Raw genomic sequence first — 72,089 nt, 5'->3', positions numbered from 1 at the left:
CTGATCTTAACCTTCAGTTAATATAAAGCACTGTTGTGTTTGAAATATACCCATTCACAACATATACCTCATTTTATCTTGTTTCCATATGGATGGGACTGGCAATGGGGGAAACAATGACAAATCTGTCTCAACTGAAAGTGTTCCACCAAACTTCCCTCCACTCCAATCCATCTCCAGTTCCTTGTCCACCACGACCCACACCCAAAAAAGTGGCTCCAAGAGAGGAGGAGGATCCTTATGTTACTGGTGGCGATTGCTGCTGTCTGCATCTTCAAACTGAGGCCCATGCCTGTCCAGCAGTGCAAACAGAGGTCTCTGCAGCCCCACTAGCCGGTGCCCTGCTGTTTGTATCTTCAACACTTATTACTGAGGCAACATGAAGGCCAAACCTTCCACTCCTGTCCTCAATCCCCCCCACCCCCCTCTTCCCAGCCGAACATGGGGTAGGCATTAAGTAAAGCCTCCTTCTTGGAGAGCCTTTTCCCCACTTGCACGTTCTCTCACAAGCCCCCTTTGTTCCCTGCCCTCCACCCCATCTATATGCTGCAACAGCAGTTGCCCAGATGTTCTCTATCAAAGCCTGAGCCATGGCAGCAAACTTTGGCACGCATGAAAGTGCACTGAGTACTGGCCCTCCAGAAATACCTTCCCCCTCCCCCTCTGATTTCTGCAAATATTTTTAAATGTTAATGGGTTCCACTCACCCACAACCTAGGGGGAGGTTACAGAACAGGGCTCTGTGTGTCCAGCAAATTAGCAGCCGGAGGATACTGCTTGGCGCCTGGGTTCTGTCCCACCCTCGGGCGTTGGCTGGGGTTCTCCAACCTTGAATTGTTGAGGCCAATTTGCCAGCGCATAGCTTTCTAGTGACAGAGGTTAGATGGATGGTTGACAGGAAAGTTGCTCCAAGCTACAAAACAGAAAGGGCCCTATCTTGCTCTGAAGTTTCTGAGAGCAAGAAAGCTCCTTTGAGCATCACAGAAATAAGATTCTGAAAAGTTTATTTTGCCTCTTACCCATCCTGTCTCTTTTCTTTCTTTTTTGTTAATTTTTCTTTTTTTTTTTCCCAGTTCAATACACAGACCTAGAACAATGTGATGTGAGCTCTGAGACTCTGGGTATCATGTCCAGTTTGAAGTGCTTTAAACATAGAAAATGGCATATTAACAGAAGCTGTGGTGCAAATTTTAACAAAATGGAAGCTTTATCTGGATCATTCATATGTAGGCAAGAAAGTGACATGTATTTGGAGGGAGAAGGGTGGATGCACAGGAGAGACTTATTCATCTTCCTTGCACTAAGATAGTATGACAGCTGTTTTAAGGCCCAGCTAGAGGCATCTAAAAAGGCCAGTTTCAAAAGCTAATTGAAAGCCACCTTTGAAGATTCTTTGTTTCTAATCCTGTCCTGAGAATCTCACCAGTCACTCTGGAAAAAAAGATGCTTCATGTCATCACCCTAGGCCCTTGTTTTCTATGGGTGAGGCTCCCTCAATGCTCTTGAAGTCACAATGCTTGAGGCAGGCAGCCCATATGCTGTGCTTCTGCCCTCCCTAGGGAGTGGAGGACATGGCTCTCAGATCTTGGGCTTCCTACATTCACGCTTCAGATAATCACACCATGATCCAAAGACTTCAGAATGTGCCAGTTACACCATTTTGGCTTCCAGGTGAAATTTTAATCTCCTAATGCCGAAGAATTGATGCCTTTGTGCTGGAGAAGACTCTTGAGAGTACACTGGACTGCAAGATCAAACCAGTCAATCCTAAAGGAAATCAGCCCTGAATATTCATTGGAAGGACTGATGCTGAGGCTGAAGCTCCAATACTTTGGTCACCTTATGTGAAGAACTAACTCAGAAAAGACCCTGATGCTGGGAAATATTGAAGGCAGGAGGAGAAGGGGACAACAGAGGACAAGATGGTTGGATGGCATCACTGACTCAATGGACATGGGCTTGAGCAAGCTCCAGGAGATGGTAAAGGACAGGGAAGCCTGACGTGCTGCAGTCCATGGGGTCGCAAAGAGTTGGATACAACTGAGTGACTGAATAACAACTTTTTAGTGAGAAGTAGTTGAAGAATTAGGAAAACCTCAGTGAAATTTGACTGCAGAGCAAATAAAAGGGTATCCAATCTGGATTCAGGAGAATCTTGAGAAGAAAAACCATCTACCCACACTCTCAGCCTTGAGCACAGAAAAAGAAAATCATACTTGACAGCTTAGATTCATGTGAATTTGCTATTACACTGTCTTCATTAGCATTTAAAATATCTACCTATCTATTTGGGCTATCTATTTGGCTCAGACAGTAAAGAATCCATCTGCAATGTGGAAGACCTGGGTTTGATCCCTGGGTTGGGAAGATCCCCTGGAAAAAGGCATGGCAACCCACTCCAGTGTTCTTGCCTAGAGAGTCTCCATGGACAGAGGAGCCTGGCAGGCTACAGTCCATGGGGTCGCAGAGTCAGATATGACTGAGTGACTAAGCACAAGCACCTATCTATTATCAACACTTCTGGGCTGTTCTACCCAAGTAAATGCTTCGATTGTTCACTATAGAAATTTCCCCCAGAGCTCGCCAACTCTTCAACAGAGAACATCAATAGACAAATGCCCAGATTCTTTGGAATCCATTGCGTCAAGACCTTTCCCTTGCACTTTCTACAGTCCTGAAATTCTTACACAATTCTAATCTAGTCTCCACATTAAGAGAGCAGATTTAAACCAATCCTCAATAAATTCTGACCTTCCATTTCCCTCCTCCCCCTACCACAAACTGCCAAAACTTTGTGAGGTGGTACTTACTACCTTACCACAGTAAGCAATAAATTCAGCTCTGTCTTACTCACAGATTGTATTGATATTTAGGGAGCCAACTGTTGATACCCTTTTGTTTATAACCTGAGAAGGGATTAAATTTTTTAGATTTTGAATTTGATGCTTAAAATTGGGGAGGGGGCAGTTTTTTTTTTTTTTAATTCTCTATCTTCTTTCTCTCAAAATCCTTCTCTATCATTTAAAAAGCTCTGAGATGATTAAAAGATTGGAATTAAGAAGAATTTCCTATGAGTTAATTTGAAAATGAAATTTAAATAATGTTAAGAAGCAAAACCTTAATAAGCTAAAAATATAAGCAGGGGCCATGTCTTTAATCTCCAATTTTAGGTGAGCACAAATTAACTTATTTGGTACAAACCAAAATATCTCTAAATATTTACGTCAATGTCAAATCACTGGGACTTTTTAGATGTGGGGAAACCGAACATACAGAATACTACTGTTAGTAGTCTCTGCAAGTGTGAGTCAGCCAGGGTTCATATTGATAAGACTCCAACATAGGCACTATCTTGATATCAGGCAAAAGAGTGTAACCAGACAGTAAAGCACACAAAGAATTTCACTAATTTTTTACTTTAATCAGCAACAAAGCAAAGCACAATAATAAATGTCAATGCAAGATAGGTGTCTCACCAAAGAATATGATGATAACTAATAGACCACTAAAAACTCTGGAGAGGTATGCTGAATCCAAGGAAAGAACTGTAAGATAATCACTGCTCTATTTACAAAGGCCTTAGTTTAAAAAACAAGCAGAAGTAGAAACAGAGGAAGAGAAGAAGAAATCTAATAAAGATTTTACACATAACAGTGTTTCTAGAGTTAGTACACTCTAGAAACCTGCAAAAAGTTTGGCTTTTCTTTAAAAGAGATCTATAGTTTGTGGAACACTGTTTTAACATTCTAAATCCTTACTTAAACCAATATAAAGAAGCTAAGACTTCTGGTTTAAGCTAAACATAATTGCTCATCTGTTTCACCTCCTAAAAATCAGAGAAAGCATAAATAAATAACATTTTTAAAAGGTGTTAACTAAAAAAATTGAACCCACCAGAACAGGATGCCATGAAAAAGCAGCAGAGTTTTCAGAGATCATCATGATTAATAAAATATGGGCTGAATCGTAGAATGAGTGAGCATCAAGATCCGTGAGCAGGAAGAGTAAACTGAAAGATTCTATCAGAATTCAGTTGAAAAAGACAACGAGATTAAATAGATGAGAGAAAATGTGAAACATGTAGAATATATCTAGAAGTTCTCCCATGCATTTAGTAGGTGTTGAAGAAAGAGAAGTTAAAAAAATAGAGGAACAAAAATCTAATAAATAATGAAAACACCAGAGAACAACAAGAAGATTTCCCCTAGATGAAGAAAGATTTTTCATAGTGAAAGAATCCATTGATAACAGGGAAAGATAAACAGGCACATTTTATTAAACTATATATACTCCAACAATAAGTAATGAAAGAAATCAGCCCTCTTATCTGCAGCAAAGTATCCTAGAAGATAACAGTACAATACTTTAAATAAGGAGCAATTAGAATTTACATATGAAGTGTACTATCATTTAAAATCCAAGGCACATAATATGAAAAATCTAAGAGCTGACTACCAATAATCTTCCTGAAAAAATACAAATAATGTAATATAACCAAAAACAGAATTTAAGGAAGAAACTAATATAAGAAAAAATTGAGAGCAACTAAAAGATAAAGCTTGTAGTCAAGTTCTTGTAGCAATTGACAACTGACTCTAACCTTGATTCAACTGCCAAGAAATTATTCATCAGCAATCAGAAACACAATGATGGAAAAGGATGCAAATACACCCAAATCAATCGAAAGGATTCCAAAAAATCTTCAAATGTAAATTGATGATGACTGCAGCCTGTTGTTAAAAGAGAAAGTATGCTAAAGTGTTTGTCTGCTCTGGGAGATAGAGGAGACTCAAAGTCTGATTAATTCTAGATGCTGATAAAAGTCAACATCAGTATGCTATTATTAAATGCATAAATAAAAGTATTTATTTTCAAATTAGCATAACATAGACACTGCATGTTATTTCTCCCCTCTGCTTTGGCCCTAAAAATGTTCAGAGCCATAATTGTGATGTAGCTCAAGAAAGTATATGAGATCTTCAAACATGGCTTTTGTAAACTACTCTCATTAAAGACTCTATTTTACTTTTTCTGCCCTTTTTTTTAAATTTGGATTTCCAAATAAAGAAAATCAGAAAAAAATACATTGGCGAATGTGTGTATATATGCACCTATTCACTATATACATGTGTTTGTGTGTGTGTGTATATGACCTTAAATTCTTTCTGGCCTAGGTAGGGATATAAAATGTACAAATTTATCATTTTTTGATATATGATTTCCATTGACTAGGGGCAAGGGTACAGTTTAGCCACATGACTATTTAATCTCCATTTTATTAATGTAATCCAAAGATTATCTGGCCCAGAAACGTCTTAACTTTAAAAACGGCTTACAAACTCTACTCTTCTGAATATCAATGGCAGTTTCACAATCTCTCTCATCCACATATATTGAATCTTATGTAAATTCAATTACCTAAAAGAAAAACTTTTAATATTCAAAAATATTGGCTAACTGTAGTAATCTTTTAAGAAAACAAAAAATCAAACAAAAACAATACTTGAAGCAAAAGAATGCATTAATAGCACAAACTCTTGAGTCAGACTGCCTGGGTTAACCTCAATTACTAGATGCGGCAACTTTGTTCCTCAGTTTCCTTATCTGCAAAATGGGGTGGGGGGTGCTGATAGGAATGCTGTTGTAAGGATTCAATACGATAATCATGAGAAACTCTTAGAACAGAGAATGCCAAAATAAATGCTAGCTACAATTATTTTAATAAAATATCTTCATGGAAAACATCTTTCCCAGAAACATTTTAGCATTCTATCACACAAATGATGATAAATTTTAAGGGATCCAGAACAAAGTTCATTCAGAATGAAGATTCTTTAGGAATAACAAGTAACATAAACAAAAAATGACCACTTGAACTTTTTCTGTTGCCATTCATTTTCTAAGCCGCTTATTCGACAGCTAAAGGTTATAAATAAGCATTTGGTCAAAATTTTCCATCTGATAAGGTGACTAAATTTTGTCAAAATTTTCCCAGGCATTATATGCCTAAAGAAACAGTACTAGTATATCTTATCCAGTTAAATCAAATTTTCCCTTTAAACTTAGGCTTTTACAACTGATGGCTTCCAAGCCGTATGTTTTGTTGCTGTCGTTCAGTTGCTAAGTCGTGTCTGCAGCCCTGTGGATTACAACACACCAGGCTTCTCTGTTCTCCACCATCTAATTCCTCTTCAGTGGTTTGCTGGAGCAGTCTCGTATCAACTGGTAAGAGGTGACTGTATGCAACTCTTCTTAATTCCACATTTCATATTTACCCTATGGGAATCAAGAAAGCATGGTGGTGGTTTTTTTTTTCTTTTATTCCTGGAGAGACTTTTGTTAAACATTACCAGCAAATCATAACCTCTAGTTTCAAAGAACCAGTCTTTGTGAAATTCCAGTTAACAGTGTCCACATGATCTTTTGCAATGCAACTTATTTTAAAAGCAGGTATCAGAAGACACTCTGATTTGAATATACAAAAGAAATACAGTGCAAAAAAGAAAGTGTGTTTCTATCTGTAATATTGCTACTTATAAACCTAGCTTTCTATTCTGGTTTAATATTTTGAGCTTAAATCTGTTCAAATGAAACAGTAACTTCTGCAGTTATGTGGTTTGATGATTGCACATACTCAGTTAACTTGGAAATATTGATACATGATGTAAGTCCTCTCAGAAGTTCAGTCTGTTTTATTCAAAGAAGTTTAAATGCAGAATATTTTATTCTGCTCTGGAAATTTTATAAAGGTATTTTGCCAAAAGCATTAAATACTTGATTCTACTTGTTAAGATTTGCAGGAACTGTTTTAAATTTATTATAAAAAATAACAGCAACAGCAACACATTTTCCCCTTTCATTAAGGTAGTGAAAAAAAGAACTTTAAGAGCTTTTCCATAAAAATGCTCTAAAATATTCCATTAAAATTAAAAGGCAACTGCCATTTCACACATGGTCAGATTTAACTATTCGAAGTTATTTTCGGTATATCAGTCCCCAAAGACCAAACTACCTGAAAGTCCAGCTGTGTTCAAAGATCTCTAGAACCTAGCCTTCAGAGTTGGATATGGCTGATACAAAGGGTTATTAGACCAGAGAAGGGAAGAATTTCAGGTGCAAACTTATTCCCTCCAATGTCTCCCTTAATTATAGGTTTCTTAATGAAATAATCGTCCTGCAATGATCAGGGAGAAATCCACAACAGAGCAAGGAGCTTGGAACAAAAGCCCAATTCCAATATTGATAGCATGTGACCTCATGTCGGCAGTGGTGAATTTAAAATCTTAACAGCAAACAATACTTCAAAGTGGTGGAAAATAGTAACATTTCAGTTTAAATCTTATGCTTTCATGATTATCAAAAGTATTTTTTAAATACTACAATAACATGCATGCTTGTTGTTAAATATTATCCTCTTTCTGGTATGGTTCTCCTTGCCTAGTTTTGTTTTATAGCAATACTTCTGCATTTTAAATATGGTTCAAAACATTAGTTGCCACAGAGATACGTAGTTTCCTTCATGAATAACTCATTAATGTAGTTCATAGAGTGGCCCATTATATGTATACTTAATTAGCCCTAGAATCAGATTGTTAAATACTTGTTTCAATGTTCTAAATATCAAGAAATTAGTACCATATATTTTTCAGGAATTTATTATTAACTTTTGTATTTAAACCTTAACAGTCCTTGTTAGGGTCTCCCAGAACCCCAACAAACTTTGAAATAACTTACTTTTACTTTAGTACCAGATGCTGATATCTTTGGATTTTCATTTTTGGTAAAAAAGAGAGCTATATTTTTAAAAAGCTGGGGCAAGAGTGGAGGTGGAGACTAATGACATACAATTAAAAAAACATGGACACAAAAGATACAGTAACTAAATTAAGAAGCCAAAAGATTTGCCAATAAGTCTTGATTTCCAGTGTTAGAAAGAAGATATCCGGATGAGAGTTTTTTGTTTGTTTGTTTGTTTAGTTTGCTTGTTTAGATTGAAGTGAAAAGTTCAGGGCTGAACACATATATACCTGGGGTATCATTCTGACTTTTCCATTTACTCATTTGCCTGACCCTGAGGAAATCACTCAACTTCAAGTTATTTCTAGATTTCATTAGACTTCCATTAGGTCCATCAAAAAAATGAGAAAACAAAACCAAAGAATGATATTTTAATGATTTTATTTATATAAAAATGGTGCAAATTCTGAAAAACAATAGACCCACGATAACTTTCAGGTTAGGCCACTGCCCTTCCTCAAAATATTTCTATAAGGAGCTTCTCAGCCTCTGTGTTAGAATGATTTCTTAAGGTAAAGTGTGGGTATAACGCTATTTCAAATGTAGGACTCCTTAGATTTCACACACACCTTGCTGGTAGGCCACTGGTTTTTCTTCCACAAGAATCAAGGAAAGGGCAATTTCTAGCCTACTTTCCTAGACATTTACTATGAGCTCAACTCCATTTGTTGGAAAGCTGCCATACATTTATGAGAGCCCAAGGGATATTGTCATCTTTCCCTTGCTCACTCCCACCACACTAAATGCCCTGGCAAGGTTGCTGCACCTGGACTCTGTATTCCCGACAGAGCACCTTGTTACCAAAATTATGGAAAACTTGGACTAAGTTCAGAGAAGAGCTCCTAAAATGATTAAGTGACCGAGGGGACCAATTTATAAGAAACTCAGAAATGTTTGGTTAAGTGGTAATTACCCTAAAAAAAGGTGTGGTGGATCTGGCATTAAGTTTGAATTCGAAATCATACTTGGCAAAAAGACCTCCTTTCAGGCCTCTACATTCGGAAATGCTCTGAAGAGCGGGTAGAATCTCCCTCTCGTTTGGCCCTCTGACCACTGCTTGGGTGGTATTCCCATTCAAGGGTAATGAACTCTATAAGCAAACACAGAAGAAAACACTGCCAAAGCAGACAGCCCACTTAAAAAGGCTAAAGGATGCTTAAAGGAAAGTCTTCTTGGGAATCACGAAGAACAAGCCTGGGCTGTGAAGGGCCAGTTCTTCTATCCCTGATCAGTACCTATGCACACACCCCACAGCCAATCTCTGCTTGATGGGTGGTACCATTTAATAAGAGCTGCTGACTGACTCCAAGTGTGCAAGTCTGCCTAAAATACACTGCTGGGTATGTTGACTCCTTTAGGGATGACAGTTTCCACTTAGCCAAAGAGGAAAAATCTAAGAACACCTGTAACAGTTAAGGAGGCTGAAAGAGATCATTCCTCATAGCAGCATTTCCCAAAATGTCTTCCAGGTGATGTTACTGTGGGTTACATATATTAATAATAAAAAAGAAAAGAGCTTAAAACTGGAATAAACAAAGTTAAACCTTGTGTCTATGTACTTGATGTGTTTGTTAATAGTAACACCTCTCAAAGTCATTAATATGTCAGAGTCTATTGTGTCTCACTAAGAGGGGCAGTGTTTATACTAGTTCCCAAATTCAAATTGAGCATGCAATGTTTTACTCCTTAAGTACAGATTCTCTGTATTCACAGCCACTTCCATAATGCCATTTAAAATGCAGCACCCAGGTGGCTTAGTGGTTAAAGAATTCGCCTGCCAGAGCAAGAAACACAGGAGACATGGGTTCAATCCCTGGGTTGGGAAGGAAGAGGAAATGGCAACCCACTTCAGTATTCTTGCCTGGAAAATTCCATGGACAGAGGAGCCTGGTTGGCTACAGTCCATAGGGTCACAAAGAGTCGGACACGACTGAGCACACACACTCACTCAGTAAATAAACAATGAAATGAATCAGCCTCGGCTAGAACACAAATCTTAAATCCCAACCCACTCCTCTTTCCACTACACTGATATTCTAGCTACACTTAGCTTACATGAATCTTTTTATCCTATATCGACAAGATGAAAATGGTTCAATAGGTTTTCACTAAATAAATTGTGATTGAGATAGCTGAACTTAAATTACTGATGATACGACAGATGAAAATTCACTTTAGTTCTCTCAGGTCACCTTTGAGAGAGAAGTATTCATCCTTCTGTGTGGGTAAAATGTAGACTCAAATAAGAACTAAATGTAGATTCATTACCTCTAAATACTTTGCAAGTACATTAGCTTAAGCCATCTTGCTTTTTAGAATTCTTCTTAGGACATTCATCACATCTCTACTATTCTTTTTATTCTATTTTTTTTTAAGCACCTTACCCAATAGTCTTATTTCTGCTTTCCCCAGCTCTCAGTATTTTAAGACATGCACAGCCACTCTGAAATCATCACATTGTAAATATCACCATGGTTGGAATTCCTTCTGAAGACCATCTGAAGTTTCTGCATCATTTTTTTCCATGAGGAGGGACTGACATCTTTAAACTTGAATCTGTGGTACTGCAATTTGGCATTCCACTTCAATTCTTTAAAAGTTTCATTTATATTGATCTTGTCTTTTGGAATTTCCTGTAGGCTGCCTCAGATAAAATAATTTCCAGTCTAATCTTCCTCTTGTCTGTTCTCTAGTTTGACATTATGCCTTCAAAATCAAATCTTATTATTTAACACAAAACAAAAACACCTTATTACAGAATATTAAATCAATAACATTAACAAACTGACTTTGGTGATTCACTTTTACCATGATTGATAAGCCAGTGTTTGAGCTTTGACTATTGATAGTCAAAGCTTTGCAAATTTCTTCCAGACTATTCATAATTTAGCAAGATACTCTAACAACCACATGCACAGAAATCACTATCCAACCACTTGTGTCTTTGACCAAGTCCAAGGTTTACTCTCTCATTTTTTAAGATACAGCCAAAATTACAAAACTAAGCCTGAGCACAAAGGCCAAACATTTTACCTTCCTGTTTCCTTCCCATTATCTTCCTGAGCTGGTGACTATGAAATTATGCTAAGCCCAAAATAACTGTTGGGTGCTGCCAGCTCAGTCTCAGTCATTTCCAAGACAAATGGGACTTGACAGACCTTTATAAGTTGTAGTGTTTGTAAATATACAAGGAAATTACTTCATTCAGTCAATTATTTCTAGAGAAAGCTGGCAGAATAATGCAGTAATTAAACTGAAGACTAAACAGGAGAGCTATTTGGCTCAGAAGTTCTAGTTAATGCCTTTAATGCATTTTCATTTCTCAAAAATGCTTGCAATGGTAGTGTAATGAAAAGGAATTGGCTTTTCATTGAGAAACATATTTAAAATATTCCAGTGAAGAGAACTATGGAAAAGGAAAGAGAAATTCACTTTTCCAGTATCTTATTAGATTCAATATTGATTTCTTATTTTAAGGGTAAGGAATTCTGAAATCAAAAAACAGCTGTATTCAAATGCAAATAGAAAAGACATTCCAAAGTCAGGACATCATGTAGTCAAGACTCAACTGCCTTTGTGCTAGGTATTCACTTCATATGTCTGCAACATATTGTTTGCCCTCTGGCCCCTCTTTGGCTCCTCCAATTGGCCACCTGCATGCTTTGATTTGGGGCTTCCCTGGTAGATCAGTGGTAAAGAACCTGCCTGTAATACAGGAGATGTAGGTTCAATCCCTAGTCCAGGAAGATCTCCTGGAGAAGGAAATGGCTACCTACTCCAGCATTCTTGCCTGAGGAATCCCATGGACAGAAGAGCCAGGCGGGCTACCAGTCCGTGGGGTTGCAAAGAGCTGGACTTAGCAACTGAACAACAACAACCACCATGCAGCCATAAACAGCATACTTTCCCACACTAGCTCTTGTAGCTGCCAAGGCAATGGCAAGCCACTCCAGTACTCTTGCCTAGAAAATCCCATGGATGGAGGAGCCTGGAAGGCTGCAGTCCATGGGGTTGCTAGGAGTCAGATGCGACTGAGCGACTTCACTTTCACTTTTCACTTTCACACATTGGAGAAGGAAATGAACACACTCCGGTGTTCTTGCCTGGAGAATCCCAGGGATGGAGGAGCCTGGTGGGCTGCCATCTGTGGGGTCACACAGAGTCGGACACGACTGAAGCGACTTAGCAGCAGCAGCAGCAGTATCTGCCTAATGGTTATACACTTGGAGAGAGACAACAGTTCTAATACAAAGTAATAATAAGAATCCAAAACTGAATTGAATCCAAAACTGAATGAAAGAACTCTGAATGCTTCCTAAAGGAAAATGCAAGCCATTAAATTACTTGTAGCACTTCATTATTAAAAGTCTTCTGCATACAGATAACCACCATCTTTCCTAGTACCTGATGCCATGAATACAAAGGTTTAAAAAAAAAGAGAGAGAAGCTGTTACCTCATCTGTAACAATTGAAAGAATGAAGTGAGAGAAGTTGGCAAAAATCAAGACTGCCTAAGGGAAAGGAAGCCAGAAAATTCCAAGATTGAGTGAAATTGGGAGAGTTAATGACTAAAAAGTGCTTCTGTTGCACTTCATAAACATGTCTCATTTTTCTTTGTCAGTAAACACGATTATTTCCCTTACTGAAGATTCCTCTGGATGAATAAGCATACACTTTTGAAAATGCAAATAACATGGGATTAAGAACTCTCAGTCATTCACATTCTGCTCATATGAGCTACATAACAATTTAATGAGATGTATGCCACAGTTCTTTATAAACTGAGGAATACTATAAAATCAGAATGACAAGGTAGGTAAGAAAATAGATTCTAGAGACATATTGTCTGAGTTTAAGTCTTAGCTCTATCATCAACAAACTATGCAGGGCTTCCCAGGTGGCCCTAGTGGTTTAGAACCTGACTGCCAATGCAGGAGACATAAGAGATGCTGGTTCCATCCCTGAGTCAGAAAGATCCCCTGGAGGAGGGTATGGCAACCCACGCCAGTATTCTCGCCAGGAGAATCCTATGGACAAGAGAAGTCTGGTGAGCTATGGTCCATAGGGTCACAAAGAGTTGAACACGCCTGAAGCAACTTAGCACACACACAGAATAAGCTATGCAAGTTTGGGTAACTCACAATCTCCTGGTGCCTCAGTGTTCTCGTCTGCAAAACAGGAATAATAGTTGAATGCACTCTACAATGTTGAAAGGTTTAAATTAGTTAATATACATAAAGCATTTAAAACAGTGCTGAGATTTGCACTGTTGACCAAAATGGAGTAAGAGGGATTGAATTTATGTTCTCTCCTAAGACAACCACAAACAAACAGAATATATGAAACAATGATTTTCCAGACATAGGTAATGAAGGATAGTTATCCCTGAGAGGTGGGAAACAAATGAAGCAAGCCCTATGACTCCCCCACTTTAATTCCTTAAGAGAGTTCCCAGGCTACCACATGGGGTAGTGGAGAGAGGAGAATCCAAGTAAAGCCAGCTGGACTCCCTGGGTTGAGAAGATGAAGTTCAGGATACCAGAAGGGAAAGAGCTGAAGAGGAAAGGAATGATGGAGATCAGCAGAGGATCCCCTCAAAAATGCAGCAGAGCAGTGATCAGCATATGAATGTGAGGAAACTACGTGGAAAGAACTATCCAAAAGCATCAGAGAATACAGTACACAGTACCCCCAAAGGACAAGGAATAGGGTCTATTGCCCCCAGTCAGACTGGAAAACCTTTGTAATTCACAGAGTATTTGGTATTCAAAAGATTCTTGCCTCACTAGTAGGAAATTAGTCTTTAGTAAACATTACTTTGGCCACCTCATGCAACGAGTTGACTCACTGGAAAAGAGTCTGATGCTAGGAGGGATTGGGGGTGGGAGGAGACGGGGACGACAGAGAATGAGATGGCTGGATGGCATCACCGACTCGATGGACACGAGTTTGAGTGAACTCCGGGAGTTGGTGGTGGACAGGGAGGCCTGGCGTGCTGTGATTCATGGGGTCGCAAAGAGTTGGACACAACTGAGCGACTGAACTGAACTGAACTGAAACATTTCTCTGGTCATGTCTAACAAATTTTAAAAGTTATAAGTCTCAAAAAGATAAAACTATCTCCAAGTAACTTAACTTCATCTCAGAACAAAGTTCAAAAATATTTACAGGAAAACAAAAACAGGTAACACCCAACATGATAAAATTCACATCTTGAATCAGGTTGAAGATTACCAGGCATACAAAAAGGCCAGAAAATATGAATCATATTTAAGAAAAGAATTAATCAATTGCAACTGATCCAAAACCAATACAGATGTTAAACTCAGCAGACAATGACATTAACATTTATCACTATTGAATTCCATATGTCCAAAAATTTAAGGAGAGACACCAAAGATATAAAAAGCTCCACACAGAACATCCATAGAAGAAAACTACAATGTCTGTGTTGGAAAAAATATTCTTGATGGGATTAGTAGAAGGTTAGACATTGGAGAAGCAAATATTAGTGAATTTGAAGCACAACAATAAAAGCTATACAAAACAAAGCAAAAATGGGGAGAAACCCATGTTAAAAAATAAAAAGAGTATCAGGTGAACTGTAGGAAGACTTCAACTGGCTAACAAATGTGTAATAGAAGCCCCAAAAGAAGACAGCTGGGAGGACAGAAAATATATTTGAAGAAATAATAGTAGTCTATTCTTTTTTATTACCGAGTAGTATTCTATCACATAGATATAAAACAGTCATCAAGCAATAGACATTGGGATTTTTCCCAGTATTTGGCCTAATGTGAATGACTTTTTTGTATATTCAAGTACAAAAAAAGGCAAAATAAAGACTTATTTATATATGCAAAAGCTAAAAGAATTCATCAAGGGTAGTCCTATACTGTAAGAAATGTTATAGTAGGCAGAAAGAAAATTATGTCTGATGCAATTATGGATCTGTACACAGGAATGAAGAGTACAGAAAGCTGTATCTATATGAATAAACATATAAGACTTTCTTATTTAAATCGTCTAAAGAAATTATTTTTAAACAAAAATAACAACAATACATTGTGAGGTTTATAACATGTATTAGTTAAATGCTTGAAAATAATAGCAAAGGCCAGAAGAGAAGGAGAATAAATATTTGGAAGTTTCTTTAATATAAAGCGGTATAATACTAGATGAATGTCGACTGTGATGAGTTAAAGATATATACTCTGATGTAAAAGCAATCACTGAAAAAATAAAGCAGAATTATAGCTAATAAGTGACCAAAGTAAATAGAATCATTAAATTTTTTTAACGAAAAAGAAAATGGGAAAAGGGAAAAAACAACAGATGATATAAAGGGAAATCAAAGACTGGACTGTTTTGCTTTAAGGTTTAGCTAAGAGGTTTAAGAATTATACATAATAAACACATTAAATATAAATGGTATAAACACTAATTAAAAGTCAGAGGTTGTTATATTGTATAGAAAAGCAGGACCAATGCTACCTAAAAGGAATGTATAAGCATGTTAAAAGAAAAAAAGATATACCATGCTAACATTAATCAAAAGAAAACTCAGGGTGGCATATTAATACTAGACAAAATAGATTTAAAACAAATATTATCAAGCAAAAGGAGGACAAATTTTATAACAAATGGGTCTAATAATCAAGAAGACATCCAATCCTAGATGTTCATGTCCCTGATAATATGGCTTTAAGACAATTAACACAATACTGAGAGAACAGCAAAAAGAAATGGACAAATCTACAATTATAGTAAAAGATTTCATTCTTGCAATAAATGATAGAATAAGTAGACTGAAAACTGGTAACAATATGGGGGACTTAAAAACCACAACCAACCAAAATCGAACTGATTGGCACTAATAGAACACTCCACCCAACAACTACAGAATACATGTTCCTTTCATTGCACAGAGAATATTTTCCAAGAGACACTACATTCTGGGGCATAAAACAAGTCTCAATAAATGTAAAAGGATGCAAATTATACACACTACTTATCTGATTACAATGAAATTATATTAGGAATCAGTAAGAGAGGACTCTAGAAATCTCCAAATGTAATTTTAATCAGTGACTCAAAGATAAAGTCAAAAGAGGAATAATTGAACGAAAAAACACAACATATCAAAATTCTTGGGATTCTGCTAAAGCACTTAAGAGAAAATTTATGGCACTAAACACTTACCTAGAAAAGAGTAAAGTTTTAAATGAATGGCCTCAATTTCTACCTTGAGAAACTAAGAAAAGAAGAGTAAATGAAAGCCAAAGTAAGCAGAAGAAATAAAATTGTAAAGATTAGAGCAGAAATCAACAAAGTGGAAAACTAACAAACAATAGAGAAATTCAGTAAAACCAAAAGCTGGTTGTTTAAGAAAATAGAATTGATAAACCTCTAAGGAAAGTGGTCAGTTAAGAGACAAAATACACATTCCCAATGTTGGGAATGAGAGGAAGTGATAACACTACAAAATCCACAGATATTAAAAGGATAGTAAGTGCCGGGGGTCCCACATCACAGTGTTTTGATGAATAGCACTAGAAAGACTCAAAGAACTCAGAAAAGCTGTTATACTCATTATAACACACATTACTATTCATTACAGTGAACAGATACATATTAAAATCATCAAAGGCAAAACACACATTGAGAGGAGCCCAAAAGAAATCAGAAATAAGCTTCTAGCTGTCCTTTCCCAGTGTAGTTGTATGCGCAGATCTTAATTCTCCCAGCAAAGATGTGTAATAAAATATGTGAAGTACTGCCAACCAAGGGAAGCTCATCTAAACGCTTTTGTTTAGAGTTTTTACTGGGAGTCAGTAATGAACGCATGGACCGCCAATATCACTGACTTTAGCGACACAATCTGTAGCCCCCGCAGAGATCAAATTGGTAAAATAGGGCCCAGAAATCCAGGTAAACAAAATAGGCATTCACCATAAAGCACAATTAGTATAAACTATCTGATAAGCACAAAGACCCTAGATATATAAAGACAAACTTATCATGAAGGATATTTCAAAGACTTACATCCGCTGGATCATGGAGAAAGCGAGAGTTCCAGAAAAACATCTATTTCTGCTTCATTGACTATGCCAAAGCCATTGACTGCGTGGATCACAATAAACTGTGGAAAATTCTGAAAGAGATAGGAATACCAGACCCTCTGACCTGCCTCTTGAGAAACCTGTATGCAGGTCAGGAAGCAACAGTCAGAATTGTACATGGAACAACAGACTGGTTCCAAATAGGAAAAGGAGTATGTCAAGGCTGTATATTGTCACCTTGCTTATTTAACTTATATGCAGAGTACATCATGAGGAATGCTGGGCTGGAAGAAGCACAAGCTGGAATCAAGATTGCTGGGAGAAATATCAATAACCTCAGATATGCAGGTGAAACCACCCTTATGGCAGAAAGTGAAGAAGAACTAAAGAGCCTCTTGATGAAAGTGAAAGAGGAGAGTGAAAAGGTTGGCTTGAAGCTCAACATTCAGAAAAGTAAGATCATGGCATCTGGTCCCATCACTTCATGGGAAATAGATGGAAAAACAGTGGAAACAGTGTCAGACTTTATTTTTTTGGGCTCCAAAATCACTGCGGATGCTGACTGCAGCCACGAAATTAAAAGACACTTACTCCTTGGAAGGAAAGTTATGACCAACCTTGATAGTATATTAAAAAGCAGAGACACTACTTTGCCAACCAAGGTCCGTCTACTCAAGGCTATGGTTTTTCCTGTGGTCATGTAGGGATGTGAGAGTTGGACTGTGAAGAAAGCTGATCGCCAAAGAATTGATGCTTTTGAACTGTGGTGCTGGAGAACTCTTGAGAGTCTCTTGGACTGCAAGGAGATCCAACCAGTCCATTCTAAAGGAGATCAATCCTGGGTGTTCATTGTAAGGACTGATGCTAGGAGGGATTGGGGGTGGGAGGAGATGGAGACGACAGAGAATGAGATGGCTGGATGGCATCACCTACTCGATGGACATGAGTTTGAGTGAACTCCGGGAGTTGGTGATGGACAGGGAGGCCTGGCGGGCTGTGATTCATGGGGTCACAAAGAGTCAGATAAGACTAAGCGATTGAACTGAACTGAACTGAGAGGAGCTAATTCTTTCAAAGACTTTCAAAGACTCCCAGGAGCAGGTCAAGGGCTAGCTATTTCTTTGAAATGTGAAGAGTTTGACTATCATATACCTTCTGAGCTAACATTTTCTGGAAAATAATATTAGGAACAATTTTATGCCAATACATTCAACAACTTGCTGCTGCTGCTGCTGCTGCTAAGTCACTTCAGTCGTGTCCGACTCTGTGTGACCCCACAGACGGAAGCCCACCAGGCTCCCCCTTCCCTGGGATTCTCCAGGTAAGAACACTGGAATGGGTCGCCATTTCCTTCTCCAATGTGTGAAAGTGAAAAGTGAAAGTGAAGTCACTCAGTCGTGTCCATCCCTTAGTGACCCCACGGACTGCAGCCTACCAGGCTCCTCCATCCATGGGATTTTCTAGGCAAGAGTACTGGAGTGGCTTGCCATTGCCTTCTCCATCAACAACTTAGATGAAACAAATTAATACCTTGAAAGAAAAATACCAAAATCACTCAAGAAGAAATAATCTAAATAACATCTATCAAAGTTCAATCTGTAGTTTGCCACAAACCACACACAAAAAAGTTTCCCACAAAGGAAAATTCAAATCACTTCACTGATAAATTCTACCAAATTTATAAGAAAAAATTAATAGATAGCAGTGCTACACAAGTCTTTCAAAAATCAAAGAAAATATTTATTTCATGAAACCAGTATTACTCTGACCCCAAAATGAGGAAAACTTTACACAGAACTAAACTACAGACTAATATCTTTCATGAATATATGCAAGATTCAACAAAATTTTACCCAATCAAACCCAACAATATACAAAAAGCATAATATACAATGTCTAAGTAGAATTTGTAAAGTAACGCTCAAAATTCTCCAAGCCAGGCTTCAGCAATACATGAACCATGAACTTCCAGATGTTCAAGCTGGTTTTAGAAAAGGTACAGGCACCAGAGATCAAATTGCCAACATCCGCTGGATTATGGAGAAAGCAAGAGAGTTCCAGAAAAACATCTATTTCTGCTTCATTGACTATGCCAAAGCCTTTGACTGTGTGGATCACAATAAACTGTGGAAAATTCTGAAAGAGATGGGAATACCAGACCCTCTGACCTGCCTCTTGAGAAACCTGTATGCAGGTCAGGAAGCAACAGTCAGAATTGTACATGGAACAACAGACTGGTTCCAAATAGGAAAAGGAGTATGTCTAGGCTCTATATTGTCACCTTGCTTATTTAACTTATATGCAGAGTACATCATGAGGAATGCTGGGCTGGAAGAAGCACAAGCTGGAATCAAGATTGCTGGGAGAAATATCAATAACCTCAGATATGCAGATGACACTACCCTTATGGCAGAAAGAGGAACTAAAAAGCCTCTTGATGATAGTCAAAGAGGAGAGTGAAAAGGTTGGCTTGAAGTTCAATATTCAGAAAAGTAAGATCATGGCATCTAGTCCCATCACTTCATGGGAAATAGATGGGGAAACAGTGTCCGACTTTATTTTTTGGGGCTCCAAAATCACTGCGGATGCTGATTGCAGCCATGAAATTAAAAGACGCTTACTCCTTGGAAGGAAAGTTATGACCAACCTAGATAGTATATTAAAAAGCAGAGACATTACTTTGCCAACAAAGGTCCGTGTAGTCAAGGCTATGGCTTTTCCAGTGGTCATGTATGGATGTGAGAGTTGGACTGTGAAGAAAGCTGATCGCCGAAGAATTGATGCTTTTGAACTGTGGTGTTGGATAAGACTCTTGAGAGTCCCTTGGACTGCAAGGAGATCCAACCAGTCCATCCTAAAGATCAGTCCTGGGTGTTCATTGGAAGCACTGATGCTAAAGCTGAAACTGCAATACTTTGGCCACCTCATGGGACGAGTTGACTCACTGGAAAAGACTCTGATGCTGGGAAGGATTGGGGGTGGGAGGAGAAGGGGACGACAGAGAATCAGATGGCTGGATGGCATCACGGACTCGATGGAGATGAGTTTGAGTGAACTCCAAACTGAGTTGGTGATGGACAGGGAGGCCTGGTGTGCTGTGATACATGGGGTCGCAAAGAGTCGGACACGACTGAGCGACTGAACTGAACTGAAAGATATCTGGAGCCCCTGTTGGCTCAGATAGTATAGTCTGCCTGCAATGTGGGAGACCTGGGTTGGATTCCTGTGTCAGGAAGATCCCCTAGAGAAGGAAATGGCAACCCACTCCAGTATTCTTGCCTGGAGAATCCCATGGACGGAGGAGCCTAGCAGGTTACAGTCCAAGAGGTGGCAAAGAGCTGGATGCGATCGAGCAACCACTTTCCAAAGATATATGAGTCCTGCATCATACTTGAGGTAAAAGCCTAATTTATGCTACAAGCTGAAAAATTACTTCAAATCTGATTTTAAAATTATCTTAAAATCTAGTATAAAGTGAAACTTCTAGGAACCAGTAAAACCTATTTGTAGTTTCTCAATCCAAGATATAAAGGGCTCTCAACAGAAAGAACACTGAAGATAAACTCCCAGGAAAATATTATTTTACATTAAATTAAGAAATGAGGCACCAAGAAAAGTGAAAGTCGCTCAGCTGTATCTGGCTCTTTGCGACCCCAAGGACTGTAGCACACCTCTGTCCATGGAATTCTCCAGGCAAGAAAACCAGAGTGGGTAGCCATTCCCTTCTTCAAGGGCTCTTCCCCACCCAGGGATCGAACACCAGTCTCTTGCATCACAGGCAGATTCTTTACTATTTGAGCCACAAGGGAAGTAACCATGAGAGAGTGCCAAAAGAAACAACAGTACATTTTGAAGTTTGCAAATTGGAAATTATAACTTTATACACATGTCTTTTACCATAATCTCACTCAAGCTTTGGTTCTCATTCAGGGTTAATGCAAAACCTTCTAAATACCTTACTTTCCATCTCTATTAAGATTACTGATAATTCTCGACATTATCATACAAGGTGGCTCATTTTTATTAGATGGCACTAGATAGCTGATGCTGTAAACAGCAAACTAACTATCAGAATGTACTGATCCCAACTACTATTTTGGAGCTACGTAATCTTTAACTGCATTTTAACATATTTAGTCTATCTTCAAAAACTGTATGAATCTGACTCCTCCAATCCTTTTGGATGGCCTTTTAATTTCTAAATGTTAGAAAATCTGTCCATATTTAAAAAGAAGCGTTTTTACACACCTAAATTTAAGAAATCGTATTTAAAGTTTAAAAGCTTAGAGGTTACAAGAATTCCAAATACCTTTCAACTTCTAATCACCTACTTAAGCTTGAAAACTCATTCCAACTCTTTTCCTGGGGGAGTATTTTTAGTCTACTCCTTAATTTCAATTTGTTTAAAAATAGTAACACATTAAACCCAAAAGCCATACATGTAATTTTTAAATGTAAGCTAAAATAACTTGTTTTTAAAAAGGCAAAACAATGAAAAGAGAAATAGGAAAAATTAAGTGTGGCATCATTTAAATCATCCTGATCTACATGTACTTAGACAACGTTTGCACCTTTTAATCTCTGAAATCTTGCTTAAAAAGAGAAACGGTAGCCCAGCGTGGTTAACTGCTTCAAGTAGTACCAGGACATTGAGATCGGGACTCCAGGCAGCAGAAGCCTAGAATGTTTTCCCATCCCCCCTCGTCCACGTTTTACACTGCCTTCACTGAACATAAACAGAGAGAAAAGATCGTTTTTTAAGAGGCGGGACTTAGCCATCCCTTAGGGAAAGGAGACAGATTAGGGAGAATCATTCACACGTCAAAAAACCGACCCGCAATCAACAGAAATCTGGCCGCCGCAACGGCCTCTGGGAGACCTAACCATGCTGTTACACGTGTCCGGTCCTTTCCCACTATTATACCCCAGTCTTCTGAAATGATTCTTTACAATTAAAAGCTTAAATCTGGACATTCTTGAGTCAACCTGCAGGATAAAGACTGCAGTTTTAGAGGAACCCTCTACAAATCACGCAGCGAAACCTCGCAGAGGGTTCCGCTCCAGTAAATTTACAAAGAGCTCCTAGAGGCACGGTCTGTCCTCCCTCCTCCGCCACCGACTCGTAGCCACTTTCTCACTGCCTGTTTATCTGCAGCCTACTCGCATCGGTATTTCCTCTTTTTCCTCTTCAAGCGATAATCCAACAAGCACAGGAGAAAGGGAGAAAGAGAAAAGCCAGGTCAAGGGGAACGAATGTCTGCGAAGCCAAGATTTCCTTACGCCACTTTATCAGGCACTGCCGGAGACAGCCTGAACGAGACCCGGGTCCTGCTGCAAGGGAAAAGGGGGCCTTGCGTCCAGAGTTCGATGCGCTGATTGGTTGGTCAGCCGCGGCAGGGGAAGAACCCGGATGTGCCTGGGTAGTCGTGTTGGCAGTCGGGGCTCCGAGGTTTGGGGTACTAAGCGTGCTGGCAAGCCAAGGCGGATGGCGCAGGGTTGGGCCGGCTTCTCTGAGGAGGAGCTGAGGCGACTAAAGCAGACTAAAGGTAAACGGACGTGTCTGCAGAACTTTAATTCTTCCCTTAAGGGAAGGGGCGGGGCTGCAGTTTTTGACCGAAAGGGGGCGGGGAAAAGGGTTCCCTGTGTTAGGGAGAGGGAGCTGTAAGTTGGAGGACAGAATTGAGGGGCTTCGGAAGCTGGATGCACTTGGAGCCACGGCTGAGGTGGCGGTGGGGGTGTGTGGCAGACCCACGAGACTGAGATCTACTTTTTAAAAAGAGAGTTAAGGCATCTATTTCAGGGATTTGACTTTTTCCTGGGAAAGAAATGGGACGTGGGAGAGGAAGTGACCTGTAGGAGGCTTGCTGCACAAATCAGTGGTTGGAGGGTTGGGGTCAGAGTAAAGGAAGGAGGGGCACACATCGTATTAGAGTTAAATTGTGGTGTATTTATAGAAGCAGACTGTGATTGGGAAAAAGAAGCACAGGGATCTGAACAAATGCAGAAAGTTGCAGATTGTCATGATACATCTGGAGTCTTGCATTCACTTCTGGTTGCCAGATGATTTTTGCAGTTCTTTCCAACTCTTGAGAGTCAGCAAACCAAAAGGGTCTTTGAGAGATTAGGTGTGAAATGTATAGCTGTCTATCTACCTATCAATCTATAGACATGCATACCTACTGACTTCAGTGTAAGCTAAAATCTTGTGCTTGCTTTTCCATCTTTATAGTGTAATCACTAAATGGACTTTTACTGTTTTGTTATTTTTTAATGAGGGAATTAAGTTTGCTGATATTGGTGAGAAACTCGTAATATAAACTGTGCTTTGTGATTGAAATTTCATAAAGTTGTGTATAGTGATGTTGCTAGTACACACTACTTCTGTGAGTTTATGCCACTCTTGGTACCATAATTTACACATTCTGGGGGAAAATTAATAATCCCTACTATTCCTTTTGTTAGAGTGTGTGAGAAAGTTGGATGTTGCTCAGATCAGCGTGTTTGCTTTTAGCATGGCCGTGAAAATAATCTTGGCCAGAGGAGTGGAAAAGGAAGTAAATTTGTAATGTGATAGCAGTGTAGATTATATGGATCGGGAAATTTTTGACTGATCCAGACACCTTTAAAAGCTGAACCATAAAAGTTACACTAAAGTTTGTAATTAACTGACATTCCTGGTACTAGTACCCTGCTTCTGATCTGACCCAAAGATAAGGGGGGCAGCTTCTGCATTAGGGATGCTGATATAATCAGAGTTTCATCCCTGCCTTCAAAGAGCTTATAGTCTGCTGAGGAGACAAACTATGATATAATGTGATAGTAGATGCTGTACCAGAGCTTGCTACAGAATTAACAGAAATGTTACTCTGCTGGTGGTCGGATGGAGCTTGGCAGTATTTCACAGAGATTGTGTGTTAGCTTCCCTGGTGGCTCAGCGGTTAACGCATCTGCCTCCAATGCGGGAGACCCGGGTTCAATCCCTGGGTCGGGAAGATCCCCTGGAGAAGGAAATGGTAACCCACTCCAGTATTCTTGCCTGGGGAATCCCATGGATGGAGAAACCTGGTAGATTACAGTCCAAGGGGTCGCAAAGAGTTGGACACGACTGAGCGATTGAACAGAACAGAACAGATGTGAGTTTGCCCAGGGAAGGAAGACTTAAAGCTAAATTGAGCACTGGATCATTATTTGAAAGTACATTTCTAAATATCTCCATAATTTAGGATAGAGAGGGGATGAAGGACCTTAACTTTAAGACCTATCATTTCACTGAGATGTTAGAACATAGACAACAACTAGTCTTTGACTATCTTAAGAAAACATCTCAGCATTTTGTATACTCAGCCAACCACAGTGATTGAAAATAGTAGATCTCGCAGCTCTGCCTCTAAATCTTTTTGTCTTGGATTTCTCATTTGTAAAACTAAAAAAGCTGAATCTTTTATTTTAATGCTCCTTTCAGCTGTTCTCCAGCCTTAAAAATATATTTAAATAATCTATGAAGATGGAGTTGGTTGCCAGCAAAAATAAAGACAGCAATAGTCTAGAGAAGCCCATACGGGCATCTGGGAAAGTCAAAAATGTTCCTAATACTCTTGTTTATATTGTTTATAATATTAAAAAGCTGGAAGCAACCTAGTGTTCATTAACAAGGGAGCAGATAAATAAATTGTGGTATAATCATCCACTGGGCTACTATACAGCTAGTGGGAATTGAACTACAAGCCGCGTGTATTAGCATGTATAAATTTCATAGACTTAATATGTGACAAGAGCAAATTGCAGACGAATATATACAGTCTGCTACCGTTAATAGAAGCTCAAAATCATTCAAAGCAGGTATATTCATTCAGGAATATAGGGAATATATAAAGAAAATTAAAGGATTGAAACACAAAATTTAGGATGGTGGAAAGGCAAGGAAATATGATCAAGAAGGGGCAAATGCAGTTTCAAAAGTACTGATAATAGTGAAGTCAGGTTAAGCCAAGTTAAGCTGCAGTAACATAAAGCCCTGAAATATCAGTTGTTTGAAATAGTAAAGGTTTATTTTTCACTCTAGTTTCATGTCTAACATGGACTGACAGGTGATTGTTCCATACAGCCACTAAACACCATGATTTGGTACTGTCATAGTTCACTACAGCGGGATAAGATTGTGAAGTGAGCATTGGCAATAAATGCTTCCATCAGTAGAAGATCAATAGACTCAGAATATTCTCAATAGAGTATTATACAGCATTAAAATTAAATGGCTACAGCGACATGAACAACATGGATGAATAATGGCAATATCATACTAAGTTAGAGAAGATTATATCCTGCATGACCCCTTTATATAAAGTTAGAATAACTAAATAATATAACATTTAAAAGAAGCATTTGTAGACTCAGTATGACATAAAAAGCAAAGGAAGGGAATGATCAACATATGATTCAAATGATGATTGTCTTGGGTGGGGAAAGCAGGACTTAATTAAAGGATGTAGAACAAAGATCACAAACTCAGCCCACTGGCTTGATTTCAGCCAAAAATGTTTGTTTTTTCATCCCTTCCCCCCTTTTAGGATTATCTAATCTTAAAACTTCTTTTAAATTAATACTGGGGAAATTATTTCTGGTTCACTTCTCTTCCCAGTATATTCCTGTTGCCCATGTTTTTGAATCAGACCTAGTGCTAGTTCAGCATTGAATTGTAAGCATAAGTGTTATGTCACTCTTGGGTCAGAGCAATTAATTGCTAAACCAAGTCCTTCCTAAGCTCTTTTCTCACCTGCCCTGGGGGCTAGCAAACACTGACTGGGCAGTCAGCCTGGAGCCCTAAGAGGCTGATCAGCAGGAAGCCCCTGCTGGCCTTCAGTTGGCACGTGGCGTTAATAAGAAATAAACCTTTGTTGTTTAAAACCATAAAGTTTCCAGGGTTCTTTGCCCCTATAGCATAACCTAGATTTTCTTGATTGATACAGTTCTTTATATTTTACTTAAAAATCTGAATTTTTCTAGTGAAAAATCAAAATGTCTGGTAACATGGACCTAAATTTTTTAGTGACAGCTGCCATCTTTAAGGACTTCCCTGGTGGCTCAGCTAGTAATTAATCTGCCTGCAATGCAGGAGACCTGGATTTGATCCCTGGGTTGGGAAGAGCTGGAAAAGGGAAAGGCTACTCACTCCAGTATTCTGGCTTGGAGAATTCCATGGACTGTATAGTCCATGGGTTCGGTTAGAGGTGGCTAATGGATTGTCCCCTTTAAACTATACTTGTGATCCCAGTTTACCACAGCCTCCTTGATACTTGCAGCCCCCCAAAAAGGTATGCAAAACAGCATATTCCTTTTTTTTTTTTCCCTAATTCTTCCTAAAGACTTAATTTTTTAAAAGCAGTTTTAGGTTGATGACAAAATTGACAGGTAGATACAGAGGTTTCCCAGATAGTCCATGCCCTAACAGATACATAGCCATCCCCAGTATCATCTTCCATCAGAATGATACATAACTTTCACTGTCCCATCATAGTCACCCGAGTCTGTAGTTCACATTAGAGTTCACTCTTGGTATTATACATTCCACAAGTCTGGACAAATGAATGATGCCATGTATCTGTCATTATAGTATACAGAGTATTTTCATTGCCCTAAACATTCTCTTTTCTCTGCCTGTTCATTCTCTTCTCTCCTTAAGTGAGTGAATTTGCTCAGTCGTGTCCGACTCTTTGTGACCCCGTGGACTGTAGCCCACGAGGCTCCTCCGTCCATGGGATTCTTCAGGCAAGAATACTGGAGTGGGTTGCCATTTCCTTCTCCTCTTCTTTCCTTATACCTTAGCAATTACTGATCCTTTTACTGTCTGCATAGTTTCACCTTTTCCAAAATGTCATATAGTTGGAATCATACAGTATATGGCCTTTTCAGATTGTTTTCTCTCTCTTAGTAGTATGCAGTTAAGGTTCCCCCATGCTCTGTGTGGCTTGATAGCTGATATCTTTTATTTTTAGCTTTGAATAATATTCCATTGGTCTGTATGTGCCACAGTTTATCCAGTCACCTACTGAAGGACATCTTGGTTGCTTCCAGGTTTTGGCAGGTATGAATTAAGCTTCTATAAACGTCCATGTTCAGGTTTTTGTGTGCATATGAGTTTTTATTTCATTAAAATTACCAAAGAGCACAATTGCTAAATCATATGTTAAGAAATGTTTAGTTTGGTGAGAAACCACCAAACTGTCTTCTAAAGTGACTACCATTTTGCATTCCCACCAACAATGAAAGAGTTCAGGTTGCTCCACATCCTCACCCACATTTGTTGTTCTCTCAGTGTTACGGATTTTTGGCCATTCTAATGGTTGTGTAGTGGTTCAGTTCAGTTCAGGTAAGTCTCTCAGTCGTGTCTGATTCTTTGTGACCGCATGGACTGCAGCATGCCAGGCTTCCCTGTCCATCACCAACTCCTGGAGTTTACTCAAACTCATCTTCATTGAGTCGGTGATGCCATCCAACCATCTCACCCTCTGTCATCCCCTTCTCCTCCTGCCTTCAATCTTTCCCAGCATCAGGGTCTTTTCAAATGAGTCAGTTCTTCACATCAGGTGGCCAAATTATTGGAGTATCAGCTTCAGCATCCGTCCTTCCAATGAATATTCAGGATTGATATCCTTTAGGATGGACTGGTTGGATCTCCTTGCAGTCCAAGGGACTCTCAAGAGTCTTCTCCAGCACCACTGTTGAAAAGCATCAATTTTTCAGCGCTCAGCTTTCTTTATAGTCCAACTCTCACATCCATATATGATTACTGGAAAAACCATAGCTTTGACTAGATAGAATTTTATTGGCAAAGTAATGTCTCTGCTTTTTAATATGCTGTTTAGGTTGGTCATAACTTTTCTTCCAAAGAATAAGCATCTTTTAATTTCATGGCTGCAGTCACCATTTGCAGTGATTTTGGAGCCGAAGAAAATAAAGTCTCTCACTGTTTCCTTTGGATCCCTATCTGTTTGCCATTTGCTATTTGTATAGTGGAATCTCGTTCTAATTTGCATTTCCCTGTGGTATATGGTTTAGATTCTTTTCATATGCATAGTTGTTATATGTATATCTTCTTTGGTGACAAGGTATCTGTTAAGGTTTCTGACACATTTTTTAATGAGATGGTTTTCTTATTGTTGAGTTTTAAGAATTCTATGTGTATTTTAGGTAGCAGTCTTTTATTAGATGTATTGGTTGCGAATGTTTTCTTCCAGTTTGTGACTTGTCTTCTCGTCCTTTGACATTGTCTTCCACAGAGCAGAAGTTTTTAATTTTCATCAAGTATAGTTTATCAGTTATCTCTTTTGGTATTATATCAGAAATTCACTGCTATACCTGACATCTTCTAGATTTTCTCCTGTGTTGTCTTTTAGGAGTTTTATAGTTGAGTTTTGCATTAGGTCTATGATCCATTTTGAGTTAAAGGTATAAATTCTGTGTCTAGATTTATTTTTGTGCCATTTGTTGAATATTTTTGTTCTATTGTATTGCCTTTGCACCCTTGTCAAAGATCGGTTGACTGTATTAAAGTGGGCCTATTGCTGGGCTCTCTATTCTATTCCATTGATCTCTATTCTATTCCTCTGCTGATTCCCACTGTCATGATTACTATAGTTTTATAGTAAGTGTTAAAGTCAAGTAGTGCCAGTCCAACTTTGTTCTTCAATATTTTATTGGTTATTCTGGATCTTTTGCCTCTCTATATAAACTTGAGAATCAGTTTGTTAGTATCCACAAAATAACTTACTGGGATTTTAATTGGTATCACTCTGAATCTATAGATCAGTTTTGGATGAACTGACATTGACATCTTGACAATGTTGAGTCTTCTTATTCACGAATGTGGAATATCTCTCCATTTGTTTAGTTACCTGATTTCATTTAAGTTTAGTTTTCCTCTTAGATCTTGTACATATTTTGCTAGATTTATATCTAAGTAATTCTTTTTTTGAATGCTAATGTAAATGTAACTGTGGTTTTTTTATATCAAATTCCAGTTGTTCATTGCTGCTAGGAAAGTGATTGGTTTTTGTATATTAATCTTATATTCTGCAACCTTGCTATAACGACTTACTAGTTCCAAAAGGTTTTTTTGTCATTTGTTTAATTCTTAAGTGACCTGATTTGTTGTTTGGAAGTTTAAAAATTAGCATTTTTAATCTCATAGGTAGGGTTCTGTGAAAATGCAAAATAAAATGGAAGCTGCATTACTGACTTTCAGAGGGATATTAATAATTCAACTAACAAGTATACCTGAAAGGTAAGCAGGCTCAGTGACATTTTCTGATGGTATGAATAAAGATTAGTCACCTAGAATAAGTTTCTGTTGCAAAATATAGTACACTACTTTGTGTTTATGGCTAAAGTCAATAGTAATAACATTTTACTTTTGATTATATGTCTTTTGAAAATATTTTCTTTCCATATTTCATTTAATTCTTGCACTAACTCCTTGAGTTAAGTAAAGCAAGTAAATTTTCAACCAGTTTGACAGATGAAGAAACTGAGGTGTAGAATATTAATAATCAATTGACTTGCCTAAGGTTACTGAGGTGGAGAAAAGCAACGGTGGAAATTTTATTCCCAAGCTTTAACTCTCCTTTGGGAAATTTAAGTGATAAGCTTATGTTGTTTCAGAGGTCATTATTAGGTTTTACAAACCCCATTTAGTTCATTTACAAAAACTTATCAGTTTCATTTCCTGGGCACTTATTGGAATATATCACTTATTGATCTTAAGTATAGTGTGAATGTGAGTCAGAGTCTCCAGTTGTCTGACCTACAAGGTTAATACTGGTATCCGTTCCATCCGTTCCGTTGCTCAGTCGTGTCTGACTCTTTGTGACCCTGTGGACTGTAGCCTACCAGGCTTCTCCGTTCATGGGATTCTCCAGGAAAGAATACTGGAGTGGGTTACCATTTCCTTCTCCAGGGGATCTTCCCAACCCAGGGATCGAACCCAGGTCTCCCGCATTGGAGGCAGATGCTTTAACCTCTGAGCCACCAGGGAAGCCCAAATAAGTACATTTAACTACTTTTTTGTCATTCATTCGTAATAGTTAAAAAGACTTCTCCCAATTATTTTGTCTTCCTCTATTGCTTTGCTCAGGCTGCTATTAAAATTAGCTTGCATACATTGATTAAAGGCTAACTGAACTTTGGGGAACATAGGCCAAGGCTGTTTGGAAGATGAAAGGAAACAATTTAGGGTTAACTAGCATCCCTAAGGAGAAGGCAATAGCAACCCACTCCAGTATTCTCGCCTGGAAAATCCCATTGACGGAGGAGCCTGGTAGGCTGCAATCCATGGGGTCGCTAAGAGTCGGACACGGCTGAGCGACTTCACTTTCACTTTTCCTTTCATTCATTGAAGAAGGAAATGGCAACCCACTCCAGTGTTCTTGCCTGGAGAATCCCAGGGACGGGGGAGCCTGGTGGGCTGTCGTCTATGGGGTTGTACAGAGTCGGACACGACTGAAGCGACTTAGCAGCAGCAGCAGCATCCCTAAAATTTTTAAAAGACTTCATTCGGTAATACTTTGTGTATTGTGTCTACCTATGTATCAAATTACCCTAAGATCTGTTAAAATTTAAGAAAGGTGAAGCCCAATTGAAAAAAGCCACCATTTTATTTCAGAAGAACAGACAGAACCATCAATCAAATTTAAGACACATCAGTGAATTAATTTGTCTACCAACTTCGTCATACTAGATTCTTCTGACAGCAAATCAGGGTGAAACCTTGCTTTGTATTCTAAGGCCTAACTCATAAAGAAATGGACTTCCTTAAAGATAAATTGAGAAGTAGGATAGTTTTTGTTAAATATTAACAGTATGATCAGAGAACTGTCAAATTCTGCAGGAAGATGGCGGTTTTTCCCCTGGGATATTAAGGAAGACAAGGGAAGAATAACCCTGCAGAATTACTAGAGTTTAATGTTGATGCTTTATTTTTTTAGAGAAGTTATAATTATTTGCTGCTCACACATTTTTCTCCATTTTTTTTTTTATACATAGATCCATTTGAACCACAGCGGCGTCTCCCTGGGAAGAAAAGTCGACAACAACTTCAGCGAGAAAGAGCCCTTCAAGAGCAAAGTCAAAAATTTGGACTTCAAGATGAGTCAACCTCATTACCTCCAGAGCAGCTGCTTTCTGCACCAAAACAAAGATTTAATACTCAGAGACCATGTTCTTCTCCTCCTGCTCCCCTTACACGCACCTCTCCTGTTGGTGATGGAAAACCACAGGGTACTGAAAGTCAACAAAAGGAACTGGGACTTAAGAATTCCCATGAAGTTCACAAAAATGCTGAGGTTGTGCCTCCAAAACCAGATTGCCAATTGGAAAAAAAGAAAGTGGAATTGTTAGTAAGTCTATATATCCATGAGACTTTCTTTCCATTTTACTGTTTTTTTCCCCATTGAACTTTGAAGAAATACAGTTTTAATATTTTGTTTGTTTGATAGTCTAACCTAGAAATGTGATGAATAAACTGTTGAAAAATAGCTACTACCTAAATATAAGTAGCAGTGTTAAGCATTTTATATGTTTTATGTTATTTAGTCTTCATAACAGTCTTAGGATGCATGTTCATTGTTTTCACTTTACGGATGCTATATCTTAGAAAAGATACTGTATTCCCAAAGTGAATACCCTGCTAATAAGTAATAGAGTTGGGGTTCACATGCAAGCCTCTGGATCCAAAGTCTGTGCCCTTTACACTTACCAGAACCAGTTCTTATATGTATGATACTCCTCCCCAGATTGAACCCATTCGTTCAACTTTCAGATAGCATCTTCATTAACCCAGAAAAGGGTGCTTGTGAAGAGACATGAAGATCAAAGGAAAGAGTATAGGGAATTGAGAGGACACATTAAATAGTCAGTAGGTTTCTTTATTTGTTGTATTGGTATTAGAAGTTCAGTTCAGTCGAGAAACCACCTCCTAAATTTAGTTTAGCCACATTCTTGTGGAAATTGCCATTCTGTGACTTGTGAATTCTTATAATCATTTTTTTTTCGATTATATAACTTATATATGGATAGCCCTTTTTTGTTTCTCCTGATTTATCACTCACAGGGAAGAAAGAATAGTCTTTGTTTCTGTTTTCCATTTTCTGAGTCACTTTTTTTCAAAGTGTCATGTTTTATCTAATCTCAGCTCTTTTTCCAATCTCTGCTGTTCTAGATTCTCTAGTAAGTTTAAAGTGTTTCTTGCCCACCAGGGTTTATAGCCAAGAAATCATTTTGACAAGAGATATAAAACCATATGAATTATGGAACCAAAATTAAATGTGCCTACATTTAATGTCTTAAATGTAGTCTACTCTCATAGTCCTGAAACAAGTGAGGGGGGTTAAATTGGAAAATTGAGATCTAATGTCATTAGGAAAATTATTATTATCATTTTAGGTACTTGAGAAAATTTTCATAGAAGAAATGTCATCTCGGGAATGGTTGTTGAAAAGGAGAAATTCTGAGGCTATAAGAGAGGAAAAGGAAAGCTATATATTAGAGAATGTTCAGAGATGACCTCTCACTTTTCTGAAAGAGGCACACGATATTCCAGAAAATTGTAGAGAATTAAAGAAGTATGAAGAAGGGCTTGGAAGCTGAAGATGCCTGTCTAGTGAGTTCCTTGACCCCAAAGGGGAGGTGATGCTCTGTTTAACCGAGAGCATCCAGGTGTCAGTGCTGCGGATCATTTGGCAGAGGGTGCTGGTTTGAGCTGCAACTAAGGTATCTGGGGAGTAGCCTGCAAACATTAAAAATGAGCAAGGACCAATGGCAGCACTAAGGTGGAAGTTGTAGGAATAAAGAGAAAAGGATAATTTTGCAAGCAGTTACTCGGTCTCAGAAGGGAGATATTTTGGTACAATGGCTATGAGAAATGACAGTAATAGGGACAAACAGCTTTAACATTACCTTGTTTAATTTCCATTGACATTAAGTTTGTGAATTTACAGAAAATTTTAATGTATTTCAGAATTAGATAGATTGGAAGAGAATTCATGTTTGTAGATCTTTGGGGTTTTTTTTTGAGCCCAGCATTCAAGTCTTTATTTTGCAGTATTTCACTCTTTAAAAATGAGAGCTAGAAAGAAGTGAACAAATTGAAAGAAAAATGTATGAAATAAACATTGGTTATTGTTATAGAAAACTCTTAAAAGATTTGACATTAGCTATAGAACAATTTATTGTTCTATCTATTTTGCATATAATACATGATAAACAAGTTTCTTTGTACTCCTAAAAAATGCCATAGTATCCTGGCTTCAAGTTTGTGGGTTTCTAGATTATACACGTATAATGGATTTCAAAGGGCCAATTTATCTAAGCCTTTACTTCAAATCATAGTCTTTGTTCCTATTAGAACAAAAGAATGAACTGCATATGGGTTCCTTTTAAGGGAACTTTTGGGGGAAAAAATATATGTGTATATATATATATATATAATTTGGTTGATTGAATTTTATACTTAGGAACTGAGACTGGCAAGGTATGGAAAAGTATAAAAAGCTCTTGTTTATACTTTTGCTCCCAAGGCAAGAAAAATCTCGTTGGGAAGTCCTCCAGCAAGAACAGCGGCTAATGGAAGAGAAAAATAAACGTAAGAAAGCTCTTTTGGCTAAAGCTATTGCAGAAAGGTGAGGCATCTGAACCAGGAGAGGTTGGTTGTAAGCTATAATCAGTTTTGTCATGTTCTGTATTTATTTTCCTATGTCTGTTCTAATAAATGACATTTTCTCTACAGTCATTACTTTTAAGACCTATTAAACAAATTATGCTTTACAAGTGCTACAGAGATTCCAGTCTTAATTTATTAAGGAAGGCTTTTAAAGCATAGATTATAATGTATTTATGAATATAGATGCAGTTAAAACTTAAGATCATCATCAGTGTTTTTTAGTTTTAACCAGGTACATACTCAAAAGGGAGCAGTAAATAGCTGTCGATATAAGTAAATTGGGCTTCCCTGGTGGCTCAGATGGGGAAGAATCTGCCTGCAGTGTAGGAGACCCAGGTTTGATTCCTGGGTTGGGAAGATCCCCTGGAGAAGAGAATAACAACCCACTCCAGTATTCTTGTCTGGAGAATTCCCATGAACAGAGGAGTCTGGTGGGCTACAGTCCATGGGGTCGCAAAGAGCCGGACACAACTGAGCGACTAACACTTTCACTTTCTTTGTAAGTAAGTTAGCAACAAATGCAGGTTTTAATTTTGACCTAAACCTTAATCATCTGACATGTAGAGGAATAAGATTATTCCGAGTCAGTGACTTGTACTCCCACAAATCTTAATTGTATTTTTTATGGCCATTTTTCTTAAAATTTTATCTTGTACCCACTGATAAAAGATACATGATATAACTTACCTTTATATATGACTCTCGGTCACCCTTATGAGCAGTGTTTTGTATTGCGTATGATTTTGCTTTTCTCTTACCTTCAGAACCAGTTTGTCAGCAGTCCCTTTTCCCTTGCTGCATTGTATGGGCCTGGAACAGCAACAGTCCCTTTTCAGCCACTTTCCCATCCCTTACCCACTCTTCCCTTTTAGTTTATAGTTTCTGGTATGCTGTGGCCTTAGGAAACCAAGCTCAGTCAATAAAGCAGTGTTTGAGAATAGTGAGAACTAAATGCCAATAAGTATTCAGTGGCTTTTTTATTTTATTTTTTTAAGATCTCCAGAAAAGTCTGGCAGAACTATTTCTCATTAAAGCTAGCGTATGTTTCAGGAGGAGAGGAAGGCATAGGGCTGGAGAGAAAGGTAAGTAGGTATCAGAGTAATTCAGGATTTTATCTGCCAAAGGGATATATGTATTTAAAACTAATGATTCTGTTTTCTCTTACTGTACATGTTGATCTTTCATGAAGCATAGAAAATTTCAACTTGACTTACATTTCAAGAAGGAAAATAATGTGATTATTGAAATGCATTTTAGTAGTCTTCAATTTGGAAGAGGTTAGGAAGGCTGTTTAGAGAAGGCAATGGCAAACCACTCCAGTACTCATGGCTGGAAAATCCCATGGATGGAGGAGCCTGGTAGGCTGCAGTCCGTGGGGTCGCTAAGGGTCAGACACGACTGAGCGACTTCACTTTCACTTTTCACTTTCACACATTGGAGAAGGAAATGGCAACCCACTCCAGTGTTCTTGCCTGGAGAATCCCAGGGACGGGGGAGCCTGGTGGGCTTCCATCTATGGGGTCACACAGAGTCGGACACGACTGAAGTGACTTAAGAGCAGCAGCAGCAGCAGGGAGGCTGTTTACTGGGGATTTTACAAAAAGATTTATAGGCTCAGTACTTGTTTTTCTTTATATGATTTTGATTTAAGACAGCACTGCTCTAGACAGAAATGTAAGGAAATGTAACCTGATTCAGTTCAGTCACTCAGTCGTGTCTGACTCTTTGTGACCCCACGAACCGCAGCACACCAGGCCTCCCTGTCCATCACCAACTCCCGGAGTCCACCCAAACCCATGTCCATTGAGTCGGTGATGCCATCCAACCATCTCATCCTCTGTCGTCCCCTTCTCCTCCTGCCCTCAATCTTTCCCAGCATCAGGGTTTTTTCAAATGAGTCAGCTCTTCGCATCAGGTGGCCAAAGTATTGGAGTTTCAACTTTAGCATCAGTCCTTCCAATGAACACCCAGGACTGATCTCCTTTAAGATGGACAGGTTGGATCTCCTTGCAGTCCAAGGGACTCTCAAGAGTCTTCTCTAGCACCACAGTTCAAAAGCATCAATTCTTCGGCGCTCAGTTTTCTTTATAGTCCAACTCTCACATCCATACATGACCACGGGAAAAACCATAGCCTTGACTAGACGGACCTTTGTTGGCAAAGTAATGTCTGCTTTTTAATATGCTGTCTAGGTTGGTCATAACTTTCCTTCCAAGAAGTAAGCGTCTGCAGTGATTTTGGAGCCCAGAAAAATAAATTCAGCCACTGTTTCCACTGTTTCCCCATCTATTTGCCATGAAGTGATGGGACCGGATGCCATGATCTTAGTTTTCTGAATGTTGAGCTTTAAGCCAACTTTTTCACTCTCCTCTTTCACTTTCATCAAGAGGCTCTTTAGTTCTTCACTTTCTGCCATAAGGGTAGTGTCATCTGCATATCTGAGGTTATTGATATTTCTCCTGGCAATCTTGATTCCAGCTTGTGCTTCCTCCAACCCAGCGTTCCTCATGATGTACTCTGCATATAAGTTAAATAAGCAAGGTGACAACATACAGCCTTGATGTACTCCTTTTCCTATTTGGAACCAGTCTGTTGTTCCATGTCCAGTTCTAACTGTTGCTTCCTGACCTGCATACAGGTTTCTCAAGAGGCAGGTCAGGTGGTCTGGGATTCCCATCTCTTGAAGAATTTTCCACAGTTTATTGTGATCCACACAGTCAAAGGCTTTGGCATAGTCAATGAAGCAGAAATAGATGTTTTTCTGGAACTCTCTTGCTTTTTCCATGATCCAGCGGATGTTGGCAATTTGATCTCTGGTGCCTCTGCCTTTTCTAAAACCTGCTTGAACACCTGGAAGTTCACGGTTTACATATTGCTGAAGCCTGGCTTGGAGAATTTTAAACATTATTTTACTAACGTGTGAGATGAGTGCTGTTGTGCGGTAGTTTGAGCATTCTTTGGCATTGCCTTTCTTTGGGATTGGAATGAAGACTGACCTTTTCCAGTCCTGTGTCCACTGCTGAATTTTCCAAATTTGCTGGCATATTGAGTGCAGCACTTTCACAGCACCGTCTTCCAGCTCCACTGGAGTTCCATCACCTCCATTAGCTTTGTTCATAGTGATGCTTCCTAAGGCCCACTTGACTTCACATTCCAGGCTGACTGGCTCCAGGTGAGTGATTACACCATCGTGATTGTCTGTGACCTGATTAGATTAGTAATGAAAGGACAGTGGATTATTAAAGCATGTGTGCTCAGTTGTGTCCCATTCTGTGACCCCCATGGACTGTGGCCCACGAGGCTCCTACGTTCCTGGGATTTCCCAGGCATGAATGCTGGAGTGGATTGCCATTTCCTTCTCCAGGGGATCTTCCCAACCCAGGGATCACACCTGCGTCTGTTGCCTCTCCTGTTTGGCAGGCAGGTTCTTTTACCACTGAGCCACCTGGGAAGCCTGAATCATTAATATTTTAAATAAAAATCACCTGGTTAACTTTTGTAGCCAGAAAACAAGAGTAAATGCATAATGGATAGAAATCAGTTGCAGTATGGTGGTTTTGTTGAGAGTTTTATTTTCCTTTGAGAATGTGTATGACATTTTGAAACAAGTGAAATCATGATTAAAGGTTGGCTTTGTATTTGTTTATTGTTTTTGAGGTAGATGATGTAGATGGGAGTGATGAGAGGGCTGAGGTTGCCCTTAAACAATGGGGCAAATAGAGTGTTTGGTTTTGAGCCCTGGAAAAAATTTTGAGGACCTGTAGTTTTGCCTACAGAAGAGGAGTTAAAACAATAAAAGTTTGAAGAAATGAGTCCTAAAAATTAAAACCATGTAGACATTCTCAGACATACAAAGAAATGATGTTTAATGCTGGCATCTGTTCTCAGTGTCCACTGAGTTTCAGGCAAATGAAAATGGGCTTTGCAAGAAGAGTTTAAGGAATTTGAAAAGCTGTGTGTTCAATAATCTAATATATCCAGTTCTGTATACAGGTACATCCTTTTAGTGCTTATGGAATGAATATAGATCTATGAGTGAACGATTTATTATTTTTTTAATGTTACTTTTTTTCTTGTGTCTAAAAACAATATATACTAATAATAAAATTTGGAATCATAAGAGGAAAAAGTGCAAATGCTGTTTTGGAGATATACCAAAATATTACTAGCATTAGTTTTATTTCAGTTTTTATGTTTTCTAGTTTTTAAAAATTATGTACTATAATCATATTGTATATACAGTAGGTTGGTTTTTTCAGTTGTATGTGGACATGTGATTTTAAAATGTTTTTACTTTTCCACTCCTGTTCTTCATTTTATAGATCTAAAAGAACTCAGGCAGAAACCATGAAACTGAAGAGGATCCAGAAGGAGTTACAGGCTTTAGATGACATGGTGTCAGCTGACATTGGAATCCTCAGGAACCGGATTGATCAGGCCAGCCTCGACTATTCATATGCTCGGTGAGTTAGGAGTCTGATTTAGTTAATGTATATTGTTAGCTGGGCCAGAGGCATTTATGTATATCATTGTTAAGCCTCATAACAATAGTATTAGGTGCTGTACCTATTCTGGTTTTCAGTCAGTTCAGTCGCTCAGTTGTGTCCAACTCTTTGCGACACCGTGGACTGTACGCCAGGCTTCCCTGTCCATCACCAACTCCTGGAGCTTGCTCGAACTCATGTGCATCAAGTTGGTGATGCCATCCAACTATTTTATTCTCTGTCATCCCCTTCTCCTGCTTTCAGTCTTTCCCAGCATCAGGGTCTTTTCCAGTGAGTTGACTCTTTGCATCAGGTGGCCAAAGCATCAGCTTCAGCATCAATCCTCCCAGTGAATATTCAGGACTAATTTCCTTTAGGATCGACTGGTTGGATCTCCTTGCAGTCCAAGGGACTCTCAAGAGTCTTCTCCAACACCACAGTTCAAAAGCATCAATTCTTCAGTGCTCAGCTTTCTTTTTGGTCCAACTCTCGTATCCATACACGGCCACTGGAAAACCATAGCTTTGACTATATGGACCTTTGTTGGCAAAGTAATGCCTCACTTTTTAATATGCTGTCTACTCAAATTATCTCCTTCTTGAAGTCTTCATTAACTCTTAAATCTGCCCTACTTATTAACCTTGTTATTTGTTATAGGATTTCTTGCTTTATTTATTTACATTTTAGTCTTTCCTGCTAAGCCATCAGCTATTTAATATATGAGACTCTTTAAAAGTCTGATGGATTTGCTCCAGAACTCTATATTATTCTAACACCAAGTCTGTGCTCTTTCTTTAAGAAATTTTGATTATCTGAGATGGTCTAAGGATTAGCCTAGTTCTCATTTCAGTTTTCATCAAAGAAAGATCTAGTTTATTTTTTAAAGGCCTTTGAGTATTTTAAAGAAAATACCACTCTGTATTGAAAGCTTGAAGTGTTTTTTCTTTTTCAATTATGCTCTGTGTAAAATGGTTTTCTATCACATGTTTCCTTGGTTTCAATGATTGACATTTTTTTTAAGAGAAAAAATCATCATTGCATGTTCTCAAAACAGACTAACACATGTAAAGAATTACATGAACTTTGCAAACAGATAAAAGAGCAAAAAAATTAAGTCCAATTTCAGGGTTTTCAGTCTTTTCAACATTGCTTTAATCATCCTGGTTTGTCTTTTTTCACAAGGGAATGCTGTGTTAATGACTCAGTTTTGCATCTTTCTCTGTAACAGTAGAAATCAATCAGAATGCCTCATTAGTCCAGGGTAAACCACAGCATCAGAATGTTTATATAACAATTTAATAAAGCGGAAATGCTTGATTGTGGTTTTTAATTCACTGTTTATTGTTTAAGAAAGAGGTTTGTGGTGTCCTTGTGATTTTTGTAATTGTTGTTTGACCATATGCTATTAGACATAATGGGTTGCTTTTATTAATTAACTGCATAAATTAATGCCATCAGTAGCAGATAACTGATGGTTTCATTTCTAATAATAAGGTCATTAAGGAGGTAACCAAGATTTTATTAAGATTAGACTAAGCCTAGATTTTTAGCACATTTTTCCTCTGTAACAAGCTTGCCAGAGGAATGTTTTTATGCCTTTTTAGCTCTTTAAATGAATAATTCTGATTATTCTGGCTGTCTCAACAGAAGAATCATTTGATCATGTTTTAATTCTGTCCTACAGGAGGGCTGGAGAAGGATGCCTTTGTACATTGAACATTATATAAGAAATGCCATTGTTTTATCCTTCAGAGAACCACAAAGAAGGTGGGATTGCTGATTAAAGGAGACAGTATCCCACAGTATATGAGTATTTTTTCATGACATTTTTGTACACTTTATATAGTAAAAAGATTTTACATGATAAACTGTTGCATCTCTTAACAAGCTAAACAGTTTGTCATGGTATTAACACTGTTATAGATGTTTGTGAATATCCTTATTGTATGTGTGACATTATTTTTAAAAACATAAGCTCTTGACTTAAGTCAAAGAGAGCCATAAACAATTTAGCCTAGAACCAGGGTTGTATTTAGCCTAAAACTAGGGTCATACAGAAGATTAAGACAACATTTTCTAAATTTACAGCTGTGGTGGTTAGGCAGTTATAGATTGGTGATAATAGTATTATGGTCTAGACTTCTACTGAAGGTAATCCCCAGGGTAGTCAGTTTCATTGGTTCTGTGGGAGATTTCCTTGACTTTGTTTAAATAAAAATATTGTTGTTCTGCCCACAAAAGCTTCTTCCACACAAATAGGCCAGAATTCACCTTAAAACTGGTTCCTGTAGAGCAGTGTCAGGGTAGACACCTCTTGAGAAGATGACACTTGGATTGAGTCAGCTGGAGAGAGTTGTCATGGCTGCTGCTTTTCACAGCTGTGATTACAGCGCTGCCCTGTGCTACACAGATCAGCTTGTAAAACTGAGAGTGGCTCCCTGTAGAACCTTTCTGTAACCCTCAGTATACTGGGAAAGGTTGAAGGCAGGAGGAGAAGGTGACGTCAGAAGATGAGATGGTTGGATGGCATCACTGACTCAATGGACTTGAATTTGAGCAAATTCCGGGAGATGATGAAAGACAGGGAAGCCTAGTGTGCTGCAGTCCATGGGGTCGCAAAGAGCTGGACATGACTGAGCAACTGAATAACAAAATACCAGGAAAAACAATGTTTGCTATTTGCCTTCCATGTTTAATTAGTTAATTAGTTAACTGCCGTGTGTCTGTCCACACATGCATACACACACACACATAAAAATGTTCTCAGTTGCTCAGTGGTGTCTGACTTTTTGGCAACCCCAGGACTGTAGCCCACCAGGCTCCTCTGTCCATGGAATTCTCCAGGCAAGAATCCTGGAGTGGGTTGCCATTCCTTCTCCAGGGGATCTTCTTCACCCAGGGATCAAACCCAGGTATCCCACATTGCAGGTGAATTCTTTACCGCTGAGCTACCAGGGAAGCCATATTGATTTGGTAGGACTACCGTAACAAATTATGGAAAAGTCAATGGCTTAAAACAATAGAAATTTATTCTCTTGTGCTTCTAGAAACCAGAAGTCTGAAATCAGATGTTAGCAGGGTTGCCATTCTGTCAGAGACTCTAGGGAAGAATATATTCCTTGTCTCTTCTGGTGTCTGGTGGCTGAAGACATACCTTGGCTTGTGGCTCCACTACTCAGTTCTGGGCCTCCAAGGTCACATTGCTTCCTCCTGTATTCTCTCAAAACTTTCTCTGCCTCTTTCTCAAAAGGAAACATGCAGTTGCATTTAGTACCCAGCTGGATAATCCAAAATAAATTCCTCTTAAAATCTTAAACTTTGTCACATCTTTTGCCATTTGAGGTAATGTTCACAGATTCTTGGGAATAGGAAGTGAATATCTTTGGGGGGTCATTTTTTAGCCTGCCACAACATTCATCTTTTGATTTGTCTAATAACTGCAAAATGGGCTTGCCTGGTGGCTCAGATGGTAAAGAATCTGCCTGCAATCCAGGAGACCCAGGATCAAACCCTGGATCAGGAAGATCCCCTGGAGAAGGGAATGGCTACCCACTCCAGTATTCTTGCCTGGAGAAGTCAATGGACAGAGGAACCTGGAGGGTTACAGCCCGTGGGATTGCAAACAGTGGAACACAACCAAGTGACTAACACTTTCACGTTCAATAACTGCAAATGTCTTCCTCTGTAAATTTTCTTTGCTCTTCTGGGTAGAAAATGAAAAATAATCCTCACTTGTGTTTAATGAAAGCTAAGAGCAGATTATAAGTATGATGTTTCCAGTCTAATTTTATACTTTATTAAAAGGTGATGTAATACTTTGGCAAAACAGTAAGGAAACTAAGTAGTTCATTATTGTATCATCCTTTTAGGTCATTCCATCATTCTCTGTTTTCTTATTATTTTAATTTTTCAGCATACATGGGAATAATAGATGAGTAATGAGGAAGTAATTCTTAGGGTGAGGAAATGACAAATGTTTCACAAAACAATAAAAACTGTATTTCAACAATTCCATAATGTCTTAGATTTCTAAAATGGCCCAGTGGACTGATAAAGTAACTGTAAAATATAATTAGTCTATTTTTCAAAATATTATAAGTAAATTTTCTCTTTGTTCTCTGGAAAACTTCTAAGAAAGAATAAAAATTATGATATATTGATACTAACAAATAGAACCGTTCAGAAAAGAAACTAAAGAACTAAAAGGTATAAGAAAACTTTTAGTTTCAGTGGGACCTAACGCATGCCAAGGGTTAATGGTGTTTTTAAAAATTTTCAGGGATACTGAAACCAAGAGATAGTTTCTAGAATCCTTTAAATAACATTCATTAAATCATTCACGATTCCTTTAAAATAACAAAATGATTCTATAATTACATTTCCAGTTCAATTTGTCTTACTGTATTATGTATAATGCTCTTACTATTCTGTTCCAAAGTATGTCTTCATAGTCTGATTTGGTATTATCCACTTTACCCCCAGACTTGTAGTGCAGTTTGTGAAACTAATCAATATTTTTTGAACATAAATCACTGTAAAAAAAAAAAATGTATATATATATATATATATATATATATGCATATTTCTGGCCAGAGGACTTTAAATAAATAAACAAAATGCAGAATCTTCAATGATTTATTCAGAGTGAAAGATCAGTGGAAACCTAGGGACCGATTTGCAGGTTTTATTTCAATTCAGCATTCATGAGCCTACTCGGTAAATCTTTGCTAACTGACTTTGACTGGCTGAGGCTGACCACAGACTTGCAGAGAAGCGGGGCTTGAGTCAAGGGGAGGGACAAGATACATATACGTCTAGAGAATGTTGTCAGAGCTTTCAAGCTTGATGAAAGAACATTCATAGGCAGGATATTATAAAATCTGGGAATAAGGGATCCAGATACCCAGCATACCCTCCTTTGTAACAATTCTTTTAACATAGGGGTAGTTGAAAAACAGCTTGTTCTCATTCTTATATTTACTAGATGACAGTAAAAAAATTAGATGTGAGAAATGAATATTATGTAAAAGTTTTCAAATATAAACCCTAAATTCTTAAATTGTACATAAGTTTAATTTTAAATATTTCTTTATATGCTTAGTTGCTCAGTCATGATCCCATGGACTGTAGCCCGCCAGGCTCCTTTGTCCATGGGATTCTCCAAGCAAGAATACTGGAGTGGGTTGCCATGTCTTTCTTTAGGGAATCTTCCCCATCCATGGATCAAACCCAGGTTTCCTGCATTGTAGGCAAATTCTTTACCATCTGAGCCACCAGGGAAGCCCAGATGCATGTTTAGTGATATACTAACAGTACTTTTTAATTCTGGTGCTCTGAAGAGGAAGTTCTGTTTCTTGAATGCTTACCAGGCACTGGGCTAGACACTTGCCCTGTTTTTTCTATTTAATGCTTAGTTAACATTCCTATGAGGTATTATTATCATCACCAATTTATAGACAAACCAAGACTTAGTTCACAAAACAACCCCTGCTCACCATACTGGAATATTTAGTCACTGCATGCCTTTTTTCAGCCTCTTCCACTGGAACCTGGCTGTGTTTTGTTTTCATGATGTCAACATGTGCTTGGGGCACACTTGATAACAAAAATGGGAACCCCAGCACATTTAATCCATAAACTGAACTGAGGGGCCTGACCTAGCACTAAGGGTTCTGTTTAAACTGATATAAGTCAAGCCAAGCCAGCCCAGCCAGAAGGAATTTTGGAACATGGAGGGTTTGATTGAAGAGAATTTGATATCACACAGCTGGTGGCCATATTGGGCTGTGAATATGATAGGAAAGCCTAAAAGAAAGAAACTCTGGTTTCTTACCATTGAAGAGAAGAGCCCCTTATTCTGATGACATGCCTGTAAGATTGCCTCTTATATCCTGCAATAAAACCCTCTCTGTCCCTGAGCTAGTGTGACTCAATATCTGTTCATCACACCCAGAAAAGGCTTTTGCCAAAAGACGTACACACATTGTAAATGACAAAGGTAGGTTTTGAACCCTGGGTTCCTAAAAGCATGGCCTTTTGTTTATTTATTTTTCACCTATTTCCTTCTGAGACAGCGACTCTTGCATAAGGAGATAATACCTATTTCTTTTCTGCCATAACTCTAGTACTGGAAATTACTGTTACATTGAGTAAGGTAACACAGGGCTTTCCTGGCAGCTCAGCAGTAAAGAATCCGCCTGCAAGGCAGGGGACCCGGGTCTCAGATCCCTTGGAAGAGGGCATGGCAACCCACTCCAGTACTGTTGTCTGGAAAATCTCATGGACTGAGGAGCCTGGCAGGCTACAGTCCACAGGGTCGCAAAGAGTTGGACACGACTGAAGCGACTGAGCATGCACACACTCAAGGTAAGGCAATCATAACAGGTAAGGCAGCATAGCCTTCACAACTGTTCGTAGTAACTAAATAGAATAATTTGTTGGTAGGTAGGGATCAACCTCTTCTAGACAAAAAGAAAAGCAACACATATGGGAAGGCAAATAAAAACAAAAGGGAGAGTGTAAATTGATATCCTCAGTAGAATTACCCTGCATCAAATAAGACTGGCATTATCTACCTATGGAGTTGCTATATATGTAAAAATAATTGACTTTTCTTAGTAAAAGTCTCACAGTAGTCTGTTGCAGAGTGGACAGGGTGAAAACAACCTGGCGCTTCTCAACTGGGGGCAGTTTTGCCCCTTAGGAGACATTTGGTAATATCTGGAGATGTTTTTGGTTCTCACAAGCAATAGGTGTTACTGTCCATGTCTTTCTCCACCAAAAGATTTCTCCCTTTTCTAATGCATTTAATCAGGAGTTACAGATTTTTCTGCTTTCTCCATCTCTTACTGTTTTACCTCTCAAATTTAACTGGCTATATGCTAGAGCTGGCTTGCCCTGGTTCATGAGAGAGTTTGTGTATCTCTTCCCAATTCTGCATTCAGTAGCTTGAAATTGACCATGGTAATCATATTTTTACTACAGAAATTGACAAACACTACATATTAGGGCTTTCCCCCACTGGAGCTAGCTCACCACTGAATTAACGTTTCAGCGTGGTTTCATTCAGGCACAGCCTTGGAAAGAGGAAATGGGTACAGGAAAATGTTAGGTTAGGAGAGTCCAGATGTATGTACCTGTTGTGGAAGTTTCAGTAGTAGTACCCTACTTGGTCTAACATGTAGACAGGTGTTTGTAAAGTATTAATAGCCATATTTTCTTCATACATCCTTTTTTCTGGTGTTGGAGTTACTGTGTCTAGCCCTCTGACTGTCTCCTTCAGTAGCTAACTAACAGACCAGTGTTCGTATCTGCTCCTGCAGGAAGCGGTTTGACAGGGCTGAAGCAGAGTATGTGACAGCAAAGCTAGAGCTGCAGCGCAAGACTGAGCTTAAAGAGCAGCTCACTGAACACCTTTGTACGATCATCCAGCAGAACGAGCTCCGCAAGGCCAAGAAGTTGGAGGAGTTGATGCAACAACTGGATGTGAACGCCGACGAGGAGACTTTGGAGCTCGAGGTGGAGGTGGAGAGACTACTGTGTGAACAAGAAGCAGAAGCAAAGAAACAAGTGGTTCATTTAGAGAGGTCATTTCAGCCTTCTGGGGAGAACGTGACCTTAGAGTTGGCTGAAGAGAACAAAAAGCCTCAAGTCCAGGCTGCTTCCTCAAAGGTAGACGAACAAGGGGAAAACTCCAATAGCATTGCCCTTCTTGATCCAGAGCAGCCAAACCAAGAGGTTGAAACTGCCATAAAAGACATTTCAGCTTCTCTCATCACGTGAAGTGTCCATGTTTGTTCTTTGCAATTAAAAAGGGTATTCAGTAAACTTTCTGTTGTCGATTATGCCATGACCTCTGATAAATGCCCCTTCAAGACAATATTAATTTTTAAATCCATTAGTTTTAGTATAACATGTTTGAAGTTGCTAGAAAAATTTCATATTATGATAGTTTTTTATATAAGGGCATAGTTCACCTTGATTTTAATCCAGGTCTTCCATTGTATCCTTATTACTGGGTGAAAACAAGTGATTTAAAAGGATGGAAGGAAAACTACATGGTTAATTGTTTTTTCAGACCAGGTGAATACAGAAATGTAAAGTGAAAAATGATAATCAGTACCTAATGGAACTTATTTAACTTCTCTTGGGAGAAATGTTGGAAATGAGAGTTCTATTTCATGTAATCAATAAAGAGGCACAAAAGCTAACGTGGAAAAGAGAATGAGAGACAAAACTAACAAAAGTACTAGGTTGAATTATCTATTCGGATCTTACTCGTGTAACATACAACTTGGAAATTATAGTTTACAAAAAGAACCAGACACCTTAAGTTGGCTGTTGATCTACATGCACACACATACAAGCATAGATATGTATAAATATACCACGGCATATATAATTGTACTATTAATATATTGTCTCTTTTCTAATCAGCACATAAATTTAGGCAGTGAAAACCCTTCAACAGGTTGAAAATAATACAGAAAATATTACTGCTACTTTTGACTATTTAAAGGTGATATTTTTTTTTTCTTAAAGTTACCTGTATGTGTTTTATATGTTGGATATAAATTATCCTGTCATGAACATTAAAATTGTTAAAATGGTTTTTTATTACTTCAATAATTTGTTAATTACCATCACTGATACTTGATCACTACATTTTACTATATGTGAATGTGTAACTATCACATGAAATTATGATCTTTTTATCAGAAATTCTGAAAGTACAAATATTACATTTTAAGGCTTAAAAAACTATTATAAAAAAAGACAAGGACAAATGTAATTTCGTATCCATTATATGTTCTGAAAAAGTTGGTGACATCCTATTTTAAAATGAGTTTGTTTAAAGATATTACCTTCTAGTAATGCAGGTGAGCTTTTTAAATTATGTAATTTGAGTTGAATTTATAGCTTTCCATTATTGACTTCTCTGAACAGAAGCACTTAGATAGTTGGTTTTTTATTTATGAATTACATACATAAAAACTGAAGCTTCATTGTTCAAAACACTTATTTTTCTAGTGAATAAATGATTCTAATGCATTTATAATGTGACAAGTTTAAACAGTTGAGTGTGTATTCTTAAGCACTTTGTGGCAATAATGCATCCTGTTTGTTCATGTGGTAGGGGCTTCCCAGGTGGCTCAGTGGTAAAGAATCCACCTGCCCACGCAGGGGACGCAAGAGATATGGGTTCAGTCCCTGGGTTGGGAAAACCCCCTGGAGGAGGAGATGACAATCCGCTCCAGTATTCTTGATTGGAGAATTCCTTGGACAGAGGAGCCTGGTGGGCTACAGTCCATGGGATTGCAAAGAGTCGGACATGACTGAGCGACTGAGCACACACAGTCTAGTTCTCAGTCTACACTTGTACTTAAAAGTACAAGGGGGAGGGAGAACCGTGAAATAAATGAATTGGATGGGGCCTCAGAGATGACTCAGTTTAATCGTCTTATTTTACAGTTGAGGAATTTGAGAGTCAGAGCTTTTGCTTACGGCCTGCTGGCCAACTTGCTCATGTTAAAGTGCTGGTAAAGGTGCAGTTTTAAACCTGTGATATATGTCTTACGTATGTAAGACCATGAAGCTCACTGCATTCTTCCACTTGAAAATTTTGCTCTATAACATATTCAGGATTTGTGTTTGTACATGTGAAATGCTTTCAAATATGTCTATAAAAGTCCCTGAAACCATTATTTTACCTTGCTTGACTTTCCCAGGGTGGTATCCAAGTGCTCAGGTGATGATATAAGTGACAAAGTTATATTGCATCAGTTTTGTACAAGGCAGCTGTCTCCCATGTGTGAGAGGAACAGAGCAAATGAGTGAGAATGGGGGCTTATTCGTATAAGGACCACATGCACTGGCTTTTCCAGGAGAGCCCTGGTATCTTTTAAAATCATAAAATACATTTGAAAGGCTTTTGAAATATTAATTCAGAAATCCACAAGAATTGTTATTTTCTATGAATGAAACTATTGGCTCAAAATTCCTGCCATGAGTTTACTGGGGTGCTTCATAGAACTGTTCCTCTGGTGGTGAACTCCTTTTTCTTCCACTGCTCAGTTAGCTATTATCAAGGCTTTTAATAATGTGATATGTAATTTCGGAGTTAACTGCTTTGTTATCTCACTTGTTCTATTTAAAAGATAGTGTTTAGAAAATTGTGGCAATTTTCACTCATTATCTTTAAAAAGCATACTTTTAAGAGTAGTAAACTTGAATTCCTGAATTTAAAGGTTCTTGCAACTTGACGCCCTACTTTCTTTATATGTGAGCCATTTTTATAGGTTTCTGAGAATCCAGCTTCCCTAAAGCATGGTTTTTAAAATTGCATTTAAAATGAAGAGTTTTTTCAAGTGTTTCACATCTGCATAATTCTCCTGAATTATAGCAATTGCAGGTGGTAAATCTTCGTACTCACTGAGAACACAGCTGGTTTCCAAGTCAGATGTTAAAAATCTCTGATTGGAATTCTTAGAATGTATTTCATTGCTGGATTGCCATTTGAATTACAGAGTAAAAAACTCAGCTGTAAACTTCTCTCATTCTTTGTTTGGATTTGGCAACACAGTACTCTCAAGGAGCTTTAAGTATTCAGCAACTTCCTCTTTGGAGGCACTGGCACAAAACGAACTCAAGTTATTCTGACCCAGGCCATTCCCTGTGACCTTTATAAATGATGTTACGGGTTTTGTATTTCTAAGGAGCTAAGTCAGCATTTCCAAAGGACTTGATAGATATAACTCAGTCTGCCAGACAAGACCTGGGGCCACTCTGGACCAGGGTAATTATACCCCTTCTCAACATAGATCTATACCAGGCCAGACTTGAACTACTCTCTGGAGGGATGAAGCAGGACGGTATTTTCCAGTCTGCCTTTACCTTAATGCAAACTCCTAATCCCAAACAGTTTTTCTTGAAAGTACAACATCATCTCTTCATGCAGCTGATCAGAAACAACTGTGTAAGATATATAGAACTATATAAATGGTATGGTATACATTCTGTGCCTTTTGTCCTTGAAGAACTAAGATTTACTTGCATAAAACAAACACTGGTAGCAAAACATAATGTATAATTTTGGGGAAGCAAAAAAAGTGACCAGTGATGCATCCTGTAGAAGTCCCCAATTTTTAGAGTACTTCTAATTTTAAATAGTCTATCCAGTTCTGCAATCTCTGAATATATTTAGAGCCTACCATATCTTAGTTTGTCTTTAGCACCAAGAAACAACATATATACAACAGAAAAAACAACAAAAACCTCTGGAGACAACATGTCCAAATTTTGAGTTTAAAAATTGTAGTCACTAGAGCAAAAGTGAATTGGAAAAGGGAAGTTTTTGCATGACATGATTTAAAATGGGGCCCACTGATATTTATCAGTTAAGAAAAAATCAAAATTGGAAAAGTGAAATTTAAGCACATATCTTTCTGACAAAGGGTTGGTAGTATCTTATATGGCGAAGAGCGTAAATATAATAGCTCATTACAATAATTCAAGATGTTGCTGAAGCCAGAACAAGATGGAAATGGAACGGTCATATAAACTCAAGGATAACAGCATGGATGTACATTCAAAGATTACACATAAGAGAAGTCTTTTCAAGCCAAATGACCCTGGGCGTCTAAAATGGAGCCATAATTAAGCAATAAGATGTGACAGGGAGCACATTTCTCAGTGATTATAGCATGCCTCAAGGGATAATTCACTAGGCCAAAGGTTTGTATGAGGAGTGAAATAATAAGCTTGCAATGTATAGTATCAAGCTCATAGAGGGAAAAGGAGAAGGAAATGAATAAGGGGTGTTAGAGGAGTCATTTCATGAGCTGTTATTTCAGTTGTTGGGTAATACTGCCATGTGTACTTTACATGTAGCCATCAGCCATACCCAGCATCCTGAAACTGTATTTATACCAGAGCCCTCATCTAATTTAAAACCCTGCAGAATTGTCCATTTCTCAAATTCTTGGCCAAGCAGAAACAAGCAGTTAAGTCACAGACTTGAAAGTTCATAGCCATATATAAGGAATCACAGTCTGGTAGAACTTACAGTTGCTTAGACCCGGCTTTTATAACTGAAAAATAATTGAAGCAACCACAAGTTATTTTCATTATTTTGGCTCATTTATCTCATGTACATTTCCCTTAGAAACTACCAAAAGCCATGGCCCCAAGTGTCATGTAGATCCAGCAATATGTCCTGCCTTCTAATCTGAGCTTTCCCTTCCCTACTGCTGTGCTACTAATGGCAGAGAGGGAGAACTCTAGAGATTGTGACCCACTGAACCCCACAATATGACAGAGGCAGGCCTATCCCCAGGATGAGAAGTATTCCATCTTCAGTAGCCATAAGGTGGGGTAAACAATTTCTAAACTGGCATGCCCTGAAAAGGCCAGCAGACAAAGGTAGGTATCTTATTGCCAGATGTCTCTCCATATTTCTATGATTCTTTATCACATCAGAAGATAGCTACAAATCTGAACCAAAGTCAGAGGATAAGACTTTTTGTACGTATTAACCTCAGCATCTCCCAATACCAGTAAATTTTGTCTCAGGCTTTACCCTGGACAAAATTCTAGGCAAGCAATCGTTTATCTTAGATATCTTAGACCCTCTTTCTGGTGATCAGTACTCTCACTCTTTCTCTCAAAATCTATTCTTGAGGAAAAATCTGAATACAGTCCCTCCAAGATTCTTATGTTGAAATCTAACCCCCAGTGTGATGGTATTAGGAGGTAAGGCCTTTGGGAGGTGATTAGGTAATGAGGGTAGAGTCCTCATGAATGATATTTGAGCCCTTGTAAAAGATGGCAGAGAAAGGGGAGAAGGGGACGACAGAGGATGAGATGGTTGGATGGCATCACCAACTCGACAGACATGAATTTGCGCAAGCTCCGGGAGTTGGTGATAGACAGGGAAGACTGGCGTGCTGTAGTCCGTGTGGTCGCAAAGAGTCGGACACGACTGAGCAACTGAACTGAACTGAAGAGACAGCAGAAACGTCTCTTAATTGATTGCACAACGTGTGGACACAGAAAATCATCTTTGAACCAGGAAGCGAGTCCTCACTACCTCAAATCTGCCAACACCTTGACCTTGGACTTCCCAGCCTCTGGAATTTGAGAAATAAATTTCTATTGTTTATGTTACCCCATCTATATACTATTCTGTTAGGTTTTCAGACATTTGGTCCTGTCCAAACCTTCTATGAGCATTTTTGGGTCCATGCCAAATAGTTTTGGATGGAACCAAATATCAGGGACGTTTTGGCATGAACCAAATGTCTTATGGGCATTCTGGACAGGACCAAATGTCCTGTAATTTTCTGTTATAGCAGCCCTAACAGACTAAGACAAAATTACTTACATCTTGGGAAAACTTTAAATTGGTAGGTTAGTTTTCCCCAGGGTGTCTGTATTTTAATGAATGGAATATTTTAAAGTAATGTACTTTAATTTGTGTAGTGGAAGTCTTAACCCCCAGCTAAAGGAATTTCAAGCAGCAGAGAGCAGGTGTGAGAATAGTGCTGCTACCTGGAGAGGACTTGAGGAAATTCTGAAATCAAACCCTACTGTATGAGCTGAGGATCTAGTCCCCGAAGCCTTTATTGCCCATGCTGGAATAATCCTTAGATGAGGAAAAGTACCCCAACCTGTCCTCCCCTGGCTTCCTATTGCTAATGCAACATTCTATTCAAGAAGAGAATCCAAGGCTGTCATTCAGGCCACAAATATCAGTTATCTACATATATCAGCCAAAACTTAGTGTCTTAAAACAGCAATTGCTTCTCTTTGCTTCATGGGTGTCAGTACTTTGTTTTAGGCTGTGCAGAGAAGTTTACAGCTATTGCTGCGGAACACTCATCTGGTTGCAGCATTTTGATGATTTTCCTGGGGCTAGATAGTCTAAGAATGCCTCACTCACATCCTGGCTATTGGTGATGCCTAAAACCTGGGCTTTTTTTTCTCCATTTAGCCTCCTGTCCTCAAGAGGGATAGCTTGAAATTATATTCATGAAGGTCCCAGGGTTCCACAATGGCAAGAGCGGAAGCTGCAATACTTATTGAGACCTATACTTAATAGTCACATTCATCATATCTGCGGCATTCCACTGATGAAAGCAAGTCACTAAATTAGCCCAGATTCAAGTGGTGGCAAAACGGACTCTACATCTTGAAGGCAGGAACAGAAAAGGCATGTTGCACAGGGTCAATCAGATAGGAATGGGAGGAACTGTTGTGACCATCTTTGCAAACAGTGTGACACAGTCTGTTCCCCTCATCCCCCACTACTATAATTTTCAATCATTCCACATGCAAAATGTACTCACCTCCTCCCCCAAACATCCTTTCCCATTCTGGTTTCAGGCATGGAGTTCAGAATCTTATCACTTGATCAAATGTAGGTATGAATGAATATGGGAAGGCTGATATATTGAATAACATCCTCCAAACTAAGAAACTTTGAGACCAAGAAATGAAGTAGGTGACTCCACTAAGTGCAAGTATGAAGTTAATTGTGGGTATCTTCCACACAGGCAGGATCAGGAGAATGACAATCCAGAGACATTCACAGCTGCCCTCCGCACCACCAAAAAGGATACAGGGGAATTTAAAGGGGTCAAAGCCAAAAATAGAATCTGACTATTAGGAAGAAGTATGTTTGTGCTGGCAGGAACCAGGAGGTTTTCCTCCTCCCCAACCCCTGGGGGTCTCATGACCACTAACCATCTGTGTTAGCATAAGGCATTCTTCCAGTTTTTGTATTAGATGAAGGCAAGAGTAAAAGTTGATAGAGAACTTATCTAACTTGGGTGCATTCCTTTTGAGTTGGCTAAAGCTCACTCATGCAGAAAGAGGAGAGGGCAGGACTGCAGGTCTAAGATGGAGCTGACAAAATGGAGTCAGTGTGGTTCAGCCACGCAGGTGAGACTCCTCAGGTGTATCCCCCCAGCGTGGCTCCTCACAATCTAAAGACCTATAAACCAAAATGAAATGTATGACTACAAACCAAAGTACAATGGGGAAACGGGAAGGACAGCTTCAGGAGAAGGCGAGGGCGGGATGATTTGAGAGGATAGCATTGAAACATGTATATTATCATATGTGAAACAGATCTCCAGTCCAGGTTGGATGTATGAGATGGGGTGCTCAGGGCTGGTGCACTGGGATGACCCAGAGGGATGGTATGGGGAGGGAGGAAGGAGCGGGGTTCAGGATGGGGAACACATGTACACCCATGGCTGATTCATGTCAATGTATGGCAAAAACCACTACAATATTGTAAAGTAATTAGCCTCCAATTAAATAAATTAAAAAAGAAGAAGAACATGAGGCAAATAGAAGGCATTCTGAAACAGAAGGCAAACAGAAGCTTAGGATATGTTGTCAGGTCTCCCTCTTCTGGGACCAGGGAATGTAATGAGAGCCTAGTTCTACTCTCTGGGAGTGGCTCCCTAGTTCACATTCTTAGCTCCACACTCTAAGATCTCTTACCTTTTCCATAAGAAATGACCCATATTTGCAAATGAGTAGCTTTCTCAGCTGGAGAAGGCAATGGCAAGCCACTCCAGTACTCTTGCCTAGAAAATCCCATGGATGGAGGAGCCTGGTAGGCTGAGTCCATGGGGTCACTCAGTCGGACACGACTGAGAGACCTCACTTTCACTTTTCACTTTCACACACTGGAGAAGGAAATGGCAACCCACTCCAGTGTTCTTGCCTGGAGAATCCCAGGGACGGGGGAGCTTGGTGGGCTTCCGTCTATGGTGTCGCACAGAGTCGGACACGACTGAAGTGACCTAGCAGCAGCAGCAGCAGCTTTCTCAGTGGAGAAGGCAATGGCAGCCCACTCCAGTACTCTTGCCTGGAAAATCCTATGGACAGAGGAGCCTGGTAGGCTGTAGTCCATGGGGTCGCTAAGAGTCGGACACGACTGAGTGACTTCACTTTCACTCTTCACTTTCATGCATTGGAGAAGGAAATGGCAACCCACTCCAGTGTTCTTGCCTGGAGAATCCCAGGAATGGGGGAGCCTGGTGGGCTGCCGTCTATGGGGTCGCACAGAGTCGGACACAACTGAAGCGACTTAGCAGCAGCAGCAGCAGCTTTCTCAGTCTGCTTCCTGTTCATAGAAACTTAGGGGTCCGGAGGTCTCTTTCCATTTCAGAAAGTCAGTCAAAATGGTGGTGATTTTGTCAATTCAATTCTGTTGAACCTTTGTAGGTTTCTTTGAATCTTAGTGGTGATCACTTGTAACTCCACAATCACATTTACAACTATTTTTATGAAAACCTCTTTTGAGATTTATAAAACCTCTTTTATACATGTTAGGGAGCCAACATTAGCCTCCCAATGCCTCATATGACCCAATGCTTCCACTGAGAACTGAACTGTGTCCTTCTGAAATAAGTTATGTTGAAACTCTAACCTCCAGTGTAACTGAATTTGGAGACAGGGCTTATCAGGTGGTGAAGTGAGTGAAGTGAGGTCGCTCAGTCGTGTCCGACTCTTTGCAACCCCATGGACTGTAGCCTGCCAGGCTCCTCTGCGGTAGCTAAGGTTAAATGAGATCATAAGGATGGGACCCTGGTCTGATCAGAGACAGCAGAAAGCCCTCATATTCTCACTCGCTCTCTCCCTTCCTCTCCTCCATATGAGGACACAGCAGGAAGATGGCCATCTGCAAGCCAGGAAGAGAATGCTCACTAGATATCATATCAGCTGATACCTTGATCTTGGTATTCCAGCCTCCAGGGCTATGAGAAATACATTTTTCATGTTTGAACCATCTAGCCTGTGGTATTTTGTTATGGCAACCCAAGCTGACTAATATACATTTTGACAGCAAGAAGTGGGATGCTGTTATAACAAATTCCATTCCAATAGCTCCAAAACTCTTAACTCATTCCAGCATCTAAAGTCTCAATCCAGTCTTATCTAAATATCATCTAAATTAGGTATGGCTTTTAAAACTAAGCATTTAAAAAGGATGAATTTCACTCTATATAAACATGACTCAATAAACAAGACTTTGAGGAAAGATAGTGACTTAAAACAATTATTTGTTTTGACCCCATTCTGTGGGTCATCAATTTGGACGAGGATCAGAGGGCTAGTCCTTATGTTATATACACAGAATCAGAAGCAAATAAAATTATTATTGTTTTAAATGGATTAACTTTTAGGGATGGTTCTTTATGCAACAATAAACAATTAAGGAACTTCCCCAGTAGTCCAGAGGCTAAGATTCTGAGCTTAGAATGCAGGGGGCCTGGGTTTGATCCCTGGTTAGGGAACTAGATCCTACATGCTGCAACTGAGTTTTCATGCTACAACTAAAAAACGATCCCACATGCAAGAACGAAGATCAAAGATCCCATATGCCACAATTGAAGACCCAGCACAGCCAAATAAATAAATATTTTTATAAATAAATAAGTAATTGATATGGTGTAGTAGTAGATTGAATCAGGAACTCTTGCTTTTATATGGTGATTTAGTCACTAAGTTGTGTCTGGCTCTTGTGAACCCACGGACTGTAGTCCACCAGGATCTTATGTCCCTGCAATTTCCCAGGCAAGAATACTGGAGTGAGTTGCCATTTCCTTCTCAGGGGATCATCCCAACCCAGATATTAAACCCAGGTCTCCTGCATTGCAAGCAGATTCTTTATTACTGAGCCACCAGGGAAGCCTTGCTTTTATATGAGGCAACAAAATAAACGTTGGCCATGAGGAAGGTCAGTATCCCTTAGGGTGATTAGTGTGCCATATCTAAATGACGCCTAAACCACTTGATCATTTCCTTCATTTGGGAAAGCATGCAGTGCAGAGTGCAAAGAAAGAACTGTGGGTCAGGTTCAGATTGTTACCTGAAGGGAAGCTGAGCTACTTTTTCAGAGTTGACTTTGCATGTTTCAGGGTCTGGTTGTTACGTGTCCAGGTTGGCATTCTCTAAGTTGTATATGGTGCCACTTGTCCTTCAAACTCAATCCATGTGGATTACATCTTCAATATCCCTTGGACCAGACTGTGGAATTCTTCCCTGACAGGCTCCCTCTTGACTGCTTCTATACTTTTCTCAGGACCTAAGAAAATATTAGGCTCTCAGTGTCTTTGCTTCTCTAGGGCCATGGAAAATTCTCTGAGGCGACCCATACTCTTCTTCTCTAGATGTTCCAGGTAGTGTCTTTGGTACAGTGCTGTGTAGAAGGGATCCTGGAAGTTTGCCATCAGTTGGCTTGCAACATGGAAATGAGGCATAAGCCTCTTTGTTCTCAGAACCTCATGCTCAAGTCAGGGTTCAGCCTGACTGCGGAGGACATAAGAGTAGAGTGCAAGCTTCCCTTTCCGGGACTCACCAGCATCTCACCCCTTAGAAAAGCTTGTCTCCCAGCCAGGGGAATTTTTATTTTACGTGGGCAGAAAAAAAATTGGCTCAAGTTGATCAAATATTCTTCCAAATCTTTTTTGTCTGAAGCCTGAAGCTCCGCTTTTTAAACTCAAAAGCCAAGCATTTGGCTCTTTTGTTCTCTGGTTCTGCTGTGACAACCCTCCCTTGAGGCAAGGAATGACTCACAGTCTAGCTGCCCCAGTGGGGGAGGGTCAAGGGTAACAGGAAATCACGGGGAAAAACACATTTGTTAATACATAAAAATATTATCCCACTACACTAAGATTCTTATTCTCTCTCTCATTCTTTGTTAAATGACGAACCTGTCTTTCGTCTTTCTCCTTTCTTAGTGTTCTGCATTAGAGAGGGTTCTTTGGGATGTAAGTAATATAGATCAACCCATTCTTGCCCACTGGCTCCCTGAAAATGAAATGCAGGTGTTGGGAGGAATGGAGAAGGGCTGAAGATTGAGACAGAAATGTAATCACGCTCCACAAATGCACCAAGGACCTAGATTTCTGTTATAAGCCATCTTTCTCTGTTTTCACATTGCCTCTGTTTACTCCATGGCTTTCTCTGGCCCCGAATCTGAATTCTTCCCTGCTACTGTGCTGAGACTGAAATCTTCTTGTTCTAATATATGAATTCTAAGGGAACCGACTGATCAGTGTGGTCAATGATCAAGCAACAATAGCTGAGAGAGTGCTTGTAGGGAAGAACAAAATCTCATTTTACGAAAAGACAGCCAAAGTGTCCACTTCCAATGGAAGAAAGGAAAATTCTTGAAAAAGAGGAGGTTGGACAGATAACTCTTCAGATGTCTAGTTTACTGCTCCCTGGGTAGAAGTGACTTCACCTTTATCTTGGCAGCTTATCTGTATCTATCATGTAGTACCTACCAGACTGCTTATTTCATAGCCATTTAGGGATATGTCTAGCTTCTGTTTGGGGGCTTCCCAGGTGATGCAGTGGTAAAGAATCCACCTGCCAGTGCAGGAGATGCTAGAGATTCGGGTTCGATGTCTGGGTTGGGAAGATCTACTGGAGTAGGAAATAGCAACCCACTCTAGTATTCTTGTCTGGAAAATCCCACAGATAGAGGAGCCTGGCAGGTTACAGTCCATGAGATCTTGAAGAGTCGGACACAACTGAGCGTGTGCACACACACACACACACACACACAGTCTCTCTCTCTTCTATTGGGACCAGCAACTGTGGGCAGGAATTTGGTTTCTCTTCCCAACAAAGGCAAACACCGTGTCCTACAGAATATAGGATTCCAAAGCATCTACTGAAGAACCAAATGAATCAGTGAATGGGAACAAAGGAAAGAGTTAATTGAATCAATAAGCCCCCTCCTTCCCAAATCAATGGATACTACAAGAGGAGAAATAGAAGGTATTTACATGATAGGCATAATTTTGAAAAAACAATCCTGATACCTTCTATTACAATTTTCTTCAGGCAGGGAAAGAGTTAAGCGGTTTTGCACCGTGTTCATGGACTTCTGACATGATATAAAACACTACAATTTTGGCTTTTCCATTTTAGCTGACATAGTTTAAGTTGATGAATATTTTGATTTGTGCCAGTCTCAGGCAGTTTTAAATGCTATCCCTGCAGGAGTCAAGAAGTCCAGTCATAATCATAACAATATGCCTGTCAGTCAAAAGCACCGGAAGATTGTTTAGGTGCAAAGAAAGCGTTTTCCCCTGAAAGGAAACAGGGCAATTGAAATCACCTACTTTTCAAGGCATTGAAGTCAAAACTGTTACCAGCTTCATGGTGTGAAAATCCAGGTCTCGGCACCCCCTTGGTCAGACTCCAGTATGTCCTGGGGCTATCCAGCCAAAAACAAGTTACAGTCTAAAGTTCAGAAGAAATTAGACGAAAGGGAAAGCACGGCGATCAAGGTTGATTTCCGCATCATTATTTGCAGGTCACCTTTTCAGCAGGGAGTATATAATGAATTCCCTTCCGTCTCTGCAGTCAATGCACCTTGGGATAGATTTGCAGAGCCAACTAAATAACTAAATCAGAGAATTCATGCAATTACATGAGATCTGGACAGAAGAAAGTGATCTTTTTTTTTCCTGAGCTGACCAAGCACATAATATTTGATAAAATTGACCTAAAGTTTATACCATAGGAACTGTTTGCATTAGAGCAGGTAAAATTAAAACATTCACATAATATTGGCTTCATTAGGAAAAGGGGAAAAGCCAGAAACCAGTGTGGGAGAAAGAAAGGGAGAAATGAACAGTCTGAAGAAAGGATTTCAGAATTGGAGGCAGCCCAGAATTATTCAGATCTTTGGGTATGTTGATGTCAGGACCTTCTTTTTTCAAAGTTAGTGTGACCTTAGCCATTCCAGCTGCTCAACAAATTTGCTCAGCAACTTTGCCTCACCAGAGGAAAATTAAAAAGCAAATCTGATATGCCCCTTCTAATTTTATTGCATCCATAGCAGCTTTTACATGGAAATGAACTGGTTAAATAAAAAGTTACTATAATAGAAAGAACACCTTTCACCCCCCAAAGAATTCCATATACCCCATGCTGATATCAAAAGAATCTCCTCATGGGAAAGAGCAATGTGGAAAGCAGAGGGGAATGAAAATCTGGTGTTCAGAGTCCGCTGGGAGCTTCAGACAAATATGAAACAATGACTTCATGTAGTAGATAAATTTCTCACATTCTTCAACCAGTTTTATTGGCTAAATACTCGTGTATCCAGTTATATGAACACCAAGCCCTCTCAAGGAAAAATCTGAGTGGGTATTAAAAAGTATGTCCTGACTAGGAGTCTAATCATGGGCTAACCCTTTGTCTAGCAATTAACGAATGTTCCTATTAGTTGGTCGTTGTTGAAGTCACCTAAAAAACTGTCTATGATTTCCCCCTATCTCACTGACAAGGAAATGATAACTTTGAAAAGGTAAAAAATCTTTTAGCAATAATGAAGCTAGAGGACATATACTGTGGCTTTCTTTAGCTTTGTTTGCAAACTTTTTCCTATGAGACTCTTTCATTTCATTTAGGCCATTTCTACTCTTCTGAAACCAGGTCATGCACACATGCGCCTCTGTACCTTCATGTCCCATTTCCCCTTTTTTTTTCTCTTAGATAAGCTCTGTCTTCCTATCCTTCAGACTGGATGCTTCTATGATACGCTCATGGGATGCTCCAGGCTTTCCCAGGTCTCTCTCATCTAGATTATTCTCAGTTGGTACTTAGCCTAGTTGGTACTAACCCTGTTATGTCTCATAGGATTTCATTAGCCTCTGAAGGCCAAGAGGGAACATAGAAAGTGCACAGGCTTTGGAATCAAATAGACTTAGTTGGAGATTTGGGCTCTTTGCCTAATAAACTGGTGATCTAACCTCTCTGAAGTTTTGTTTTCTGTTCAGTTCAGTTCAGTCGCTCAGTCATGTCCGACTCTTTGCGACCCCATGAATCACAGCACGCCAGGCCTCCCTGTCCATCACCAACTCCCAGAGTTCACTCAAACTCATGTCCATCAAGCTGGTGATGCCATCCAGCCATCTCATTCTCTGTCATCCCTGTCTCCTCCTGCCCCTAATCCCTCCTAGTATCAGAATCTTTTCCAGTGAGTCAACTCATCGCATGAGGTGGCCAAAGTACTGCAGTTTCAGTTTTAGCATCAGTCCTTCCAATAAACACCCAGGATTGATCTCCTCTAGAATGGACTGGTTGGATCTCCTTGCAGTCCAAGGGACTCTCAAGAGTCTTCTCCAGCACCACAGTTCAAAAACATCAATTCTTCGGCACTCAGCTTTCTTCACAGTCCAACTCTCACATCCATACATGACCACGGGAAAAACCATAGCCTTGACTAGATGGACCTTGGTTGGCAAAGTAATGTCTCTGCTTTTCAATATGCTATCTAGGTTGGTCATAACTTTCCTTCCAAGGAGTAAGCATCGTTTAATTTCATGGCTGCAATCAGCATCTGCAGTGATTTTGGAGCCCAAAAGAATAAAGTCTGACACTGCTTCCACTGTTTCCCCATCTATTTCCCATGAAGTTTTGTTTACTCATGTGTAATCTGGAAATGATCTCTCTTACAGAGTTCTTAGGAACATCAGATAGAGTCACATATATGGAGTGAAAGTGAAAGTCACTCAGACATGTCTGACTTTTTGCAACGCCATGGGCTGTAGCCTGCCAGACTCCTCTGTCCATGGAATTCTCCATGCAAGAATACTGAGTGGTTAGCCATTCCCTTCTCCAGGGGATCTTCCCGACCCAGGGATCAAACCTGGGTTTCTTGCATTGAACAGGGATATTCTTTACCGTCTGAGCCACCAGGGAAGCCCAACTGGTCCCTTATACTACAAAGTAAGTCAGAACTTTGTCTCTTTTGTTTCTTGCTTTGTCTCTGGCACCCAGAAGACTTCTAAGCACAGAGACGGTGCTCAAATAATGTGATGAATAATCAGTGTGCAATAAGCATTGGTTCTCAATTATTTTTTCTCTATTCCACTCGCCTGGAGGACAAGGCTATGAATGTATCTCTTGGTATACTCACTGAAGGAGCTCTACTGAGTGTTTGCTTCTCAGTGCTTGGTTTCCCTATTTAATAGATGACTCTCAATGGCCCATAATGATCCATTTGTAATGGTGGTTAACCCATTTGTATATGGACTTCAGTGCTACTCCCCACTGATGGAAGCAGTGACAGATTGAAAATAATAACCATCTTGGAAAAAATCATGAGAGCCAGAAGAAGACATTGGACAAATATGTACCATGTATTAACCTTTTCCACCTGCCCAGCATGCCAAGAAATAGACCATGAAAGTCAAACAAACAATAACGAAGGTATTGTAGGAGGAAAGAAAGAAGGGAAGGAGAGAGGGAAAGAGGAAGGTAGAGAGGAAGGAAGATAAAGAGAGAAAAAAAAGTGTGTGTGTTGGGGGAAATGCCATGAGCATTTTGCTGTTGCCTCAAGGCTGCGTGTCTTATGTTTGTTCCCAGGCCTCTCGTGATCATTCTGGCTCAGGTGGAAACAGCCTCAGAAGAGTTTTAAAGTCCCAAAAGGCTAGTAGTATTTACAGTCTAGAAATCTCTTAGTACACTCTCTTCTTCAGAGAGCATGCCAAACCACCATACATACATCAGAGACACTCCCTGTGTCTCTCAGAATAAGAACCTAGATCTATGATCCTAGAAGATCCCCTCCTGATTTTAACCCAAGGACTTCTCCACAGTTTTTAAAATCAGCCTGGGCTCTGAAGTCATACACTGGAGAGACAGTTTAGAGCAGTTAAGACAGGCTTTCCCTTGGCATAATGGAAACCACATGCGCTATTATGGATTTCTAATGCACCATTGAGGTGGGTACACGTTGCTTTGAAGAAAAGGAAGCCATTTCCAACTACATTTCTTCTGATTTATCCCTGAGCCCCAGAAGGTCCAGACAGGTTGGAAAAGATCTGGTAACTAGAGAAGTGACAGGGGGTGAGAAAGTATACTTTGTAGAAGACTGCAAACTTGACTCTCACTTTAAATCCTTGCCTTGGGCAATGTGTGCATTTCAGAGTTTAAATCATGTTAGTAGTTTAAGTCCAATTGAGGGTGAAGGACTACATAGCCCTATGAATTAGGACTGGATTGTGTTGGTAAAAACATTTTCTAAGTTGACCAAACATAAATCAGTCCTAACAAGGCACCTGTGATTATAAGTAGGTCTAATGCCCTTCCACATTATCCACCCATTCTTATTTCTCTTCTATTCACATTTTTTTCCCCAATCAGAAAAGTGGAAAGAAAAAAAAAAAAAAAACAGGCTGTACTCAGCCTCAAAAGAGAATAGAAGAGTCTAGAATGACTCAAGTCCAGAGTATGGGTCACAGGTGACTGCACGTGTCTTAACAAGGGGGCCGCGACCAGGCAGGAAAGGATACAGGAAAGTTTTTCTTCAGAAGGTGGGGCATGGAAGTCCTAGATTTCAGCATCATGTCCAAGAGCTGACATTAGCTGTCACCTGGCAGTTGGTGCCCCACATTTCTGTTCTGGGGGGCTTCCAAGATGGGACACACAAGCCTCGTCTTTCTCCTTCTCTTACTCTTTGACCTCTAGTCTTTTGGTCCAGGAGATTCTAGCCGCCCATCCTTTCTGGTGACTCTTGTTTATCCATGGATCCTTATATTTGTTTTCCTATTAAATAATGAGTTTTGACCTTAGTATATTTTTTAAGGAGTTTTTTTTCTCTATTGCTATCTGATTAACAATGGTCTCATCATTGAATGAATGCTTTATTTCCATTAGTGAATGGCTGTCTTCTTCAAGTTGCAACAAGAACAGAACAATAACACTGAAAAAAAGACAACAGTGTTGTTTTGTCCTCTTTCCTACATGGTAAACTGGTCAAATAGGTTTGAAAGATTTTGTTCACCAAACCCAGTGGTCTTGGGAGTATGTGTGGCTATTGCCAGTCTTTCATCTATTTTTAAAATTTGATTTAAATTATCTACCCATATGTTATATGCCATTCATAAACATTTTTATAAGTAAAATCTTACTTTTATTGTTTGTAACTCATTACAGGTAATTCATTTTTCCAGTTGACTGATGTTATTTTAATATTCCATAGCAACTCCTGCTCAAGTTAGTTACTGAGTTCTGAGATCTGATAGAAAACAATTATTTTGTTTGTGAGCATCATATGATCAAGGTAGTTAATTGGTTGCAATTTCTTGAGTTCTCCTGAGTCACATCACCAGTAGGAAAACAGATTATGTCCTCACCTTCAGGAAATTAATTTAGTCTGCACTATATATTTTAAAGTATACTGAAGTGGTTTGCCATTCTCTTCTCCAGTGGAAAACCACTTCAGTATACTTGTCTTGAGAACCCCATGAACAATATCAAAAGGCAAAATGATAGGATACTGAATGAGGAATTCCCCAGGTCAGTAGGTGCCCAGTAGGCTTCCCTGGTGGCTCAGAGGTTAAAGCATCTGCCTCCAATGCGGGAGACCCGGGTTTGATCCCTGGGTCGGGAAGATCCCCTGGAGAAGGAAATGGTAACCCACTCCAGTATTCTTGCCTGGAGAATCCCATGGACGGAGAAGCCTGGTAGGCTACCGTCCACGGGGTCGCAAAGAGTCGGACACGACTGAGCGACTTTACTACTACTACTACTACTACTACTATGCTACTGGAGATCAGTGGAGAAATAACTCCAGAAAGAAGGAAGGGATGGAGCCAAAGCAAAACCAATACCCAGTTGTGGATGTGACTGGTGATAGAAGCAAGGTCCAATGCTATAAAGAGCAATATTGCATAGGAACATGGAATGTTAGGTCCATGAATCAAGGCAAATTGGAAGTGGTCAAATGAGATGACAAGAGTGAAGGTAGATATTCTAAGAATCAGTGAACTAAAATGGACTGGACTGGGTGAATTTAACTCAGATGACCATATATCTACTACTGTGGGCAGGAATCCCTTAGAAGAAATGGAGTAGCCATCATGGTCAACAAAAGAGTCCAAAATGCAGTACTTGGATGCAATCTTAAAAAACGACAGAATGATTTCTGTTCATTTCCACGGCAAACCATTCAATATTACAGTAATCCAAGCCTATGCCCCAACCAGTAATGCTGAAGAAGCCGAAGTTGAATGGGTCTATGAAGACCTACAAGACCTTTTAGAACTAATACCCAAAAAAGATGTCCTTTTCATTATAGGGGACTGGAATGCAAAAGTAGGAAGTCAAGAAACACCTGGAGTAACAGCCAAATTTGGCCTTGGAGCATGAAATGAAGCAAGGCAAAGGCTAATAGAGTTTTGCCAAGAGAATGCACTGGTCATAGCAAACACCCTCTTCCAACAACACAAGAGAAGACTCTACACATGGACATCACCAGATGGTCAACATGGAAATCAGATTGATTATGTTCTTTGCAGCCAAAGATGGAGAAGCTGTATACAGTTAGCAAAAACAAGACCAGGAGCTGACTGTGGCTCAGATCATGAACTCCTTATTGCCAACTTCAGACTTAAATTGAAGAAAGTAGGGAAAACCACTAGACCATTCAGATATGACCTAAATCAAACCCCTTATGATTATACAGTGGAAGTAAGAAATAGATTTAAGGGACGAGATCTGATAGAGTGCCTGATGAACTCTGGACGGAGGTTCGTGACATTGTACAGGAGACAGGGACCAAGATCATCCCCATGGAAAAGAAATGCAAAAGAGCGAAATGCCTGTCTGAGGAGGCCTTACAAATAGCTGTGAAAAGAAGAGAAGCGAAAAGCAAAGGAGAAAAGGAAAGATATAAGCATCTGAATGCAGAGTTCCAGAGAATAGCAAGGAGAGATAAGAAAGCCTTCCTCAGCGATCAATGCAAAGAAATAGAGGAAAACAACAGAATAGGAAAAACAAGAGATCTCTTAAAGAAAATTAGAGCTATCAAGGGAACATTCATGCAAAGATGGGCTCAATAAAGGACAGAAATGGTATGGACCTAACAGAAGCAGAAGATATTAAGAAGAGGTGGCAAGAATACACAGAAGAACTGTACAAAAAAGATCTTCATGACCAAGATAATCACGATGGCGTGATCACTCACCTGGAGCCAGATATCTTGGAATGTGAAGTCAAGTGGGCCTTAGAGAGCATCACTACGAACAAAGCTAGTGGAGGTGATGGAATTCCAGTTGAGCTATTTAAAATCCTGAAAGATGATGCTGTGAGAGTGCTGCACTCAATATGCCAGCAGATTTGGAAAACTCAGCAGTGGCCACAGGACTGGAAAAGGTCAGTCTTCATTCCAATCCCAAAGAAAGGCAATGCCAAAGAATACTCAAACTACCACACAATTGCACTCATCTCCCACGCTAGTAAAGTCATGCTCAAAATTCTCCAAGCCAGGCTTCAGCAATATGTGAACCGTGAACTTCCAGATGTTCAAGCTGGTTTTAGAAAAGGCAGAGGCACCAGAGATCAAGTTGCCAACATCCGCTGGATCATGGAGAAAGCAAGAGAGTTCCAGAAAAACATCTATTTCTGCTTCATTGACTATGCCAAAGCCTTTGACTGTGTGGATCACAATAAGCTGTGGAAAATTCTGAAAGAGATGGGAATACCAGACCACCTGACCTGCCTCTTGAGAAACCTGTATGCAGGTCAGGAAGCAACAGTTAGAACTGGACATGGAACAACAGACTGGTTCCAAATAGAAAGAGGAGTACGTCAAGGTTGTATATTGTCACCCTGCTTATTTAACTTATATGCAGAGTATATCATGAGGAACGCTGGACTGGAAGAAGCACAAGCTGGAATCAAGATTGCCGGGAGAAATATCAATAACCTCAGATATGCAGATGACACCACCCTTATGGCAGAAAGTGAAGAGGAACTCAAAAGCCTCTTGATGAAAGTGAAAGAGGAGAGTGAAAAGGTTGGCTTGAGGCTCAACATTCAGAAAACGAAGATCATGGCATCTGGTCCCATCACTTCATGGGAAATAGATGGGGAAACAGTGGAAGCAGTGTCAGACTTTACTTTTTTGGGCTCCAAAATCACTGCAGATGCTGATTGCAGCCATGAAATTAAAAGACGCTTACTCCTTGGAAGGAAAGTTATGACCAACCTAGATAGCATATTCAAAAGCAGAGACATTACTTTGCCAACCAAGGTCCGTCTAGGCAAGGCTATGGTTTTACCAGTGGTCGTGTATGGATGTGAGAGTTGAACTGTGAAGAAAGTTGATCGCCAAAGAATTGATGCTTTGAACTGTGGTGTTGGAGAAGATCTTGAGAGTCCCTTGGACTGCAAGGGGATCCAACCAGTCCATTCTAGAGGAGATCAATCCTGGGTGTTCATTGGAAGGACTGATGCTAAAGCTGAAACTGCAATACTTTGGCCACCTCATGTGACGAGTTGACTCACTGGAAAAGAGTCTGATGCTGGGAGGGATTGGGGGTGGGAGGAGATGGGGACGACAGAGAATGAGATGGCTGGATAGCATCACCGACTTGATGGACATGAATTTGAGTGAACTCCAGGACTTGGTGATGGACAGGTAAGCCTGTTATGCTGTGATTCATGGGGTCACAAAGAGTCAGACATGACTGAGCGACTGAACTGATCTGAACTGAACTGAAATATTTAAATCAGTCAGTTCAGTCTCTCAGACATGTCCAACTCTTTGTTACCCCATGGACTGCAGTACACCAGGCTTCCCTGTCCATCACCCACTCCGAGAACTTGCTCAAACTCATGTCCATTGAGTTGGTGATGCCATTCAACCATCTCATCCTCTGTCATCCCCTTCTCCTTCTGCCTTCAATCTTTCCCAGCATCAGGGTCTTTTCCAATGAGTCAGTTCTTTGCAACAGGTGGCCAAAGTATTGGAGCTTCAACATCAGTTCAATTCATTCAGTTCAATCACTCAGTCATGTTCGACTCTTTGCACCCACTTAGACTGCAGCCCACCAGGCTTCCCTATCCATCACCAACTCCTGGAGCTTACTCAAACTCATGTCCATTGAGTCAGTGATGCCATCCAACCATCTCATCCTCTGTCATCCCCTTCTCCTCCCACCTTCAATCCTTCCCAGTAACAGGGTCTTTTCTAGTAAGTCAGTTCTTCATATCAGGTGGCCAAAGTATTGGAGTTTCAGCTTCCAATGAATATTCAGGACTGATTACCTTTACGATTGACTGATTTCATCTCCTTGCAGTCCAAAGGACTCTCAAGAGTCTTTGCCAACACCATAGTTCAAAAGCATCAATTCTTCAGTGATCAGCTTTCTTTAAGGTCCAACTCTCACATCCATACGTGACCTCTGGAAAAACCATAGCTTTGACTATATGGACCTTTGTTGGCAAAGTAATGTCTCTGCTTTTTAATATGCAGTCTAGGTTGATCATAGCTTTTTTTTCCAAAAAGCGAGTGTCTTTTAATTTCATAGCTTCAATCACCATCTGCAGTGATTTTGGAGCCCAAGAAAATGATGTCTGTCACTATTTCTGTCGTTCCCCCATCTATTTGCCATGAAGTGATGGGACCAGATGCCATGATCTTAGTTTTTTGAATGTTGAGTTTTAAGCCAACTTTTTCACTTTCCTCTTTTACTTTCATCAAGAGGTTCTTCAGTTCCTCTTCACTTTCTTCCATAAGGGTGGTGTCATCTGCATATCTGAGGTTATTGATATTTCTCCTGGCAATCTTGATTCCAGCTTGTGCTTCATCCACCTCAGCATTTTGCATGATATATTTTATGTAGTGCACCAAAGTTTCCATTTATTTACTAAATAAATGACAAGGTCTAATTTGTCAAACTCTTGAAATCCTCCACATATAAATGTTCATTTAAAATGATCACATTTCAGAATCAAGCTTACATGAACAAGGTACCCAAGTGCTATGCCTAACAACATGGCAGTTAATTTATTGTTATGTCCATTCTAATATTATCCACATAGAAAAAAATGAAAAGTTCAGAAAAATGAAGGAACCCATCCAAAATCATATAGTTATGGTATAAAGGATTCAGGATTTAAACTTATGTCTGTCTGATTCTAATGCCCTGTTATGTCTTAAATAGATTGTTACATGAAAAATTATAGCTCTTTATATCCATATAGAACTTCAGAGGTCTAGGATTGCATAATCCTAGCCACTCCAGTACTCTTGCCTACAAAATCCCATGGATGGAGGAGCCTGGTAGGCTGCAGTCCGTGTGGTCGCTAAGGGTCGGACACGACTGAGCGACTTCACTTTCACTTTTCACTTTCACACATTGGAGAAGGAAATGGCAACCCACTCCAGTGTTCTTGCCTGGAAAATCCCAGGGATGGGGGAGCCTGGTGGGCTTCTGTCTATGGGGTCACACAGAGTCGGACACGACTGAAGTGACGCAGCAGCAACAATCAATTAAGACTGACAAATCAAATATGATTTCTGTTTTATATCTGAGGAAATGAGGATCAAGAAGTTATGGAATTTATCAAAGACCCCAGTTTCCTAATTCCTACTCTGGTGCTTTTTTAAGGACATGCTACTGTCTCCTGAAGTTTTCTTCTGGGCATTCCCTTTGCCTCCATCCCTACTTCTCTCTGCAGTGTTTGTGAGCCCACAGTGGATAATGAAGATGGGGATAATCACATTGATGAGGAGGAGGAATAATGCCCTGCTACACGCTCATTGACGCTGTGCATGTTTTTTTTTTCCTATGGAAAGTTATATAATTGCCCCCCATCTTATGATTATATATGGTTCTTTTTTTTGCCTGATTAACAGATGTACTCTTCAGGGTAAATGAACAAAGATGAATAAATGCTAGGTCTCAAAATTATGTGCTTCATATAGTTTAGGGTGTGGTGGAAGATTAAAGCCTGTTTAGTTTTCTCAGAAGAGGAGATGATTTCAAGAGGTTTAATCAAGATTTAAATTAAGATATTTAATCCACTAGAGTGATCTCCTTTGAGAGATTTCATTCTTTGAACATATAATGCATGAATACCTACCATATAACAAGGGCTATGATACTGGAGATATATCAGTGAAAATCAACAAAATTTGATCTCCAGATTGAATAAAAGAAAGTGTACTGATGGGGGGGAAGGGATGGGTGAAAGAAGGGACAATAAATAAACAGCAATGCACAATATCCAATTTTTACTTTTGCATATCCATAATAATATATATACAAATATCTTTCACAGTTGAATATCAAGTAGAATAAAGCAGTAGTAATTATTCTACTGACAACATACATGTTGAACCTTAAACCTTGTGTCATGTGGATATTCTGAAATTGTATCATTTTTTATTCATTATTTTTATCGTAAAATAATCATCCTTACTCTAACTACTCAAAGAAAGAATTAAAGGGGAAAAAAATCATAAGATCCCAAAACAGAAATTGAATGAGTATAGCTGGTATGGACTTTTGAGCTCTTTTAACTAATTTATGGGGAATATGTTTATAATGACTATTTTAGTTATATTGCCCTTGTTGGTGACATTTATGCTAATCAACTGGGCAGGCCCTTCAGTTGTTCCAGGACTTAGAAACTGTGACATAGATAATTAAAGTTTTAAGGAAAATAGTCATTGGTTTTGCCCTATGTCTTACTTACTTTTTTCTTTCCTGTAGTCACTTTTTTTCTTAAGCTTAATGATTACTAATAATTTCCCAAGCATAATTTGAGAGTATCTGGAAGCTGCCTTTCATTCTAAGTTCAGTTCAGTTCAGTTCAGTTCAGTCGCTCAGTCGTGTCCGACTCTCCGCGACCCCATGAATCACAGCACGCCAGGCCTCCCTGTCCATCACCAACTCCCGGAGTACACTCAAACTCATGTCCACAGAGTCGGTGATGCCATCCAGCCATCTCATTCTCCGTCGTCCCCTTCTCCTCCCGCCCCCAACCTTTCCCAGCATCAGAGTCTTTTCCAGTGAGTCAACTCGTCGCATGAGGTGGCCAAAGTATTGCAGTTTCAGCTTTAGCATCAGTCCCTCCAATGAACATCCAGGATTGATCTCCTTTAGAATGGACTGGTTGGATCTCCTTGCAGTATAAGGGACTCTCAAGAGTCTTCTCCAACACCACAGTTCAAAAGCATCGATTCTTCGGCGATCAGCCTTCTTCACAGTCCAACTCTCACAACCATACATGACCACGGGAAAAACCATTGCCTTGACTAGACGGACCTTGGTTGGCAAAGTAATGTCTCTGCTTTTTAATATACTATCAAGGTTGGTCATAACTTTCCTTCCAAGGAGCAAGCATCTTTTAATTTCATGGCTGCAATCAGCATCTGCAGTGATTTTGGAGCCCAAAAAAACAAAGTCTGACACTGTTTCCACTGTTTTTCCATCTATTTCCCATGAAGTGATGGGACCAGATGCCATGATCTTTGTTTTCTGAATGTTGAGCTTCAAACCAACCTTTTCACTCTCCTCTTTCACTTTCCTCAAGAGGCTTTTGAGTTCCTCTTCACTTTCTGCCATAAGGGTAGTGTCATCTGCATATCTGAGGTTATTGATATTTCTCCCAGCAATCTTGACTCCAGCTTGTGCTTCTTCCAGCCCAGCGTTCCTCATGATGTACTCTGCATATAAGTTAAATAAGCAAGGTGACAATATACAACCTTGACGTACACCTTTTCCTATTTGGAACCAGTCTGTTGTTCCATGTCCAGTTCTAACTGTTGCTTCCTGACCTGCATACAGGTTTCTCAAGAGGCAGGTCAGGTGGTCTGGTATGCCCATCTCTTTCAGAATGTTCCACAGTTTATGGATGGAGGTTCGTGACATTGTACAGGAGACAGGGAACAAGACCATCCCCATGGAAAAGAAATGCAAAAGAGCGAAATGGCTGTCTGAGGAGGCCTTACAAATAGCTGTGAAAAGAAGAGAAGCGAAAAGCAAAGGAGAAAAGGAAAGATATAAGCATCTGAATGCAGAGTTCCAAAGAATAGCAAGGAGAGATAAGAAAGACTTCCTCAGTGATCAATGCAAAGAAATAGAGGAAAACAACAGAATAGGAAAAACAAGAGACCTCTTCAAGAAAATTAGAGATTCCAAGGGAACATTTCATGCAAAGATGGGCTCGATAAAGGACAGAAATGGTATGGACCTAACAGAAGCAGAAGATATTAAGAAGAGGTGGCAAGAATACACAGAAGAACTGTACAAAAAAGATCTTCCCGACCAAGATAGTCATGATAACGTGATCACTGACCTAGAGCCAGACATCTTGGAATGTGAAGTCAAGTGGGCCTTAGAAAGCATCACTACTAACAAAGCTAGTGGAGGTGATGGAATTCCAGTTGAGCTATTACAAGTCTTGAAAGATGATGCTGTGAAAGTGCTGCACTCAATATGCCAGCAGATTTGGAAAACTCAGCAGTGGCCACAGGACTGGAAGAGGTCAGTCTTCATTCCAATCCCAAAGAAAGGCAATGCCAAAGAATGCTCAAACTACCGGACAATTGCCCTCATCTCACACGCTAGCAAAGTCATGCTCAAAATTCTCCAAGCCAGGCTTCAGCAATATGTAAACCGTGAACTCCCAGATGTTCATTCTAAGTAGAGGACTAATAATAAGGAGCTCTACACTTAGAACATAGTATCTTTTCAAGGGCCAAGTTCTCTATCTTGTTTTGCCCAGAGATATACTCTGAGGAGCATTTAGCTTTGAGTATATAATTTTAAAGACTGAGAAAAGAAAGCTTGATGTCATGGTGTTGTCCAGTCACTTCTAAGGGCTAATATGAATAGAGTTTTAATTGAATACTATTTCTCTGGGACTTGTTACATACTTTCTTTAAAGATGAAGAAAAGAAGTACATGATGTCTTATATAATCATCAACATAGCACAACGAAAACTGCTAATATAAATAACCAAGGAAACTTAATTTCCATTCCTAAGACACCTCAGCTTCCTTTGAAGAGCAGCACAATGGATGCCCAAATGTAAATAAATTAAATAAAAACCAATACACCCTGAGGGATGGGATTGTTTAGCTCACACAGTGGAATGAAAAGTGGTTTTTGTTTGTTTGGGTCTGTTTAGTTTGTTTTATTGTTATGGTTTTAACTTCCCCATGGTTAGGACTCAAGTAATTTTCTTCTTTT

General features: G+C 39.4%; 1 protein-coding gene across 3 annotated transcripts; it reads left to right on the top strand.

Moving 5' to 3' along the window:
• The first annotated feature begins 22,243 nt into the window (after positions 1-22,243).
• GORAB (golgin, RAB6 interacting) lies at positions 22,244-49,573 on the top strand. Of its 3 annotated transcripts, XM_088845480.1 has the most exons (7): positions 22,244-22,405; positions 30,897-31,245; positions 33,428-33,529; positions 37,893-38,033; positions 45,377-45,725; positions 46,504-46,572; positions 47,191-49,573. In XM_088845480.1, the coding sequence occupies exons 1-7, from the start codon at positions 22,270-22,272 to the stop codon at positions 47,296-47,298; spliced, it is 1,254 nt and encodes a 417-aa protein (XP_088701606.1). In that variant the 5' UTR covers positions 22,244-22,269; the 3' UTR covers positions 47,299-49,573. The 3 variants fall into 3 exon arrangements, with proteins under 3 accessions (XP_088701606.1, XP_055275634.1, XP_088701605.1); XM_055419659.2 differs by having other exon boundaries at positions 45,377-49,573; XM_088845479.1 differs by having other exon boundaries at positions 45,356-49,573.
• The last annotated feature ends 22,516 nt before the right edge of the window (positions 49,574-72,089 follow it).

The sequence above is a fragment of the Moschus berezovskii genome, chromosome 17 (genome assembly GCF_049115385.1).
Source record: "Moschus berezovskii isolate FMDL1 chromosome 17, NW_MosBer_1.0, whole genome shotgun sequence".
In the NCBI taxonomy this organism is placed as follows: Eukaryota; Metazoa; Chordata; class Mammalia; order Artiodactyla; family Moschidae; genus Moschus; species Moschus berezovskii.
Note: the sequence above shows the minus strand (reverse complement) of the source record. Positions and strands in the feature narration are given on the sequence as shown.

What these genes read in the sequence shown, in the direction of transcription:
- GORAB (XM_088845480.1), top strand. Translation starts at nt 22,270, where the DNA reads ATGTGCCTGGGTAGTCGTGTTGGCAGTCGGGGCTCCGAGGTTTGGGGT. An exon ending in GCGACTAAAGCAGACTAAAG is followed by an intron (nt 22,406 to 30,896) that starts GTAAACGGACGT and finishes TTTTATACATAG; the next exon opens with ATCCATTTGAACCACAGCGG. An exon ending in TCCAGGCTGCTTCCTCAAAG is followed by an intron (nt 45,726 to 46,503) that starts GTAGACGAACAA and finishes ACATAAATTTAG; the next exon opens with GCAGTGAAAACCCTTCAACA.